This window comes from Maniola hyperantus, chromosome 7, assembly GCF_902806685.2.
Source record: "Maniola hyperantus chromosome 7, iAphHyp1.2, whole genome shotgun sequence".
NCBI lineage: Eukaryota > Metazoa > Arthropoda > Insecta > Lepidoptera > Nymphalidae > Maniola > Maniola hyperantus.
In genome coordinates this window covers 9439292-9511380 of record NC_048542.1, presented here as the reverse complement: position 1 = coordinate 9511380, position 72089 = coordinate 9439292, and the positions used below count along the sequence as shown (strand labels likewise).

The 72089-nt window shown below is 36.1% G+C and overlaps 2 protein-coding genes and 1 pseudogene across 2 annotated transcripts; 2 read left to right on the top strand and 1 right to left on the bottom strand.

Moving 5' to 3' along the window:
* Positions 1 to 33750: 33750 nt before the first annotated feature.
* LOC117983717 (uncharacterized) lies at positions 33751 to 34547 on the top strand. The gene is given in 4 exon segments (XM_034970329.1): positions 33751 to 33844; positions 33847 to 33914; positions 33916 to 34141; positions 34144 to 34547. Coding segments are annotated over 4 exon segments (792 nt in total).
* A 2406-nt stretch (positions 34548 to 36953) lies between these two features.
* Positions 36954 to 48006, top strand: LOC117983582 (odorant receptor Or2-like). The gene is made up of 5 exons (XM_034970174.2): positions 36954 to 37747; positions 44918 to 45014; positions 46028 to 46132; positions 46395 to 46550; positions 47828 to 48006. The coding sequence occupies exons 1-5, from the start codon at positions 36954 to 36956 to the stop codon at positions 47882 to 47884; spliced, it is 1209 nt and encodes a 402-aa protein (XP_034826065.1). The 3' UTR covers positions 47885 to 48006.
* A 9253-nt stretch (positions 48007 to 57259) lies between these two features.
* On the bottom strand, positions 57260 to 59621 carry LOC138402605 (uncharacterized; annotated as a pseudogene).
* Positions 59622 to 72089: the final 12468 nt, after the last annotated feature.

Sequence of the window (72089 nt, the reverse complement as noted above, 5' to 3'; positions counted from 1 at the left end):
CGAATGTTCCTACCAGATCAGATCAGAGACAGCTAAGGCCTCTTTTCTGGAGACGCGGCGCGTTGCGTGTTGCATCGCGCTGTCACATCACGTCACGTCGCGCCGGTTACTCAAATTATGGCCAAGTATGAGAGCGCGTTCCTGCAGAAGCATTGCTTGTTAAGTAGGCGTACTCAGTAGGTACGACATGCGACACAACGCGCCTCGTATCCAGAAAAGAGCCTTTAGTTGTCTCTGATCTGATCTAGTGGGAACATTCGCTAGTGGCTAGTTAGTTTTATTTTCAATAGAAAGCAAGTTAAATCAAATTATACCAAGACGCATTTATTATAGCTCTATTTCCCACTTCCAAATTAAATCAACCTAACGTTTTCCACTGTACCACGGAGGTCGACAAATGAAAAAAAGTTAGCGGTAAGATTGACTTGCATGTGCGCAGATTTTATGCAATTTTAAATTAAGCAGCTGATTGTTGACGAAAAGGTTTAAAAGTGTCCCAAGCTAACACACCTAAGCTGACCATCATAATGCGATGTTTGTTTAGGCCTATGGCTTTATTACGCAACCCGTGTCGTACACAGGCGAGATGCTTCAGTTATTAATTTAAATTTAAATTAAGATACTCATAATAATTGTCAACAACGAACATTGTAAAGGTATAACATAGTCAGTCTTTTTGATATGGTTATTATTATGTTCATATTATTATATTTACATAGGTTCATATGCAGATCGGATAAATATTTTAGGCGCAGTTAACCCAATTTTGGTGAAATTGATCAACATTTGCATAATCGACGAGCGTTTAGGGAAACTAAACATTATTATCTGCAGTCAATCGACCAAAATGTTTTGAATAAATAATTTTTATTTACCGATTGTATTATAATCAGTGACTTTTTAAATCGACGTTAGTTAATCGCGTGTTTGAAACCCTCGCATCGATGTAACTTTTCTTAAAAATTAAATTCCACAATTTGACAGTAAAAATATGTACAATGATACCCAGTTTGAATAAATTATTTGAGTTTGAGTAATTCTAAATTCAAACAGAGTTGTATATTGTCTCTAGTTGGCTTAATTAAATTAATTATTAATTATTTATTTTAACGAATTCTCTACCGTATTATATTCCAAATGAATGAGTTACTGAAATCAGTTCAATGAATAAAAAATACAGTATCATTACTAGTAAATTATCATAGCAATATTGTATTTCGATGCATTTATAATAAAATCTATTGGTGTGAAACTAATAATATTATATTAGGTTTATAATTAACCGATCCGATCTGATAAGTGACCTATTTTCGTGGCACCAAACAATTTTATTATGTCTTTACCTACTACTTAGCAAAGCTTATATTTTAAAAGTAGATGACATAACCCCTTGAGTTTGGCCTCCTGGCTCCAATTCGCGGGGTCCGAGGTTCGAACCCAGGCGGTCTCTAACTTTCGGAGTTGTAATATTATGCACATTAGAACATCGGTGGGGAAAGCTGTATGCCTCAGAGTTTTCCATCCTACTGAGTTTGTTGTGGGCTTTTTTCAGACCTTGGCGCGTTTGGAACCCTCGTAGTAGTTTTAAGCGTTTGCGCGTAAAAATTATCATCACTATATTATCATCATCTTACAAATGCAACAACTGACCATCAAAAAGTGTAATTTATTATTATTTATTTACCTCGGTCAGCATATTAGTCTGGCCATTCAACGAGGTAACGCTGCCAGCGTTCTGGCCACCCTGCCTCGTTGCGGTGGTTTAGATGATATTTTCGATCTGTAATTTTTATGTTCTAGAATAAGTTTGGTATTTTTGTTTATTATATTATTTATTATTTTGTGTATTAAGTGTAATAAAACATTTGACTTTGACTTTGATTATCAATGGTGTGTGTAGTCTACTAATCTACACTTGGTGGTAGACTTCTCATTCTAAAAGGAGACCCGACCTTTACTACGTGGGGAAATGTTGCCAGATACACTTATGTATTTTATCACGTAAGGCACGCTTTATCACTTAAAATATGGTGTGGTTTATTTGGAACAGGTGATGTGGCGTGAAAGTTGCATGGACGTGGTATTGATACATGCTTATCTAAGGGAAAGCTGACTGACTGACTGACTGATCTATCAACACTCAGCTCAAACTATGGACGCACCGGGCTGAAATTTGGGATGAAGATAGCTATTATGACGTAAATACTAGACATCCACTAAGAAAGGATTTTTGAAAATTCATTCAGGGGATAAAATAGTGGCTTGAGATGTGTGTAGTCCACGCAGACGAAGTCGCGGGAATAAGCTAGTTTAGTATAAAATAACTAAGAAGCTATGTCAGTCTCAAGTCTGGGATGTAATATTATGCCCACGCCACATCTCTGCTACTTTCCATTTCTGCTATAACATGTTTTGTATTTCAGAAATCTAAGCCCTATAAATCATAACACCATAAATCGCAAAACATGTCATTAAAGCTAAGGTTCGTCCGTTACGGGATATTAATTAATAACACGGATCAACCCGTAGTTTGACATCGACGATTCAAAACGGTACGTCATCGTTACGTCATACCTATAAGGGACGCGAGGTCGTTAAAGGTCTCTTAACGAGCTCTCAAATTACGTGATTACTTGAGCCGTGATATTTGAGCTTTTATTCTTTGTGGCAACAACAAGAGACCAAGTAAAAGTTACAATTTGTTACACGTATATTGTCGTATCTGTAAAGAAAAACTTGTCTGGAAACCTCCGAACTAACACTAGGTACTCTGAAGAAATTATAGGAGATGCATCCGTCATTATAATGCATAGCCATAATTCTTTTTGAAGTGAAAACTTGAGGAACGTTGGTATATTTTGGAATGGATGAACGCTTCAATTAAAATATCACTTGCTTTAACGGTGAAGGGAAACATCTTGAGGAAACGTACATGGTCCTGAGTGTTCTCCACAATGTTCTCAAAGGTGTGTGAAGTCTGCACTCCACACTTGGCCAGCGTGGTGGACTATAGCCAAACCCTTCTCAATTTGAGAGGAGACCCGTTCTTAGTAGTGAGCCTGCGATGGGTTGATGATGATGATGAAAAGCTTCAAGATGCGTGCCGATAGATGTAAAAACTAAACTAATGTGATTTTTATAAATTTAAAAATTATGAAGTTAAAATTCAAAAAAGAAGAAATTACCATTATTTAAAAAAAAACATTATTTCATAGTAAGTTTTTACTTTTGTCGGCAGTCCCTACTGACTGCCAATTTTTATTTTATAATATTTATTTCACGAGACAATGTAAGTAGGTAAGTACCTAGATCAAGTTTTTCAGACCACAGGATTGATTTTCTAGTTTTAGCCCACATAAAATCGCCGCGTCCGATTTCTATCGCCAACATCCGATGGCTTTTTACCGTCGAGCTGTTGAAGTTCCGAACTACTTTAGTAGGTCAGCTCTGAAACGACCGCAGTCCCAAATATTTGGCGGGCGAGGACTATTTTGCAGACCATTAAACCTTAAAGTGAACAGCACCAAAAATTAATTGCGGGCCTTAAAAGAAAATAATAAAGATTTTATTTGATGTTGTTTTTGCGCAATTAAGTAAATTCATGGAGTTATTTGCTTGCCAGTTGCCACACAAATTTGGTGGAAAGAGAATTTGTGTAGTTGTTGATAATATGGTCCCTTTTAAACATTAATAACTTAACATAATTTTTAGGGTTCCGTACCTCAAAAGGAAAAACGGAACCCTTATAGGATCACTTTGTTGTCTGTTTGTCTGTCTGTACACCTACAGGGTACTTCCCGTTGACCTAGAATCATGAAATTTGACAGGTAGGTAGGTCTTATAGCAGACATTAGGGGAAAAATCTGAAAACCGTGAATTTGTGGTTACATCACACAAAAAAAAATTAAATTGTGGTCATGGACAAATATTGCTATTTTCAACTTTCGAAGTAAGATAACTATATCAAGTGGGGTATCATATTATGAAAGGGCTTCACTTGTGCATTGTAAAACAGATTTTTATTCATGTTTTTGCATCATACTTTTTGATTTATCGTGCAAAAAGTCAAAAAAATACGACTGCAGTACGGAACCCTCAGTGCGCGAGTCTGACTCGCACTTTTCACCCGCTGGTTTTTTTGATTATTTTTTAGTAATTGGTGTGTTCAAAAGTGTACTATACAAGCTGTTCCATACAGAATAAACACAATATTATAATATTATGCGCACCATCGGATAAAGAAATCTATTTAAAATATAAAATATTATAATATATAAAAGGTAAAGGTGACTGACTGACTGACTGATCTATCAACGCACAGCTCAAACTACTAAACGAATCAGGCTGAAATTTGACATGCAGATAGCTATTATGACGTAGGCATCCGCTAAGAAAGGATTTTTGAAAATTCAACCCCTCAGGGGGTGAAATAGGGGTTTGAAATTTGTGTAGTCCACGCGGACGAAGTCGCGAGCATAAGCTAGTTACTTATAAATTATTATAATTACTTATTATAATATGAGATCACGCTTCTGTCTTATGTACTTACACAGATATAAAAATGTACACATATTATAATTGTGGCATATGATGAAAAGTTATACTTATTTTGCTATGTAAGGCTACAAAGTTGTTATTTTGGAGCGAGTTTTTATTGAATTCCGAGCCAGCGAAGGATTCTAAGGCTGAGATCTACATATAAAGCACACTTTGACTAAGCTCAGACTTAAGATTGAGTTAAAGATTTATGTGAGAGATATAGCTCTGTCACGTTTTAACCCTGTCTTAAGTCTAAGCTAAGTCAGCGTGCGCTCTATAGAGCTCACCCTAAGGTTCACGAAAGACCCTCTCACATAGGTGGACAGACGTCATCAAACGAGTCGCAGGGAGCTGGATTCAGGTGGCGCAAGTAGGGATATCTATTCATGCGGCGCAAGACCGTGGCGTGTGAAAGTCGTTACAAGAGACCTACACGATATATTATCACTAGCTTATGCCCGCGACTTCGTCCGCGTGGATTACACAAATTTCAAACCCCTATTTCACCCCCTTAGGGGTTGAATTTTCAAAAATCCATTATTAGCGGATGCCTACGTCATAATAGCTATCTTCATGCCAAATTTCAGCCCGATCCGTCCAGTAGTTTGAGTTGTGCGTTGATAGATCAGTCAGTCAGTCAGTCAGTCACCTTTTCCTTTTATATATTTATAAGATTACAATTTTAAAACTCTTTATTGAATTTAAAAAGTGGACTAAAAATGGGTTTACAAGCATAAAGTAAAACTAAGTTTAGCAGAATCTTCACAATCTGAGGACACCAGTGTTGAGGTAAGTAAATAAGGCTGTCATTTATATGGACGGCCGCATCGTGATTCGACAATTCCGTGTAAATTTAGCAGATTAACGTAACTCCGGTGTCGCGTTTGTTAATTTGAAAACTTACACTAGGGGCTTTGAGTTGACATTACATCCAATTAACGTGTTTTGCCAACATAATTGTTGTTTGGCGTCGGTTACTACAAGGATAGCTTACCTCATCAATTTAATATGTCAAATGATCTAGTGTCTATCTAAAATTGTCTGTTACAAAATTGTTCAATAATTTTTTTAGGGGCCAGTTCAGTTAAAATATATACGAAAAACGCGCGGACGCTAACCGCGCGGCAAAAATCGTGCTCACACAAAAAGGAACGGACGCACGTAGAGCGTAGCGAAACCAATGATTAATCTATGAGACGCAGTTAACTCTGATGCTATGAAGGAGAAGAGATATATTTCATTGCACGTCAGAAATGCGCGATTACGCAACAGGGAAGGCTCTAGCTCCCACGACACTTTACCACTTACTTTTTTGGGAGCTAATGATCCTGTTTATACTGTCAATACTCTTTTCTGCAAATAAAGACTTATATTTTATTTATTTCACGTGCGTAGCCGGCAGTCTACTTGACGGTGATTGTTGAGAGAAAACAGAAAAGATTACGTTACAATCATAAGTCTATGAATACAAACCTATTTTAACATTCATTAATCTCTTCACGTGGGTCCCCTACTATTTGGTAGGGAAATATGAAGTCGATTGTTCTTCACTCAATCCTCCCTTCGAACAAATATTTGGGTAATAATTTCCTTACACGATACGATTTTTTGCGTTTTTTTGTGTTTGATGAAAAGTTTACGCTTGGCTGTGATTTCACCTGATGTGGACGATGCAATATGAATGCAGATGGAAGCGTGCTAAACTGGTAGGAATATGGCATCTGATCGTTTACTACGCCGCATATTATCAGGAAGCAATATCACTTGGCGTAACAGCCTTGCCAGTAGAGCAGGTCAAACCAAACCTGAGAAAAACTAAACAGAAATAAACACAGTGCAAAATACTGTACCATAGAGTTCATCGATTTCAATGCTGAAATTGAAGATAATTCAAATTTTATTTGACATAATAATATTTTATTATCACAAATCACAATCTAAAAATATAAAATGAAAAGATGATGACTGACTGACTGACTGATCTATCAACGCACAGCTCAAACTACTGGACGAATCAAGCTGAAATTTGGCATGCACTTAGCTATTATGACGTAGGTATCCGCTAAGAAAGGATTTTTGAAAATTCAACCCCTAAGGGGGTGAAATAGGGGTTTGAAATTTGTGAAGTCCACGCGGACGAAGTCGCGAGCATAAGCTAGTAAAATAAAACTAGGAAACATCCGCAGTAATGGAACTACTATCACACCACAGTCATAATATCCCTACTTTTTTTTTTTTTTTTTAATAGATATAGCGAGCAAACGAGCAGGCGGGTCACCTGATGTTAAGTGATTACCGCCGCCCATGAACATTTGCAGCACCAGAGGAGCCGCCGATGCGTTGCCGGCTTTTTAGGAATTTGTTGGTCCGCCCCTTGAATAACCCCATGTTATAATATAGTGGGAACACCGCCGATGGGAGTTGGTTCCACAGTTTGCACGTGTGTGGAAAGAAGGATCTGGCGCAGCGGACGGTCGAAGTGCACCAGACACCCAGATAGTGAGCGTGAGGAGACTACTTATTTTAATAAAAATTGTAGTAATGCTCTACCAAAACAAAAGTAGGAGTTAGTTCTGCAAATCGGTAGTTAAATATGTGGATTGTATTTTAAACTATCTAAAAACTAAAATATAAAACTAACGCAACAAATAATTGAATTGTCGCCGTGTCGTTAACACTAAACGTATTTACGCATCGCTCCTGCCGCTCCATAGTTTTTGTTTTATTTGCAACTATCAAAGGGTAATATTTGTGGGCTTTCACTCCTTTATTTTCACTCATGTTGGTACATTATGCAGCTGGAAAAATATACGAACAGAAACAGTATTAGAGGGGAAAGGGTTCAAATAAATTCGTAGGGTCTGTGATAATTTTTGCTTAGTATAGGTACGCGTGTGTAGTAGGTATGTATGAAACAATAGATAAGAGACACATAAGTAGAGGGTTGATACAGTTTTGAGGGTAAAATTAGCCGTTTATCAGCTGAATTTCCTTTTTCAGGTGTGAGCGTTACAGATTGAGTTTGATTACAATTCATCAAACTAAAAAACTCGCAACTTAATTTCCTACGTATTTTTTTCCCCAATTTTTTTTGATTTTGATCTTTAAAGAGAATAGTGATTACTGATTATCTTGGTGAGATTTACTATTATATTGAGTTACTAGTATGTTCTGATTGGTAGTAGGTAATTAACTTACGTGTTGGAAGGTAAAAACATCTTTGGATAATAATTAGTGGAGAGATATCTCAACTTTTCGATAATGCGGAAGCTAAAGTTGTCTGACGAACAAATAGTGCGGCAGAAAAGGCGACATATTCCCACCGTCGCGCCTGTACCTATCTATAGTCTGGTCTGTACCAACTACCATACCACTAAATAGATAAATAACCACTGTGAAGGTTAAAGGACGGAGTTCTTTTAACCTGATACCTTTATTTCCAGAGCTATGAAATATAAAAAAACGGCCAAGTGCGAGTCAGGCTCGCGCAACGAGGGGTTCGTACTACAGTCGTATTTTCTCGACACGATAATTCGAAAACTATTATGCATAAAAATAAATATCTGTTTTAGGATGCACAGGTGAAGCACTTTCATATGATAGCCCACTTGATATACCTAGTTATCTTATTTCGAAAATTAAAAATACGAATTTTAGTTCATGACCACAATAAATATTTTTTTTTTGGATGATGTAACCACACATTCACGTTTTTCAGATTTTTTCGCTAATGTCTGCTATAAGACCTAGCTACCTGCCAAATTGCATGATTCTACATAGGTCACGGGAAGTACCCTGTAGGTTTCTTGACAGACAGAAAGACAGACAGACAGATAGGCAACAAAGTGATCCTATAAGGGTTCCGTTTTTCCTTTTGAGGTACGGAACCCTAAAAACCACAAAAATCTCCTGGCATTCCTATATAAACAATCATAACCAATAATTATAAACTATAGAATGCTACCAAACAGTATAAGCTTCTCCACACCAAATAAACCACATAACAATCACTATTCACTTTAACGGGCAAAGTTAAACCATTACACAAGATTAAGACATTACTCAGCGAGTGTAGACTAAGATACTTTACATTCGTACTTAGATTTAAATTCCTGGCTTCTAGAGCTGTATTACTGTTTTATTTGCTTACGTCTTCCGTAAACGGGCTCTACAAATTGAATCTTTTTTATTACTTCTACCTACTAATCTATAGAGTGATAGTTTGGAAAAACTTTATTTATTTATTCAGATACAAGTTAGCCCATGACTGCAATCTCACCTGATGATGCAATCTAAGATGGGTGCGGGCTAACCTGGAAGGGGTATGGCAGTTTTATTAAACCCATACCCATACCTTAGGTTTCTACGCGGCACCGTACCGGAACGCTATATCGTTTGGCGGCACAGCTTTAATGGTTGGGTGGTAACTAGCCACTTAAACTTATTGTGGCGGGCAACACGAAAGGCAAAAGATCAAGAGGCCGCTCACCAACCAGATAGGCAGACCAGCTGAGGGACCCCAAGTCCATGTATCACACAATTGCAAGACAACAGGAATTTACAATTTCTAAATTGTCTCTGGTTGGCTCTGGTGAAAGGCTCTGACTACGGCTAATTACCACTTTACCGGCAAAGCTTGTACTACCATCGGTACGACAGAAACCGAGAAGAATATGGGTTTGATAAAAACTGCCATACTCCTTTCAAGATAACCCACTTCTATCTATACTGCATCATCGCTTACTGTAAGATATTAGTCAAGAGTTTTAACTTGTCGTCGATTAAAATAAATACGAATAATTAAAGAGACAATTGTAATTTATTTTTTTATAATTGGGATGATGACTATGTCAAAAATAAATTATTTCTTAGGAATTACCTACTAAATAGAGGGTCTTCCAAAATTCGTAAAATTCATGTCCACTGTTAGTTAGTTTTAGGTTTGTTAACCATTTTAAATTGCCGATTTAACTAAAAAAGTACGTCAAATGTGTATGACGTCACAACTGTGAATTTCATACAAACTCCCATACTAAGCGAGCGTTTTGACGTTTGATAAACAGTCACTGATTCCACTGATTTGATTTGACTAGTAGTCATAATCCCTATTATATCACATATATTTCTTATATTATAATATATATTATTCACATATATATTATATAACAGATCTATGTTTTTTTTAATCAATTATTTTTGGTTAATGAATTTTGCTAGCTGATTGGCTACACTATTGCCACTAGGTATTGCCGAAAAACTAGCCCGTATATTACTACCGACATTTCTATAAAAGCAAGCTAGAGTATTTTATAGCTAGTTTTGATAACAAAAAGCATCTGGCTTTAAGCAGATTTAATTTACTTTGGAAAAAGTACGTCTTTACGTAAATCCACGTTTAATTTTAAGTAAGTATAATTAATATTAAATATATCAAATAAATTCTCAAATATAATAAAATTCTTGTTGATTGACTGGCGGACGGACGGACGGAAGTAGGGACAGCGGAGGCTTAGTAATAGGGTCCAGTTGGCATCTTTCGGGTACAGAACCCTGAAAATAACTCATCTCTACTCCACTCGTGTCTGTATGCATCAGCTTTTAGGGTGAGAATTCTATCAGTAGCCTTTTTATAAATGCGAAAGTGTGTTTGTTTGTTGGTTTATTGGTTTGTCTTTCAATCACGTCGCAACGGTGCAACGGATTAACATGATTTTTTGCATGGGTATAGACAAAGACCTGGAGAGTGACATAGGCTACTGTAGCGTGGGCTCATAGTACAGCCAGCGTGGTTTCTTAGAACACGCGGGTGCTGGCGGGGGGGAAAGGGGTATGCGGCGCTCGCGGCGCGCTCCCCTAAGAAAAGTCAGTCGGGTTCGGTTACTAATGGGATGTACACGTGGTGCCATACTTACGTTAGTTCGCGCGTTTTTCCTGTTTTTAGTTACCGATTTTTAAGTGATTATAATAGTAACTCACATGACTCTTTTTTTTACAACCCAACCCGCCACACTACTTTTTATCCCGGAAAATCAAAGAGTTCGCACGGGATTTTTAAATACCTAATTCCACGCGGACGAAGTCGCGGGCATCAGCTAGTATATTAATAAAAGCTTTTACTTGAATTGTATATTACATATTCATAGGGGCCATAATATGTCGCCAACTGAAGCTTGAATCGTGTCGTTAATAACTGTCACTCAACTTGAAAGCGTGGTTTATTAAATTACGATTTAATAGTAGGTAGGTATATATTTAAAATATTGATGGAAAATATCTTTCTAAATTCATAATACAACACAAAATTAAAAATATTGTAGTTAGCAGGTAGTTTTCGTTTTTTGTAAAACACAAAATCGTCGTTCATGATTTACAAAAAAAAAACTAATGTAAGTAGCTAAATTACTAGTAAATTTGAGTTTAAATTAGTTAGGACAACCCGCACACACACCCATGCATAAACGGAGGCGATTTCTTTATTAATTGTAAATTCCATCCAGCCGAAGGTATATCATTATATAAAGTGTCTTTTATTTTTAACACTCAATTTTTTTCAAGAAAGGAATGGCTTTTATCAAGGTGCCCTTCGTTAATAGCATCTGATAATGAAAAAAATATGTTACGTCATATTTATCATTACTTTCTTATCTTTACATATGTACGTTCCATGGAGCTTTTTGTAATCGGACTTACACTAACACACACTCGAAATATTGCTGTACAAAAAGTAACTGCACTAGTTAACAGACGTACAATATCATCACTACCCAAATCATAACTTCCTTTCCTTTCGTCAAAGGTTGCCTGGAAGAAATCGCTTTAGCGATAAGGCCAGGCCGCCTTTGCATGCTACAGCTATAAGATTAAGATCCTTGTATGTTTTTATTATGTTTACTTGTGTTGTGTGCAATAAAGTATAAATAAATAAATAAAATAAATAATTGCGAAAGTGTGTTTGTTTGTTGGTTTATTAGTTTGTTACTTTGTCCTTCAATCACGCCACAACGGAGGAACGGATTGACCTGATTTTTGGCATGGATATAATGAAGACCTGGAGAATGACATAAGCTATTTTTATAGCGGAAAATCAAAGACTTCCCATGGTATTTTTAAAAATCTAAATCCACGCGTACGAAGTCCCGGGCATCAGCTAACTAGATACCTAATATTATTCAAAACATTTGAGTTTGTTCAACTATTTTAATAACTGTTAACGGTGATGAAGCAAGCATTATTATTAGTACTTAGTTTTATACTATACCTAGTACTCACGTATATTATGGTTGAACTGAGACTCGTTAGGGATCTCATTAACGCTCTATCAAAATGTCTCTTGAAATTCGAGCGGCGTCTCAGCTAAATAAATCCTTGAATAAATCTGATTCCCAACGTTACTGATGTTTCATTTTCAGATAGAGGCGATTTCAAATGCTATTTATGTAATTTTTCTTCGCACACAAAACACAAGTTTGCGCGTTTACCGCCAAGAAGTCCCAGTTTACCGTACCTCTTCTCTTTCAAAACACTCTCCTCACCCCTTCCAACAGTATTGGGATTCTTGGAGTCCACATTTCGAGTCAGGTTCAATTCCGGGATCATTTGGAAAGTAAGGCCAAATTAGCCTCCAAAAAGCTTGGGGTGCTTAACAGGGCAAAGCGGTACTTCGCGCCCGAGCAGAGGCTCCAAGGATCTATTAAGCGCAAGTCCGCCCACATTGGAGTACTGCTCTCACCTTTGGGCTGGAGCACCCTAGTACCAACTCTTTCGGCTATTCGACTTGTGGACGATCCCAAACTAACCGGCTCGTTGGAAAGCCTGGAGCACCGCAGAGACGTTAGCTCTCTATGCGTGTTCTATCGCCATTGTAAGGCATGCAATGCAAATTGTGCAATTGTGGAACCAACTCCCATCGGCGGTGTTCCCACTAGATTACATGGGGTTATTCAAGGGACAGACCAACAACTTCCTAAAAGGCCGGCAACGTATCGGCAGTTCCTCTGGTGCTGCAAATGGTCGTGGGCGGCAGTAATCACTTAACATCAGGTGACCCGCCGACTCGTTAGCTCGCTATCTCTATTAAAAAAACATTAATTTGTTTTGTTTGGTTGTTTAAGTTCGTCATTGTACACAAAAATAGAATATTCAAAAATAGATACAAGATTAATAGCTACTTTCATGTTTACTTAGAAATTATTTGCAATATTTTTTTCCAGACTATATTATCTATTTTCGTCCTATGCTTACGTAAATACGGCGAATGTTGACGTCTGCAAAGAATTTTTTTTCTAGCTTCTATCCTATTTTCTTAAAAACATGTTGTGTTGCACAACTCACCTGTTTTGCAAATTGGTAAATTTAACTATCTGATACAATATGGATTAATTTATTAATACTTTTCAAATATTATTATTTTGCTGTTTTTTTGCAAAGTTTATTCGAAAAGAGCACGTGCAGCAAAACTTGATAACGTTTTGAAAAATAACTGTGTGGTTTGCTTAAAACTTTTCTAGTAATCAGTTCCAGATTCCAGGTTGTTTTATAAATACAGAGAAATACGTTAGTTTGAAAAGAGCTTACGGGCGATAAAGTTAGAATTTAGTGCAATTATAAAGTATCAGTTAGTTTAAAATTGCACTAAGTTTGTTTCCTAGTTTAATGAATAACAGACTTTGGGAAGTTAACTGTTAGTGTAACTAAACTAAAATACGTATAGCTTAAGTTTAAGTTTTCCTTTACAATTAATATGAAGTTAAAACCATTAAAAAAAACAGGCCAAATGCGAGCCAGGCTCGCGCAACGAGGGTTCCGTACTAAAGTCGTATTTTTTCGACGTTTTGTACGATAATTCAAAAACTATGATGCATAAAAATAAATAAAATCTGTTTTAGAATGCGCAGGTACAGACCTTTCATATGATACTCCACGTAATATAGTTATCTTACTTCGAAAATTAAAATACTAATTACGAGTTCATGACCACAATTTAATTTTGTTTTGTGTGATGTAACCACAAATTCACGGTTTTCAGATTTTTCCCCGAATGTCTGCTATAAGACCTACCTACCAAATTTCATGATTCTAGGTCAACGGAAAATATCCTGTAGGTTTCTTGACAGACAGACAGACAGACAGACAACAAAGTGATCTTATAAGGGTTCCGTTTTTTTTTTTAAATAGATATAGCAAGCAAACGAGCAGGCGGGTCACCTGATGTTAAGTGATTACCGCTGCCCATGAATATTTGCAGCACCAGAGGAGCCGATGCGTTGCCGGCCTTTCCTTCCGTTTCTTTTGAGGTACGGAACCCTAAAAATAGCTAAAACTAGTATACGTCAAGATCTTTCATGACCTCCATGAAGATTTTCCTTGATCATGACAAATAACGCCCTTTGATTTTCAAAAGAAAAATATCCCATTTTTTTAAATCTGTAAACTTATAGACAGCCAATTCAGTGTAAATTCGATATCTGGGGATTCTGCAAGATCGCGATTACACCTGTAAGATTTATTCTCCTAACTAGCTTACGATATTAATTAACAACAAATTTACTAATGTAAATCTAAATATTATCTTAAAGAAAAACTGACTGACTGATGTATCAACGCAAAGCTCAAACTACTACACGGATCGGGCTATGACTACAGACATCTGCTAAGAAAGAATTTTTGAAAATTGAATCCTAAAGGGGTAAAATATGAGTATGTTTGTGTAGTCCACGCGGATGAACTATAAGAGGATGTACTTATGAGAGTGTTTACATTAATAAAGTCGTAAGTTAATCATGTAAGCTACTTACGTGATTAAAACTTACAGGTATACCCGTGGTCTAAGAGTTATTAATAAACTCTTGTAATAAAAAATGTTCTACAATTACACCGTTTACATCCCAATCTCAGAAGTCGCTAAAGTTAAGTTGATAAAATACAAACAGTAAGTACCCCCCCAAAATATAAACAAACACCGAGCAGCTTTAATTCAAACGCCTCAAAGGGTCGGCCATTTTGATTTTATGAAGACATTTGTGACTCTCCATTGATGTATTTGCCAATCTTTTACAGTAAGACCCATTTATTGTATTAAATTACGCCCTTCCTCGAATTTTCCCGTCCTACTTAATTAATTTCTCTCTGAGTAATTGAGGGGTAAACAATGAATTATTCGGACAATTGAATTCTCGAATGATTTGGACGAATCATAGCGTGATTGATTTGTTTTAATATTGTACCTATTACTTCTTTGCAAGATCGTAATATTATTAACTAACTTATTCCCGCGACTTCGTCCGCGTGGACTACATATTTTACTTCTAGGGGTGAATTTTCAAAAATCTTTTCTTAACGGATGTCTACGTCATAATAGCTATCTCAGCCCGATGCGTCGAGTAGTTTGAGCTGTGCATTGATAGATCAGACAACCAATCAGTCAGTCAGTCAGCCAGCTTTTCATTTTATATACACAATATAGACTGATGCCGTAACTATTTTAGTGAACATTACTTCGCTATTATCTATTGATTGACTAGCGATCGGTTTTGCACCCGTGTGAGTTTTGACATTTTTGCTGGTTCTTCTCGGTAGGAAAGGTATTTCGAAGTCCGAACCGAAGTTTTGATGATTCAAAAGCACTTGCACTTTTATTTGAATAAAACTCTTTTCTATTCTATTCTACTCCATTCCAGTCTTATAACTTGTTTATGTTATAAAGGGAACTTCTGTGCATTTCAGCTAGAGTTTAGGCTGGATGTTGATGAAGTCAGTGAGTCAAGACTTTTATTTTACCTACATGTTTTTAATTGAAATGATAAAACTTTCAGAAAGTAGGTCATCAATGCAGTAAATTAATAACAGGGAATAAAATTCTTCTTTTTCGTGTTGGCTAAAAATCGGTCAAGTGTGATCGGACGGCACACGAAGGATTCCGTACAAGAAATAACATTTTTTTTTTCATGGCAGCCATTTTGGAATTACTAGTAGTTGCTGTTACAGCGACAATAGAAATATATATTCGCTAAATTCAACTCTACATATTACGATTCACGAGATACGGCCCGCTGACAGCTACACACGGAGGGACAGCGGAGTCTTAGTAATAGGGTCCCGCTGGCGCCCTTCGGGTACGGAACCCTAAAAACTAGCTCGGTACAATAGTCTGTTAGAAACAAAGTGGTCTCTTTTTAAGTAGGGCAAATAGGAATGACTATCAGGTACAGTTAGACATGCCTAACGACACTCGTTAGTGCGGTTCGTGACAAAGAAACCTAATGTGCCAGGGTTAAAGTTAATTAAGCCAATAAATTCAGTACAGGCTTTCCCATTCCCAACGAGATAGCTTTTTAAGCGCCCTTTTCAAATATACCTACTAAATACAGTAATTAAAATTGTAATCAATCAAAATTTAATTAATTGTGATTCATTATTCATCAGGTCACTGAAAATTAACAGAAATAATAAAAGAACACAGCTAACTAGGTAAATAATTCATTGTCAATTTTTAGTAGACAAGGAACAATTAATGTCATGGACTTCTGCAAAGTTACTATGCAAAATTTTGCTTCTATACAAATTTTTAGTACCTAGCTAGATAATATATTGTAGGTACAATCATTAATCTCTAGCTTGCTAGTCCATACTTCTATAATCCATACTATCCATACTAATATTATAAATGCGAAAGTGTGTCTGTCTGTCTGCTAGCTTTTCACGGCTCAACCGTTCATCTGATTTTGACGAAATTTGGTACAGAGATAGCTTGCATCCCGGGGAAGGATAAAAAGTAGCCTATGGCTACTTTATATATTTCCCTCGGGATTTTCAAAAACCTAAATCTACGCGGACGAAGTCGCGGGCATCATCTAGTAATATTATGAATGCGAAAGTGCGTCAGTCTGTCTGGTACTTATCACGTTCCAATTGTATAACCAATTTTGACAAAATTTGGGACATATATAGCTTGTATGCCAGGTAAGGTCATACCTACCTAAGCAACTTTTTGTCCCGGAAATCAAAGAGTTCCCACGGCATTCTATAAAAACCGAAACTACGCGGACGAAGTCGCGAGTATCATCTAGTAACTAAGTAATAAATAATTTAATAAAAATACTCAATATATTCCCATCATAATCAAAGAAGCCAAACTGGAAAACATTCTCAAGATCTCTTGATTACAGAACAAATTAGCTTGCGAACTTTTCTCATTACCGCATTAACGGAGATGAGGTGCTTGGGGTAATGACAACTCTCTCTACTAAGAATAACGTTATATGGAGAGAGCCAGCGCGTGCCAGAACTTCGTTATTTTATGCAAACAATCTGACGTCAAAGTATAAAGTCATATTTTTATATTTTCATTGGAATAGTATTAGAAATCTCGTCTTGCATAATGCATTGCCAGACACTTAGTATGGTGGCAACCCCCTGCTAGATACCCTTTAAAGTTTAATAAATTGTTAAAGTTTCTATATAAGATAGATACATAGATATATAAGATTTCTAATACTATTCCGAAGAAAATATAAAAAATTAGACGTAAGATTTTTTTACATCTTTTTTACCTGTTATCTCCACCATGATCCAAACTTCATAGTCAATGATCGTTCCTCCCTGTGTTGGGGACAATACGCTGAGAAACTTTCAGCTTTTATAAAATAACGAAGTGGCACGCGCTGGCTCTTAGTCCATTACTGAAGTATAATGTTATGAAAGATATAATAATATAATAACAGAGTTCTTTTGATGAACCTTTCTAGGAATTGAAAGCGACGTAATATAGTTTAGCAAGTGGTTTACAGTAGGGAGTGAAATAATACTTAAAATAAACTACCCGTATTTCATCCCTAGGGTCTGCGAATACAACTTGCTCATATACAAGTTAAAAAATATATTCACAGTTCCCGCAAAACGTTTGTTCTGTGACGTTTTATTTTGGCTAGTATAAAATAAAATCAAGAGCATAGAATCCGAGTCGTTCCCAATAGTTTTTAATAAAGAGCTGATACGGAAAACGAAGCCTATGCTCGCGAGTTTTTATTAAAAACTCCAGTTTTTCATATTTTTTTTCAAAAACAGAATTTCATATAGAATTCCAAGAATCAGAATTCCATACAGAATATAAAAACGTACTTTAAAGGTGACGGGATCAGAAGAGACGACGTCAAAAGTTGCACGTAACGCATTTTTAGGGTTCCGTACCTCAAAAAGAAAAACGGAACCCTTATAGGATCACTTTGCTGTCTGTCTGTCTGTCTGTCTGTCTGTCCGTCTGTCTGTCAAGAAACCTACAGGTACTTCCCGTTGACCTAGAATCATAAAATTTGGCAGGTAGGTAGATCTTATAGCTGACATTTGGGGAAAAATCTGAAAACCGTGAATTTAGGGTTGGATCACACAAAAAAAATTAAATTGTGGTCATGAACTAATAATTAGTATTTTCAACTTTCGAAGTGAGTGACTATATCAAGTGGGGTATCATATGAAAGGTCTTCATCTGTACATTCTAAAACAGATTTTTATTTATTGTTATACATCATAGCTTTTGAATTATCGTGCAAAATGTCGAAAAAATACGACTGTAGTACGGAACCCTCATTGCGCGAGCCTGACTCGCACTTGGCCGGCTTTTTTTTGATATTGAAATACTTGTGACAGATTCAGTAGCATTAGATGTGCTGAAGCCATGCACTTTGTGCTCTTACTGGATGATGCCCGCGACTTCTTTTTCTTTTAGGTTCTTTAAAATCCCGTGGAAACTCTATGATTTTCTGGAATAAAAAGTAGCTTATGTTACTCTGTACCAAATTTCGTAAAAATCGGTTGAACGGATGGCCCGTGAAATGTTTGCAGAGAGACAGACAAACAGACACACTTTCGCATTTATATTATTAGTCTTCTTCTTCTTTTCGAGTCGACCGACGGTCACCTCAAACACGGGCAGCCCAAAAAGCCGCAACCGCGATTGCTCGGTCGGTAGCGTTGTGCAGCTCCTCGTTCGTGCAGGCTGTCGGGCACGCAGGGCACCCAGTCATGTGCGCAATGGTCTGTTTCGGATGACCGCAGATGCACTGCGTATCATGTACCGAGATAGAGCCCCAATATATTATATTATTAGTATGGACTACCTTGTTCCCGCGACTTCGTCCGCGTGGACTACACAAATGTCAAACCCCTATTACCTCGTGGTTGTATTTTCAAAAATCCTTTATTAGCGGGTGTCTTCTTCATAATAGCTATCTACATGCCCAGCTCGATCCGTCTAGTAGTTTGAGCTGTGCGTTGATAGATCAGCCAGCTTTTATATAGATAATGTTCTCGTTTAACTAATTAATTAATATAATTCCAACCTACGAACGTTTCTGAGAACTCTACGGATCGAATAAAGAAAAAGAAAGTAATAAATTACATTTTTCATAAATAAAACTTCAGATAGATAATATGCGACTCTTCTTTTGCAATGATAACAGCTGAATACTACAGTCTACAGCGATATAGAGATTTTATTAGAATTTTAGTATCTTCTGACTTTTGAATTTATCTGAGAGAAACAAGTGATGTAAATAACATTTTGTATACAACATGATTTACACCCGTATTCACAAACGTTACTATGAAGTCACATAGTGCGCTTGTACGCACAGAGTACACAAACCAATTTTTTTAATTTTTTTATTCAGATACAAGTTAGCCCTTGACTGCAATCTCACCTGGTGGTAAGTGGTCTAAGATGGAAGCGGGCTAACCTGGAAGGGGTATGGCAGTTTTTATTTAGCCCATGCCCCTTTAGTTTCTACACGGCATCGTACCGGAACGCTAGATCACTGGGCGGCACGGCTTTGTCGGTAGGGTGTTAACTAGCCACGGCCGACGCCTTCCGCCAGACCAAACCAGAAATTGAGAAATTACAAACCCCTGCCAGGAATCGAACCCGGGACATCCCTAATAAGACCACAGTGCTTACCACTGCTCCAGGGAGGTTATCCTAAACTAGCGACTCGCCCCGGCTTCGCACGGAGAGCTTATTACAAAGTTCGTAGAATCTCTAATTTTTAAAAATAAAATATAACCTATGTCACTCTGGGATAATGTTGGTGAAAGAATTTTCAAAATCGGTTCTGTAGTTCCAGAGATTACACTCTACAAAAAACTTACAAACTTTACCTCTTTATAATATTAGGTATAGATTTTATTGATTGTTCCAGACTCATTCCACTTGTGTTTTTCCTTAATTGTACCTATTTGGCGTCTTTTGTCCAAATTTCCTTTGATCTTTACTTTCAATAATGTTTAATGAAATTGTGGTGTTGCATTGTATGTCCAATAAAATTTTCCAATCAACCTCTCCATACCTTACTTTTTCACGATTTCTTCCCTCCCTCTTCAATACCGTTTTAATGAAATTTTCGTGTTTCCATTGTCCCCTTGCTTCTTGTTAACATCAATTGAATTTTTTATTCGGTCTTATACAGTATTGTATATAGTATGGCTATTTATAAATGACTAGATGCCTGCGACTTCATCCATGTGGCTTTAGATTTTATAAATATCATGAGAACTCTTTGATTTTCTAGGATAAAATGTGTCAATCTTCAAAAAATCATGTTGATTCGTTGCTCCGTTGTGACGTGATTGAAGGACGAACCAACAAACAAATACACTTTCGCATTTATAATATGAGTATTCATGAGTTAGAAACAGACTAACCAAAATTTTATAAACATAGGTACAACTTACTTCACTGGGCTTAGAAACATAACTTTTTTGCACGTAGGTTCTTAACATAAATTTCTCTTCGGAGCTCTACCAACACTGCGCCTTCCGGTGCGTGGTCGCGATTACAGCACCTTGGGACACCAATCTAACGTCTATCGGTTTTTTTTGAATATATCGGTTTTTTGAACATGTACACAGTTATCGCAATAAAATTTATTCTATTCGATTCTATTCTAAACTATGTGCCCTGCCCATTACCTACCACATATACCATACATAGATTAAGAAAGGGTAATTAACAAAAAAACACTAAAATCAGCTATCTTGAAAAGCAACAGTAGTTTACTTCTCTCAAGAGATCACTCAAGATAAAAGCCAGGGAATCTAACGCTGATGTTTGTTCAACACGCACTTTTAGTGTACGAGTATTTGTGAAATAAACTTGCGACCCATTCTCGGTCTGCGAGGGTGGATAATAGATCACAAATAACCAAAATGCACACAATTTGAAACGAATGTCTCGTAGATTCGAGATCGGCGAGATTTAGGTAAGTAATTACATTATTTTGCACCAATTTTCCAAAACCCTCAAGTAAGCAGGTTTCCTCGTGATGTTTTCCTACACCGCTGACCCGAGTGGTATAATTAACTGTTTAAAATGCACATAACTCCGAAAAGTTTGTGGAGCATGCCCGAAATCGAACCCCGGACCCTCCAAATAGGAGGCTGAACCACTAGGCTATCAACACTTATTGTAAAAATGAGGTAAAGATATAATAGAAACTAAAGCGGAAAAGTTTAGCACCTAATCAGTCTCTGTAAAAAAAATACAAAGGTACAATCACTTTATACTTCCAAAGTTTGTTTTTGCAAAGTTTTATCGTCTTGAAAACAATTACTACAGAACGCAACTTTTACATTAAGGAGCTTATTTTCCTTTGCATATAATATTAACCAGCTTATATTATTTTCCCTAACATTTCTCTCCCTTTTGTTTCTAAACAGGACATTTTTGTCTAAAATGGCATTGAAATTTCGAAACTTGGGAATGTTGAGTGACGTGCGGAAATATGATATTATTTTATGGCAAAATGGCTGATTTCTCTTACCCTTATCAGCTTATCTTTATACAGGCTGTTATAAGCAACCAACCTGCGAGTTCATATTGTAGAATTTAGATGAATTAAAAATGAAGGAATTAAGAAACTATCATCGTAAAACAAAAAAAAAAGTAGCTAACATCTAAATATGCATGCAATCATACACTCCCAGTTACACACACACACACATACACACACGCTCACACACACACACACACATAAGCACACACTCACACACGCATACACGCACACACACAATCATACACACACTGTTGTAATTTTATTTTATTACAAGCTGATGCCCGCGACTTCGTCCGCGTGGATGTAGGTTTTCAAAAGCCCATGGGAACTCTTATTTTCCGGGAAATTTTATAGAGATTTAGAGATATATTAGATTTTAAAAGAAGGCAGGTCATGCCTGTCGTAGAGGTGATGGCCGTTGGGGCCAGAAAGTCCTTGAGTGGAGACCGCGTAGGTAGGCAAGCATAGTGTGGGACGCCCTCCAGCACGATGGACCGACGATGAAGAGGCTGGCGGGAAGTGGCTGGATGAGGAAGGCTGAAGACCGGGTGTGGTGGCGCTCTTTAGGGAAGGCAGTCCAGCAGTGGACGTCCGCAGGCTGATGATGATGTAAAAAATCACGTTGATCCGTTGCATCCCTCACACGTCCCTATCCGTCTTCTCCACTCTTGTCTCGCTGGCGAATACAGCGTACAGTATATAATATATATATATATATATATATATATATATTTTATTATTACTATTATTATTATTATTTACGCTGTTGATTACTTTCAAATAAACAAAATAAAATAAAATAAAATGAATCAATTAATGAGGCAATTAGGTACTTTATGAAATAAAAACGGTTTTATTTAACTCTTTTTTAAGTAGTTAGATACATTTTTACAAATAATATTTATGTAAAAGGAAAAGCTGACTGACTGACAAACTGATCCATCAACGCACAGCTCAAAGTACTTGACGGACCGGGCTGTAATTTGGCATGCTGATAGCTATTTTGATGTAGACATCCGCTAAGAAAGAATTTTTGAAAATTCAAGCCCTAAAGGGGTAAAATAAGGGTTTTAAATTTGTGAAGGCCACGTGGATGTAGTCCACGTGGATGAAGTCGTAAACATAAACTAGTTACAGTGTAAATGTATGCTTCGCCAACTGATTTTTTGTACTTCTTTCTTCAGTGACAATATAAAGAACTGAGTCGTAAGTAGAAAGATAATATGGTTTCCTGCTTTTGCTGATTTTCCTGTAAAAAAGATGGCATAGAAAATGAATACTGGACATTACATACGGTGGCTGTATTATAGACAGGAAAAAATACTTATATTATGGTGACTAATAATATCTAATGGATAATAAGTTATACAAGTACCTACCTACCCTACTAAGTAGCTGCTTAAAATCCCTTTTTTTATACACAAGAAATGCCTGACGCATAGGTACCCCTCCGTCAGGGGAAACGGAGGAGTTATGTGGGGCTTGCACCCACTAAAACCTGTGTTCTCCCTCATCAGACTATAGTGGTTGTGCGGGTTACTTAAAATCCCTTACCATAATAATTAAATACTCTCGGCAACCTTAAAACCTACCTTTCTCTTGCTCTTCTAACATGGCCTTCGATTTTTTTTTTAATATTTATTATATTACTATGCAACAAACCAACGTAATAACCTATATATATTATGTGCTTGCATGTTTAACCAAAGCAAAGGAAATTAAAAGCAACCATATTTATATTTTACAGTCCAGTCGCGTCTGGAACAACGCCAAGCTATGCACAATTTATTTGGGATCGTTTTTCACCGCAATCTGATTTACTTTTTTGGTTAAAAAAAACAGCTTCCTTTTATCCGACAATGGGTTAGACTAAAATAATACCGCTCATCTTCATATAATATAAAAATGAATCACTAAATGTGTTGCTCATCGCAAATCTCGAGAACAGCTGAACCAATTTCGCTAATTCTTTTTTATAATATTCCTTGAAGTACGAGGATGGTTCTTACGGAGAGAAAAATTTAAAAAATTTGAATCGACTGTTAGGCGGAATGAAGTTCGCCAGGGCAGCAAGTATAATAAAATTATATGAGCGCTATTATTTTAATGTAGTTTACATGCATTAAATTTATTATAATGCATGTAAACTACATTGATGCTTATCCCAATACATAATTAATTTCATTAGGGAAATTAGGAATCGTCCAATGGGGATGTTCCTTCCGACCTATAGGAATAAGAAATACGCAGAGAAAGAGAGAAAGGTCCATACTATTTAGGTACTATGATATTATAGACTATTAATTTATATAATATTATAAATACGAAAGCGTGTCTGTCTGTTTGCCTGCTAGCTTTTCGTGTCCCATCCCTTGAACCAATTTTGATGAAATTTGGTACAAAAATAGCTTGCATCCCAGGGACGGACATAGGCTACTTTTTACCCCGGAAAATCAATGTTCCCACGGGTCTTCTAAAAAATCTAAAACCACGTTTCTGAAACAAAATTTAAATTTGTTTCAGAAAATGTTTTTAAATTAATTCAAGTAAAAATATTTGATACGCAAAAATATCAACAAACTTTTAATTCCAAATTTTTGCCTCACGTGTTACAATGAAACTTTAGAAGCAATTTAAGAACAAACAAGCTAATTTCCTCTGAAAAATGTTCTATGTAGTACGCAAAGATTAGATAGCCCTAATTCGAAAACAATAAGGCTTAAATTTGCACGAATATTCGTAGCATCCTCTTGTAGCTAAAACGTGCGTGAACTCGAGCCTCATATTATAGCCACTTGCGCCATTCAGGGTCTCTTTGCAACCTACGATTCGGTAGCGACACGATCATTCTTCAATTATAATACAATACTTATATATTTAAACGGCAGCAAGCTTCATAGTTATATGGAGGAACATGCTAAAGATGTGTAAGTACGGTATCATAAAATATGCACCTATCTACATGGTGTTCACATCGCGTCTTTATCTTCGTCTCTTTTTTAAGCAAAAGTCTATGCAGGTTTTTTTTCAAGGTATTTTCTGTCTTTATTTTCGATACTATTTAATGTGGTCTTTATCTACTACTAGCTGACCCGGCAAACTGCGTACCGCCAAACAGTCGATTCTTTAATTTTTTGAATAATTTAATTTTTTCTCTCCGTAAGAACCATCCTCGTACTTTAATTTGCGAAGAAAGAATTAGCGAAATCGGTTCAGCTGTTCTCGAAATTTGAGCTTAGCAATACATTCAGCGATTCATTTTTATATATATCTGTACTACTGTATATTATTCTTTTTTTTGTTATTTGACAAGCTAGCCTTTGACATCGATCTTACCTCATGATGATGCAATCTAAGATGGAACATTTTATTACGTAAATTGGATTTAATTTTATAAGAAAAAAGGCTATTTAAATCTTTAAATCGTCATCATAATCATCATCCTGAACTGATAAATTAATGTTCTCTGCTGGAAATAGGTCTCTCGTTTGATGGCATCTGCGCTCTGAATCTATGTATATGAATCGCAATCGTTTTATAATGAACCGTGATAATGACGTGATATGTAAAAAGTTTCGCACAATTTATTTGAAACGCGTTTCAGTTTTCGAGATTAGATTAATTGAAAAGTTAACAGGAGTTCCGCGACGCACCCAAAACTGGCGTTCGTAAAATGGGGAACTGACGAGAATCTAACCAGAAATTTAAAGGTACAGGGAATAAATCTCTTGTGTTACAAAGCCACTTAAGGTAGCTCAGTTCGGTGCTTTCTCCATACAAACGTAGGAGGGAAAATACAACAATATTCGATATTGTACGCACAAAACTAAGAATTATGTCGATTTATCTCGTCATTATCTAGGTTTATTGATATATAAAATATTGAAAAAAATATTGATTTAAAAGTTACGAGGCTCAAAAGATTCCTATTTTAACACTAAATTAATGACAACTTTGGGCGTAAATAAATAAGATTAGGGATATGAAATTTCTAAAACAATTTATCATTAGACGTTGTTTATTTATTCATTAGTTGAAATAACTTTACTTTGCAAACATAAATTCAGCAGTTTTTTCTCAAAAATACTTTTCCTAAACCCTTTTCGCGCGCTTGATTTAAGTGAAAATCATCGTGCCTCTCAACTTTCTCATACAATGTCAAGTGAAAAGCAAACATGTTACCTACGTGCGCTGTCAATTTCGGTCCTGCGTCCTGCGTCACCTTAAGGCATGTATTTTATTTGAGTGTGCCTTATTTTTTAAATATTTTAATAGCGAACAATTGAACAGGTGGGTTACTTGATGTTACCATGCTAAACATAATATCATTTGTGTGACTTTAGAGTCCATCTATCCTCTTTGTATTTAATGGACAGGATATGGAGTTACCTATATATATAAACGGGAAAGGTGACTGACTGACTGACTGATCTATCAACGCACAGCTCAACCCACTGGATGGATCGGGCTGAAATTTAAAAAAAAAGATTTTTAAAAATTCAACTCCTGAGGAGGTAAAATAGGGATTCGATATTTGTGTAGACCACGCGAACAAGCTTATTAGTTGCTCTATATTTTAGTTTTTAGTAAATACAGCAAGTCAAGACTGACGCCACAACTTATATGCAGGGAATTAGGGATGATCAATATTATGCAAAACACGAAAACTGTTAGTTATTTACCTGCATTCTTATGAATAAATAATTATTTATCTATTTATTAATAGCCATTGCATCCGCCAAGCTTAATATTAGCACCAAAAATATAAAAATGTTCTAAAACAAGGTATTACTAGGATACACCGAACGATAGTCAACTAAACACGTTAACTGCCGTGGCTGTGGGCTGAACCTGTAGCCCAATTTTTAAAAACCTGAAAAATCCTACATCAAAAATAAAGTACGTATTAAAACCATTGTAATTTTATTAAATCGCAGTGGCAAATACCTTTTTATGACTCACAAGTCACAACCGCCCCGGGCAGTAGCGGACTTAAGGAACTTTTATCCGGGAGTAAAATTAAACAAACTCGGTTACCTACTCTTATCGCAAGAATGTTAAACTTTGTAACTAGAACTTAATAACGATAAGACCAGTCGTTTCGTTTTTAACGATATACTAATCTAACATACATAAATATGTATATAGCTGAGTATCTTTTTATCAGATTTTGCAATTGTAAAGTGGGTATCATTAGATTGGGTTAGGTTAGATTAGAACATAAATATTCATGTATGTTGGACTTTTAAGTTATATTGGGTAATATACCTAACTTAGTTTGAATGTAGCGACAGCTTGATAAGTATATTATACCAATTAGTTATTTCATAACATTGTTTCATTTATTTTTGTGAATCCATGGTTTATTGCCCAACACGGTATTTGAAACATTATCAATTCAGTTATAATGTAGTATGTAGTAAGCTGTGGTAGCCTAGTGGTTAGGACGTCCGCCTTCCAATCGGAGGTCGGGGGTTCGATCCCGGGCACGCACCTCTAACTTTTCGGAGTTATGTGCGTTTTTAAGTAATTAAAATATCACTTGCTTTAATGGTGAAGGAAAACATCGTGAGGAAACCTGCATGCCTGAGAGTTCTCCATAATGTTCTCAAAGGTGTGTGAAGTCTGCCAATCCGCACTTGGCCAGCGTGGTAGACTATGGCCAAAACCCTTCTCACTCTGAGAGGAGACCCGTGCTCTGTAGTGAGCCGGCGATGGGTTGATCATGATGATGATGATGTAGTAGTCTTGAAATAAAATGTTGCAAACTTTTGTATATAATGTGTGCTATAAAATTGTCGCAATTTTTTTTTTTCGAATAATTATTTAAACACTGATCGGTCTCATTAGCACATTTGTATTTTCAAATCACCGTTTTCAGTATTTGAATATCGCCCACAAGTTTTCGCACATTTCAGTATTTCAAAATTCAGTTTTCTTGAAACCTAAAATTTGAATTTATTTTCACTCGTTTATATACATGCCTCTAAGACATTTCTGTAAAGTTGACTCTTAGAAATAAATATATAAACTTTGCAAAATGATTAATAATAGGTGTCAATTTAGCACCGATTGTGACGTTTCAGAATTAAATCATGTCTTATTACAATAATTTTTTAACTTATTATTAATGCTAAGTGCACCGAAAATGTAGGTACCAACCTACCTGAAAATGAATCAAGTGTTTTCCCTCGAATGATTCGTACTTTTCCTTTTGAATAAAAGAAAAGAAAAATCTCACCAACTTTCTACGATTCCCTTTGACGGCTGTCACAGGGACACTATATTATACTTATCCAACTTTGGATTGTAACCCTTAACTTTGGGAAAAATAAATACCAACTTGTTCTACCATTAATAAATAGTGTATAGTAAATAAAGGGAATATTAAGTTTTTTAGGGTTCCGTATCTCAAAAGGAAATAAGGAATCCTTATAGGATCACTTCGTTGTCTGTCTGTCCGTCTGTCGGTCTGTCTATCGTGTCTGTTAAGAAAACCTATAGGGTACTTCCCGTTGACCTAGAATCATGAAACTTGGCAGGTCTTATAGCACAAGTTTAGTAAAGGAAAAAATCTGAAAACCGCGGATTTCTGGTTATATCACACACAAAATATTAAAATGTATTAATGAACAAATAATTAATATTTTCATTTTCAAAGTAAGATAATTATATTAAACTAGCTTCTGCCCGCGGCTTCGCCCGCGTGGCCTACAGGCAACAAATGGCATTTTTTTTTCAGAAACAAACATTATAACATCAGGACGCGCACTGTGAACAGCACCGAATAACACATATAACCTTCCAACCCCCCATTTCACCTGAATACGCGAGTCTGACTCGCACTTAGTCGGTTTTTGTTAATTCTATACTTAGGCCCATCAAAAAAATTATATTGTGAAGAAAAGATAAAAATGGACAGTGAAATACTAATATTCTGAAGGGTTGAAGGGGCAAAGTAGTAATTTTTAGCAGTGAGAGGCCCTTAGAAAGTTTAAGAGGCAAGCAGGAAAGATACAACAAGGAAATAAATATTATATCACTAGCTGATGCCCGCAACTTCGATCGCGTAGATTTAGGTTTTTTAAATCCCGTGAAAACTTTTTGATTTTCCGGGATAAAGAATAGCCTATGTCACTCTTCAGGTCTTTAACTATACCCTTGCAAAAAATCACGTCGACCCGTTGCTCCGTTGCGACGTGATTGAAGGACAAACCAACAAACAAACACACTTTCGCATTTATAATAAGGGTACTGAGGTACTGATCTGATGGGTAGTGATGTAGTAGGCAGATTTCAGTGAGAAAAGTTCAATGAGTACCTCAGTACCCTTATTATAAATACGAAAGTGAGTTTGTTTGTTCGTTTGTTGGTTTGTTGGTTTTTTGGTTTGTCCTTCAATCACGTCGCAACGGTGCAACAGATTGACGTGATTTTTGCATGGGTATAGATAAAGACCTGGAGAGTGACAAAGGCTACTTTTTATCCTGGAAAATCAAAGAGTTCCCGCGGGATTTTTGAAAAACCTAATTCCACGCGAACAAAGTCGCTGGCATCAGCTAGTAGCGGAATATAAGACTTAAGTTTCGCCAATACAGTAGCATAGGTACTTTTACTGACTCATCGTATTCTCAGCCAATTTTATCGAGGCCCAGGAAAATTAATCTTTGGATTTGTTTTGACGGCGAATTTGTCACGTTTTCAGATAAGGCGTTGATTTCACATCTAACGGCTCAGCGTTCTATCTTCCACGTTCATGTTTATTAGAATACTAGCTGATGCCCGTGACTTCATCCGCGTGGATTTACATTTTTCAAAATCCCGTGGGGACTCTTTGATTTTTCGGGATAAAAAGTAGTTCTCAGTAGCCAGCCGGCGATGGGTTGATCATGATGCCATCCCATAAATAACAAAGAATTAGGAAAGCACTTATTTTATTTAAGTTTTATTATTGTTTGTGTATTTGTTTGCTCGTTTATTCTATTACTAGCTTAGGCCCACGACTTCATCCGCGTGGAGTGCACAAATTTCAAACCTCTATTTCACCCCCTAAGGGCTTGGATTTTCAAAAACACTTTCTTAGCTTTTCTACGTCATAATAGCTATCTGCATGTCAAATTTCAGCCCGATTTGTCCAGTGGTTTGAACTGTGGGTTTATAGATCAGTCAGTCTGCCAATCAGTCAGTCAGTCGGCCAGCCAGAATTTCCTTTTATATACCTATAGATTAGTATTATGAACTCGGAACTTAACTATAGTTCACTCTGCTGTGGCTTTGAAACCTTATTGGGCTGTAATTGTTTTTATGTGGCCGATATTGAAACGTTTGGATGTTAGAAGTAAATATTGTGACGCTCACTTTTTGAGATTGTCTCGCAAAAAGAAAAATATTACTATGCGAGCAAATATCATGTATTTGGCAATTTCTTGTTACTTAGGTACCTAATGTAAGCGTTGCTTGTTGTACTTATGTGTGAAAATCTGCTCCGACGGTAAATATTTTAATTGAATCAGTTTTTTTTCGCTTTCTATTTTGTCTAGCTTTCTATTTGGCATCGTACTAACAATATGTTTCAATGCGCTGAACAAAAAATCTGAATTGAATAAATTCAAGTTTTCATCAATAGGTAGGCAAGTACCTACCTAACCAAGGGTTTTTGAATGTTTAGGTTTTTGAAAAACCTAATGACTGTACATTTATGGCGGGTGTCAATAGTCTCTGGTATCACTGGATATCGGGAATTTATAGGGTATGCTATAAATCATAGTTACTTCAGGCCTAAAAACGGACACATAACTATACGAACTTGGTGTAAAGTGTATGTGGGCTTAAGTTTTTTTTAAGGGCAATACGTGCAATTTATAATTTAAAACCGCGCGATTCCCTACGAGAGATATTTAAGGAAATAGGTATTCTTACAGTAGCTTCCCAATATATTTACAATAATATAATTTGGTACGACAAAACAATCACAGTTACAAAAAAAAAACAGTGATATCCATGTTAGGCAAACTAGAAACAAAAATAAGCTAGCCACTCCTGCGCTCCGCCTCTGGAAGGTGGGAAAGTCATTTGTGGGAATGAGTGTAATATTTTATAATAAAATGCCACAAGCAATTTTAGACTTGCCTTTACACAAGTTTAAAAAATGTGTTAAAAGTATGCTCCTAAAAAAAGCATATTATACAGTCGCAGACTATGTAAACGATAAAAAAGCTTGGATTTGACTCGCTCCAGCAATGCACGGGGCTGCAATGGCTTGTATAGTACGGTATAATAACATTGTAAATTGAAAAATTAAAAAGAGCAACCGCCGAGTTTCTTGCTGGTTCTTCTCGGTGGGAATGGCGTTCCGAACCTGTGGTAAATTAAAACTACCTGACTATTCATAAACACTTGTAAAAAGTTTACATGAATAAATTTTTTTTTATTTTTTTTTATTTTTTTTTTATTTTACAAAAAAAACCGACTTCAATACTTAGGCATTGATGTCAGATTTTATTATTTTTTCGTAAAAAACAATTATTTTACAATTTTTAGTGGTCCCATGTATTAAAATATGGTATGCCTGATTAAAAATCTACTGTTTACTAAGCTATTACACTGACCGCGAACAATATGCTCTTATCCGTTGCGGAGTTCCATTATCTATCTTCGAAGATGTTCATCAGATCTTCACCAAATTTATATGGTACCTTGAAAGTATACCCTTTCAAAAAAAAAGAATTTTCAAAATCAGTCCAGGCATCTTCGAGTAATCGAGGAACATACATAAAAAAAGAATCCGATGTGTTGAGAACCCTCCTCCTTTTTGAAGTCAGTTAAAAATCGTACTAATACCACAGTTATATCGATAAGGATCTCGTATAATTAGGTTCTCGTTTCGTATGCTCATCAATTGTCGTACCCATTTCAAGTCTGCGTCAAAGTGTCAGCGAAACAAAAATTAGATTACGAAGCGTTTGAAATAAAACAAAAAGAAATATCGGGATCGAACTGAAAGTAGCTCGGCAAAGCTTCGAAAATGGAGTGCTCCAATTAACCCCATCTCATTGAATCTGTGGACCCGAAACAACTAGGCGATAGGGCAGAAAATACCCCAAACCCTTGTTACCGTCATCCTCTAAATTCAGATAATCCTCGTATTGACACGCGTTGAAGCGTTTAGGATAGATTCTTGGCCGGATTTTTCCACTCCACATCCGTAATGAAAGTAAATGTAGGTAGCACGGACTTGGTATAGCTAGATGCCTAGATGCCTAATGTTCATTACATGCCAAGTTGTAAAACTTACCGTGCCTATTTTTCAATGAAGTCACGCGAGACATTTAATGATAATCATAACGCGCAATCACAAATTTCAATCACCACGTGTCAGAGACCTATCTACTAAATACTTCAACAGGATGAAGGATTGATTTTTCGTAAGAATAGAGGAATTAAGCACTTATTGAGATAGGAATAATTGGATCTTTGGCTCGGGCACACCTGAACGAACGTTTAGCGGTATCTAGCTATTCCAAGTCCATGGTAGTAGGTTGATATATCTTTGGGAAAGTACAGCTACAACGAGTCACCATTATCATCAAAAATAATAGTACCATAGATTAATTTTTAGAATACTTATTCACTAATTATAATAGAAGTCACGTATAATTATCTGCTTCTTCATAATTTACACCCAACCTTGTAATAATTACAGTATCATTCATTATATTAAGTAGGTATATGAATTTTGTTGGTTTTACTCGGCGATGCCCAACTTATATTGATATAAAGAAAAAACTGGTCGAAAGCGTGTGAGGAAGACTCAGTCTTAGTGCGGAAAAGAATCTCGTGAAGTAATAAAAAAAATCTTCCCAGGTTTCTTTTCCGCACTAATATTGAGGCCACACGATGGCTTTCCGATGCGTTGCGGCGCCGCAACTCTGTGGCTTTGAGTACTGGGTGCCACACGGCCACTGCGTTGCCGCACTGTCAGAAAGTATGACGTTGCAACTCACCACGGCTCCCTGCTTCGTCTTGCTAGTCCCAAGTCCATTGCGCGTAACGACTATTGTAAAGTCACGTCTGTCTGTCTGTCAACAAACAGATTTTCACGATAAATCTATGCCTTGCTTGCATCCTGGAGATAGAGAGATACAAAATAAATTAATTTCGGGAAATCAAAACTTTCTCAGAGTATTTTACCCGACTGCGGCGAAGCCCAAAGGAAGGTTATGTGTTTGACCTGTATGTATGTGTGTATGTCCGTTCCTATGTCCGCTTGTTACAACTGAACGGCTCAACCGATTTTGATATATGATAATGATACGTCATTACATTTGTCTTGAGTGTCACTACGAAGCTAAACTAAGTAATTAAAAATTAAAATGGCGGATTTTATGCGCTTTAATGTGCGGACTGAAATTTTTTTTTTTTGCTTTTCAGTTACCAGTTACTATTTATTAGCAGTCGGGGTTTTAGTTTTTTTAATGACATCATTAAAAAAAAAATTAATGTAAGTACGATATACATTGCACCATACAAGATTTTGGTTCATCGATTAAATATAATACTAAAATAATAGTTACATCACTAGCGATAATAATAGAGTTATTAAAAAATTACACAATCACGGCAATAATATTACATCTAATTACACCTACACCTCCAGGTTATTAGGTTCCCAGCACACACGATACTATTAGATTATATTCTTATTTTTTACACTTACTACTTTTATTTAGATAAAAGTATTTTTACATAGACAATCAAAAATGTTGCGGCTATTTCAATAATAATAATCAATACTACATTTATATTTTATTTTGGCAACTTACGAGTAACAGCGATCACGCACTCATCCGATCCGAATCCGTGAAAATACGGATATAAAAATATCGACGTCATATGTCATAAGCTACCATACAAAACAAAATGTAACGTATTTTCACGGTCTCGGATCGGATGAGTGCTTAACCTCTAGGGCGCATGTTACAGGCTGCACGCGTTTTTTACGAGGCACGATCACAGGCACGATAATACGTGCTAAAAATGAAGTTCGAAGAAATCATAACGCTAAATCGTATTATTACGTTTGCCGTCGCAAACAAACGAGTACATCCTATACTTTTAGAACATCCTACAAAAGGCGCTTTCAGCATGCTGTACAAAGACTTATACAAGCATGACGAGAAGCGACGATTCGCACCATGTCACATGTGACGTGCTGCATCTTTTTCCTGAAACTAACTTATTAATACAGAATTAAAGCTTCCCAAAAGTGATCAATTGCCGAACGCCGATGTATTGTGGTGTGCTTCGGACCTTAGTGTTTATTTAAATAAGTACAGAAAAAAAAAACAAATCATTAGTGTTGATATCGTCACCTAAGAAACATTCTTAAAATATGCTAAAACACATTTTGGGCAAACTCGAAGATCCGGAGTTCCCATTACTGAGTCCAAATATAAAAGCCTTGAAGTTTTGGGGATTACTATTGCCAGAGATCTGGTCAAAAAGTGGATGTACATAGGATTTCATATATCAGTGATTGTTTTCACTGCTACAGAATGCGCCCGAAATTTTATTCGTGAAAGACAACATGAAATTACTTCTGACGAATTTGAAAATCACTTTTTTAGCAACAGTCAGTGTAGGTAAAGTTACAAGCTTTCTCTTTTGGCAGAAGCATTGGAAGAGTATTATCAATTACGTTAATGAAGCCGACAAAGTACAAAGACAGACCCGAAATATTGACAAGAAAGCAATCATCGATAAATATACTAAGTACAGTAGGAAATCACGTTCTACTATTGGATTCTTATGTATACAACTGTTGCTATTTTGATCACTCAACCGATGTATAAATACTTCTCCTCCGAAATCTATAGACAAAACGTTAAAAATGGTACCGAAACTTATACTCAAGTCGTAAGTTCTTGGGTTCCATTCAATAAAAACACTATTCCAGGCTACATTCTTGCTTCTCTATATCAAAGCTATGCTGCTATCTATGGAGGTGGATGGATCACATCATTTGACACAAACGCTATAGTTGTTATGGTTTTCTTTAGAGGAGAGTTAGAATGTTTGAGGGTGGATTGTAGTTACATTTTTGGTACGGAAAATGCGCCTATCAGTAATGAAGAAGCCAAAATAAGAATAAAAAAGTGTCACAAAAGACACGTAGAGTTGGTCAAGTAAGTGGATTTCTTTACATTTAAAATTCTTGTAATAAATACATATTTTTAAATATTTAAGAAATGAACATAATCTTACACCGGCGCACTGTGGAAAATCGAGTTCTGTTTCGGATCAAAAAATCCCTCCTTATCTGTTGTACTAAGCTGTCGCGATGTTAGGCGCTTTATTAAACTTACAGATTTACTTTAATGCAAATGCTAATTAATTAACTTTAAAAGTTACGCTCTGAATTTTGCGTCAACTTGACAACTTATGTGAGAAAACTGCGAGAAGTTCCATTGCGTGGGTATAAATTGCAGACATATTTTAATAGAACGTGCACCTCTCTCTCCGCTTTATCGCTAATGTGTATAAACAGTCAAATAAACTTTATCTTAACTAAATTGTCGAACTTTCGCTCACATCTGCACTAATAAATTTAGTCAAAGGAATGTTACGAGCTCTAATATACACTTTCATTAGAGTGCAAGTTAAATTGACTCTTAAATTCGTTCAGGCTTTCGCACTTATATATCTTTAGACTGTAATGGGTAATTAAAACTTTTAAGGCGGGCGTAAACTATAACATTTTTAGGCGCAGTTTTAAAGGTACCTAAATATATCTGATATCTCTTTTTGGAACTTTAACTAGTGCCTAGTAACCAATAAAAACATAAATGATTTTTAAATAAAATCATTGACAATGTGGCTAATTCTGTTATACACAATCTCTAAACTAAACTGAAATGACACATCTAAATCTATTGCCATCCCTTTCTTAATTTTGCTTGCGGAAAAGGATAGCACTAGATTTAGACCTATTAATTTAGTTTAGTTTAGAGTTTGTGTACAAGAGAATCGGCCCCATTGTAGGTATATGATTACAAATAATTATTATAACTGCGTTACTTTGGTAGTAAAACATTTTCGTGAAAATCGCGGTTTTATCCTTAAAATAATTTAATAAATATTTTAGTATATTGAGTAACTAAATATAATTTAAATTGATGTCAGAAAGTATGACGTTGCAACTCACCACGGCTCCCTGCTTCGTCTTGCTAGTCCCAAGTCCATTGCGCGTAACGACTATTGTAAAGTCACGTCTGTCTGTCTGTCAACAAACAGATTTTCACGATAAATCTATGCCTTGCTTGCATCCTGGAGATAGAGAGATACAAAATAAATTAATTTCGGGAAATCAAAACTTTCTCAGAGTATTTTACCCGACTGCGGCGAAGCCCAAAGGAAGGTTATGTGTTTGACCTGTATGTATGTGTGTATGTCCGTTCCTATGTCCGCTTGTTACAACTGAACGGCTCAACCGATTTTGATATATGATAATGATACGTCATTACATTTGTCTTGAGTGTCACTACGAAGCTAAACTAAGTAATTAAAAATTAAAATGGCGGATTTTATGCGCTTTAATGTGCGGACTGAAATTTTTTTTTTTTGCTTTTCAGTTACCAGTTACTATTTATTAGCAGTCGGGGTTTTAGTTTTTTTAATGACATCATTAAAAAAAAAATTAATGTAAGTACGATATACATTGCACCATACAAGATTTTGGTTCATCGATTAAATATAATACTAAAATAATAGTTACATCACTAGCGATAATAATAGAGTTATTAAAAAATTACACAATCACGGCAATAATATTACATCTAATTACACCTACACCTCCAGGTTATTAGGTTCCCAGCACACACGATACTATTAGATTATATTCTTATTTTTTACACTTACTACTTTTATTTAGATAAAAGTATTTTTACATAGACAATCAAAAATGTTGCGGCTATTTCAATAATAATAATCAATACTACATTTATATTTTATTTTGGCAACTTACGAGTAACAGCGATCACGCACTCATCCGATCCGAATCCGTGAAAATACGGATATAAAAAATATCGACGTCATATGTCATAAGCTACCATACAAAACAAAATGTAACGTATTTTCACGGTCTCGGATCGGATGAGTGCTTAACCTCTAGGGCGCATGTTACAGGCTGCACGCGTTTTTTACGAGGCACGATCACAGGCACGATAATACGTGCTAAAAATGAAGTTCGAAGAAATCATAACGCTAAATCGTATTATTACGTTTGCCGTCGCAAACAAACGAGTACATCCTATACTTTTAGAACATCCTACAAAAGGCGCTTTCAGCATGCTGTACAAAGACTTATACAAGCATGACGAGAAGCGACGATTCGCACCATGTCACATGTGACGTGCTGCATCTTTTTCCTGAAACTAACTTATTAATACAGAATTAAAGCTTCCCAAAAGTGATCAAATTGCCGAACGCCGATGTATTGTGGTGTGCTTCGGACCTTAGTGTTTATTTAAATAAGTACAGAAAAAAAAAACAAATCATTAGTGTTGATATCGTCACCTAAGAAACATTCTTAAAAATATGCTAAAACACATTTTGGGCAAACTCGAAGATCCGGAGTTCCCATTACTGAGTCCAAATATAAAAGCCTTGAAGTTTTGGGGATTACTATTGCCAGAGATCTGGTCAAAAAAGTGGATGTACATAGGATTTCATATATCAGTGATTGTTTTCACTGCTACAGAATGCGCCGAAATTTTATTCGTGAAAGACAACATGAAATTACTTCTGACGAATTTGAAAATCACTTTTTTAGCAACAGTCAGTGTAGGTAAAGTTACAAGCTTTCTCTTTTGGCAGAAGCATTGGAAGAGTATTATCAATTACGTTAATGAAGCCGACAAAGTACAAAGACAGACCCGAAATATTGACAAGAAAGCAATCATCGATAAATATACTAAGTACAGTAGGAAAATCACGTTCTACTATTGGATTCTTATGTATACAACTGTTGCTATTTTGATCACTCAACCGATGTATAAATACTTCTCCTCCGAAATCTATAGACAAAACGTTAAAAATGGTACCGAAACTTATACTCAAGTCGTAAGTTCTTGGGTTCCATTCAATAAAAACACTATTCCAGGCTACATTCTTGCTTCTCTATATCAAAGCTATGCTGCTATCTATGGAGGTGGATGGATCACATCATTTGACACAAACGCTATAGTTGTTATGGTTTTCTTTAGAGGAGAGTTAGAATGTTTGAGGGTGGATTGTAGTTACATTTTTGGTACGGAAAATGCGCCTATCAGTAATGAAGAAGCCAAAATAAGAATAAAAAAGTGTCACAAAAGACACGTAGAGTTGGTCAAGTAAGTGGATTTCTTTACATTTAAAATTCTTGTAATAAATACATATTTTTAAATATTTAAGAAATGAACATAATCTTACACCGGCGCACTGTGGAAAATCGAGTTCTGTTTCGGATCAAAAAATCCCTCCTTATCTGTTGTACTAAGCTGTCGCGATGTTAGGCGCTTTATTAAACTTACAGATTTACTTTAATGCAAATGCTAATTAATTAACTTTAAAAGTTACGCTCTGAATTTTGCGTCAACTTGACAACTTATGTGAGAAAACTGCGAGAAGTTCCATTGCGTGGGTATAAATTGCAGACATATTTTAATAGAACGTGCACCTCTCTCTCCGCTTTATCGCTAATGTGTATAAACAGTCAAATAAACTTTATCTTAACTAAATTGTCGAACTTTCGCTCACATCTGCACTAATAAATTTAGTCAAAGGAATGTTACGAGCTCTAATATACACTTTCATTAGAGTGCAAGTTAAATTGACTCTTAAATTCGTTCAGGCTTTCGCACTTATATATCTTTAGACTGTAATGGGTAATTAAAACTTTTAAGGCGGGCGTAAACTATAACATTTTTAGGCGCAGTTTTAAAGGTACCTAAATATATCTGATATCTCTTTTTGGAACTTTAACTAGTGCCTAGTAACCAATAAAAACATAAATGATTTTTAAATAAAATCATTGACAATGTGGCTAATTCTGTTATACACAATCTCTAAACTAAACTGAAATGACACATCTAAATCTATTGCCATCCCTTTCTTAATTTTGCTTGCGGAAAAGGATAGCACTAGATTTAGACCTATTAATTTAGTTTAGTTTAGAGTTTGTGTACAAGAGAATCGGCCCCATTGTAGGTATATGATTACAAATAATTATTATAACTGCGTTACTTTGGTAGTAAAACATTTTCGTGAAAATCGCGGTTTTATCCTTAAAATAATTTAATAAATATTTTAGTATATTGAGTAACTAAATATAATTTAAATTGATTTATTATTGTTGAATCTATGTATCTAATAAATAACAAATTTTGTGGTAACAATCATTTGGAAATGGGTTCATAAATACTAGGTTATAATGTAAATTTATGTACGCAATACGCATGTTGCATTTTGAGCCTAAGTTAACGCTAATGCTTTTTAGGGTTCCGTATCAAATATTAGTAAAAATGAACTGTTATGGTGAGACTAAATCTGTCCGTATGTCACATCTGTTTATTTTAGTAACAACTGAAATTATGTATGTTCTTTTTTCTAACATATTTAAATAAAGCCTGCCCACCCTGAATGCAAATGAAAGATTTCAAATAATATTATTACTATTGCAAAAGGGGCTGAAATAGCGACATTTTAAAGTTGGATTTCTCGATCAAATAGACTTTCATAGTATGAAAGGGATAACAGTATAAAGCATACTGTTTTCAAATAGATTTTTATTTTTTTGTATAATTTTTAGTACATTTGATTTATAGTGATAAATGTCAATAATCGTTGTCGTGTATGTTTAAGTCCCTTAGGGAACGTACTTTCTACAATCCTATCTTAGTGATCACCTATTTAAAAAAGATTGGCAGTTCTTAAAATGTTGCCGAATGAGAAAAGCCATCGAGCACACAACTTTTTTCAATAAGTAGATTCATAAACTTGATTTTGTGGTTCCAAATATAAGGGATTTATTTCTGAGAAGATAGATTTAAGCAAAAATAATTACTATCAAAGTTCTTTCCAACCTACAGAATCTTCGGTGCGCGAATTTGATTTGCACTTAGTCAGATTCGCCCACCTTAGGTTTTTATTTTTGTCTTACGACCTTTTACGACAAAATAAAATAAAGAGCAGTCTTTCTCGGACTCTTATATTATTTACCAATACCTCTCGGGCTCGAGAGCCATTTATGAGTAGGTACTCATTCTGGGAACAAAAAAACAAATAATCCGCTAAGATAATGGGAAGTAACAACAACACGTTGTCTTTGATCACACACTTTTGTTCGATACACATCAGCTTTTCAGATAATTCCTTAAAATCCCTTCTTAAAATAGAGCTTAGTTGCAAATCCGTGTCTTAACAATCTGATAATTAAATGCAAAATTGAGGCTGCTCTTCTATCACGATTTTTTTTTCACAACTACATACTTGTGTGGGGAGAACTGAGTATCCCCACCTGCACAGCTGCAAATTTATATGTATAATGTTAACAATTAAACTCTCAAATTACTAAATCAACCCGTATATTCATTCAACTGTTGCTTGCTTGGATTCTAAACTGAAAGTGTCGTCCCGCGTCGCCGGTCGCCTCTCGTCGCCTCGGCGGCGCGGCGGAGGGGCGATGACGTCACGACCGCAGACGTAGCAACCAACACCGGACTTGAAACGTGGTGTTGCCAACAATAAATCGAACAAAATATAATTCAAATTTATACTTTGCACAATTGCAAAGTAAATTGTAAAATGCAAATTGTAAGGTCTACATTTCCTAACGAGCAATGCTCCGGTGTCCGGACGAAACGTGCGTCGAGTGTGTTTTGGGGGATTTGTATGGTGCTGGGTGGTGATGGTGCATATTGGTTGCTTGGTGCCTGGCTTTTCCTGCATGTTTAGTAGTGGGATGGTGGGTGGTGCATATTGCATCCTGCATGTACCATACAGATTTGTCTGTTTCAGCGGATTATAACAAATTAAGCCTTTAGTTCATTTTATATAACTTCTTCCGCAATTCCGCAAAGTAACTAACGCCTGCTTCAACACAACCGATTTTAATCATTCATCAATATATCTGTAACGCATGGATTTATTATTTTATCGTGCATTTAAATACTTGTTCTGGTGCGTTCCCAGCTTGCGCAGTCTTTTACGAATTCACAAAAAAGGCACGAATTTATTAAACATTTTGTGAAAATACATAAAAAGGTAAAAACAAAGACGTAGAACGCATTTTTATTATGAAACCGTAGGTACCTATGTAACGTTTTATGATTACAAATCTGAATAAATTATAAATGCAACAGTCTACAGTACAATTAATATGATAATTACAAAAAGCGTTAGTTATAATTATAAAAGCTTATATTATATAACACCTTTACTTGAATATTTCTAAGACAGCGCAAATAATTGCACAATAATTTATTCAATATTTTAAGGGATGTGACGCTACTTTCGATATTTGTAGTTAATCTGTGATAATAATAAAATAAACAAATTAACTAAGGAATTTTAGCGTTTAAACTACCGTGAGTGATTTCCATTATAAATACGCGGCGCGTGCGCGGACGGACTCCCTTGAAAAAGGACCCCGAATGGGTTCGAAACTAGTCGGGCTAACGTCGACTACACACGTGAGTAAGCCGGGACAGATAGTATTTATAACTAAGGAATGTTAAAGATAATTGATTTTGGTAATAGTTATAGAATTATCATCATGATCAACCCATCGCCGGCTCACTACAGAGCACGGGTCTCCTCTCAGAGTGAGAAGGGGTTTGGCCTTAGTCTACCACGCTGGCCATGTGCGGATTGGTAGACTTCACACACCTCGAGAATATTATGGAGAACTCTCGGGCATGCAAGCTTCCTCACGATGTTTTCCTTCTCTGCTAAAGTAAGTGATATTGAATTACTTAAAACGCACATAGCTCCGAAAAGTTAGAGGTACTGCCCGGGATAAAACCCCAAACTTCCGATTAGAAGGCGGACGTCCTAACCACTAGGCTATCACAGCTATTATATATAAATATAGCGATAATTAATGTATAATACCTTAAATAAATCTAAAGATGATTACTACACATTAAAATATGTTTTAAAATAAGTATGTTTTTCTCACTTCAAGAGAATCTAAGGTTGTATTTCGAGCAGGAAGTCCATTACTTACAACCTATCAGTTTTAATTCCTAACCAATTAATCAGTCTGCTCAAATGAGGCTTGAAAATGAAAAAAAATAAAAGTATTTATTTAGACAAAACAGAGCCATAGACAAAAATATAATCCTGCAGTAGATAAAATCTATATCCATAGTAATATTATAAATACGAAAGTGTCTGTCTGCTAACCCTTCACGGCCTAACATCAGTTTAACCGATTTTGATAAAATAAAATAAAATAAAATAAAATTTGGTACAGAGTTAGCTTGCATCCCTGGGACGGACATAGGCTACTTTTTATCGCGGAAAATCTAAGAGTTCCCACGGGATATTTAAACGCCCATCCGTTTAATCGATTTATAGGATATTTGGTAGAGAGGTAGCTTACGTCCCGAAAAATAACATAGGCAACTTTTAATCCCGGAAAGCAAATCCCACAAGATTTAAAAAACCTAAATCCACGCGGATGAAGTCGCGGGCATCATTTAGTAAGTAATATCTTCCCTTATGTAAAGTAATATAATCGATAGATAATAGGTAAGCTCTATTTGTACATGAGTATCATAAACCAACATTTTGCCATTTCTTATATTTTAATTTAAGCATCGCCTTATATTGCACGACCCACGATGTACTGGAAAATACGAAAAATTCTAAGCAACCTAGAAGATCCAGAAAGACCGTTACTGGGTCCTAATCTAAAATGGCTTCAAGTTTGGGGTTTATGGTTACCAAAAAATAAGCTAAAGAAAAATATGTATCTGACGTTGAACATTTTGATGTTCATTTTCATTTTTACAGAGTATATTGATATTTTGTTAAACATTATCAGATCTGATTTAAACCAACTTTTAGAAAATATGAAGTACTGTATGGTGAGTACTGTCAATGTGAGCAAAGTGGTATCGTTTGTAATATGGCAAGACGATTGGAAAAGAATTGTGAAATACGTTTCTGAAGAAGACTTCGAGAGACGGAAGGCACAAGACAGGAAAGCGAGAGATATCGTTACAAAGTATACTAAATATTGCAGAACCATCACCTATTTTTATTGGGTTCTCGTCTATTCTACTATCTTCATAATTATCCTTCAATCGGCAATTCAATTTGTTGTTATTTCTTTAAATGAAAACAACATGAAAAACAAGTTTGAAGTACAAGTTGTAAGCTCTTGGGTGCCATTTGATAGCAATACCCCGTCAAGATATTTCGTCAAAACTTCATATCAATTATTTGCATTAATCTACTCAGCAGGCTGGATAACATCTTTTGATACTAATGCTATCGCAATAATAGTTTTTTGCAAAGGTGAAATAGAATTGTTAAGAAGAGACACAAAATATTTGTTTGGAACTCAGGCAAATCCAAGAACTAAAAGAGAAGCTAAGATTAATTTGCAGGAATGTCACAGACGTCATTGTGATCTAATTAAGTAAGTATTTGCCGATAGACCAAAAAAAAAAACATTATAGAATATTCATAAACTTGGTAAACTGCGCTAAATTAAAATAATATAAAAATAATACATTACATTACATACAATATTATAATGTAAAAATGTGGTTTTAGAATAAAATGTTAAAATTTATTTAAGTTAAAAATAAAAGTAAGTATTTGCCGATAGACCAAAAAAAAACATTATAGAATATTCATAAACTTGGTAAACTGCGCTAAATCAAAATAATATAAAAATAATACATTACATTACATACAATATTATAATGTAAAAATGTGGTTTTAGAATAAATTGTTAAAATTTATATAAGTTAAAAATAAAAGGTCAAAATTTTGCCAGAATATAGAAGGTAGGATTTCATAGACTTTAGACCGTCTTACCATAAATCAAAAAGAATAATTAAAATATTGAACTAGTTAAAAGGAAGATACAAAAAACAAAAATACCAAACTTATTCTAGAACATAAAAATTACAAATCGAAAATATCATCTAAACCACCGCAACGAGGCAGGGTGCCCAGAACGCTGGCAGCGTTACCTCGTTGAATGGCCAGACTAATATGCTGACCGAGGTAACTGCCAGCCCTCCGGTCCCCCGTGGATATAATTAAAATACATTATTTAAAAAAAAACTGGTCATGTGCGAGTCAGACTCGCGCACGTGTTTATGAACAAATAATCAGTACTTTCAATAATTTTCAAAGTAGAAGATAAGAATACCAAGTGGAGTATCATATCAAAGGGCTTTACCTATATATTCTAAAACAGATTTTTATTTATTTTTTTGCACAATAGTTTTATCGTGCAAATTGTCGAAAAAAATACCCGAGTACGGAACCCTCGGTGCGCGAGTCTGACTCGCACTTGGCCGGTTTGTATAACCGTGGCATTTTCTAACTTTACAGTTCTAGAAGTTACTTTTTAAAATGGCTGTGGCTAACAATCAGATAGACTGGATGAACCTCAAAAGAAACAAATATGTGGTAAAAAAAGTGTGGTAGATTCCGAGAACGACCAGCAAAGATCTAAAAAGTAATAAAGTTGTTTTTGATCATGGAATAGGTAGGTACTAGGTACGTTGGGACGTAGACGTAAATGAGGAAACGTTGCACAAATAACTCAGTGATGGAATATTATAGTAAATGGGCAATTAATTGTTGTAGAAAAATTCTTAATTTTCTTAATTCCGCATTATTTTTAATTTTTTTTCAAGCGGTTCATTAAGTAGATATAACATATGTGAGAATACTGAAGATCATTATATTACGCTACAGAAATTTTGATTTGGATTATTTTTTGAAATTTTATATAGCAAACGCCAAAAAGTCACTTAATATTTTCTGGTAGCCTTGAAAATAATTGAACCTTCGGTATTTGGCCACAAAAATCAATTTAGTTGGATCAGAAACATATCTAGTATATGTGAAATTCAGCTTTGACGATGTGCCTCTGTGAAAATATTTTTTACTTGTAGCTTTGACCGATGCCTTTGTCTCCGTGGCCTTTGAATTCTGCTGTACGTCAATGCTTTTTCACCGGTGCTTTACTGGGGTGTATGTTAAAGTGGTTTGGAATACCTTTATTGTTTTACAGTCGTATTCTGAAAACGCTCTTGTTATTTTAGTATTCAGGGGTTTAACAGTATTTTAGTAACTTTTCACAATGCTTGTGCAGTTTGGAAAATGAAATAAACTACGCTGATTGCTGATTAAAAGAGTGAGCCATCAATTTAAAGAATCGAACGACGAATCGACGAAAGACGCTTATTTAACAACTCATTCAAAAGCTTACCGATACAAGAGAGTAAAAAAATATGGCAAAAAATAATTTTGTATTTTCTTTGTTTTAGATATTCTCGTCTATTCGATTCCTGTCTTGCCCCTATTATGCTGCTTTATGTGATTGTATGTTCAGTTATGTTGTGCGCTACAGCCTACCAGATAACAGTAAGTTTTCCAGAGTTTTTTAGTGCCTAGTCAAAAGCATAAGTCTGCGGCCGAAGTGGGAGTGGGTGCGTCCTATACGGCGGGCTCTCTATGCCGGCCCCTCGGCGCCCGCTCTCGATTGTGACGCGTCCATGCGTCTTCCTACCAATTTCTTGTAAATATTAAGAGTTTGTTCTAGACGTTGTACAGCTGTTGGTTTGTCCTTCAATCACGTCGCAACAATGACACGGATTGACGTGATTTTTTGCATGGGTATAGATAAAGACCTGGACATAGGCTACTTTTTATTCCGAAAAATCAGAGTTCCCACGGGATTTTTAAAAACCTAATTCCACGCGGACGAAGTCGCGGGCATCAGCTAGTACAAATATTTGCGCGTTCACTGTGGGGAATTTGGAGTCATATATAGTAAACAAACGTATTACGAGATATCTCACCCATTTTAAATGCCAGTTCTAGTGAAAGAGGAACTGGTTGATTTTTTGGCACAAAAACTCTGACAATGCAATTTGAGACGAATGGGAAGATTTGGGAATATCAAGTCATGCCCGTGTGTATATCCGCGTGTATATACCCGCGTGTATACAAGTAATTAGTTTAGGTTAGGTGTAGGTACTTTTATTGCTTGTTTACGATGAAAAAATATAATAATTTTTACCTAACTAAATTACCGCCTGGGCGCGGCCCAATGTCAACGGAGACTAGCCATATAGGTAGTGTTAGATGGATTGTTTATAGTGTGTTAGAAGAATAATGTTGATAGTCTGCACACTGCCTAGCACCCTCTGACATTGTCGGCGAGTCTATGGTTTTGAGTAGACTTTACACTCTATGGTAAGGCTTGGACGATGAACAGATGTATTGGATCGACTTGAAAATTAATTAAATAAGAAACAGTGATTAAAATGTATGTTAAAGTATATCAAAGTGGTTTTCATTTTAACAGTAGGTACGAGCGAGACAAATAATTAATCTATGGTAGGTACATACAAATAAGATTGTTTTACTTACAGTTTGAATCGAGCGCATTGCAAAGGTTCATTGCAACGGAGTATTTAATATTTGGAGTCTCCCAACTCTTTATGTATTGCTGGCACAGCAATGAGGTGCTTTATGTCGTAAGTGGTCCCTTTACTTTTGTTATCTCTTATTTACTAAAACTGGAATTTATAGTTAAGATAGGGGCTTCTTTAGAGGACGATTTAGACGACATGTGTCATACACAAACTTAATGCATTGCATAAATTATTATATTATTATTACTTAATTTATAAAACGTTTACGTACCACGATAAGTATGATTTTCTTTAAAAGAAATCATACTTACTGTAGTCCGTACAAGTCACTTGCATTATTTATATAACATGATATTCTTTCCAGAGTTATGATTTATCTCTGGGACCGTATGAGAGCATCTGGTGGAGTCGTGACGGATCTGAACAGAAAGATATTAAAATACTCACTGACCAATTCAAAAAGGTTATCGTCTTTAGTGCAGGACCTTTTACTGAAATTACTGTAGCCACCTTTATTAGTGTAAGTTCATTTTTACTTAGTACTACCGGAGGGTTCGGTGTATAATTATACAGCCTTTTACAGAATAATACAGAATATTATACAGAATACAAACAAAATTATACAGAATATTACAGACTTTGTATGATTATTATTATGTGCACATTGATGATTTTTTTAAAATATAATTTAAGTAACATTCAAACACCAGTTAGGTACAGTGGTAAAATGAATAAGGCTCGTCAGACATTATTTTAACTTATTGTATTTGCATTTTATTGAATAAATAAATAAATCATTAATTCATTCGTTGTGTTAACGATTTATCTGTTCTTACACAATTTCTAAATTTATCAGATTTTCATAAACATTTAGCTATTGTAGGTACCTACTTACCTACCTACTCTTATTAACGTTCGGTATTTCAAATGCTATTATAACGTCATATATATGCCAATATTATAATTTATAATGAACAAAAATTAAATAAATATTATACCTAAATTCAAATCAAATAAAAATTGGTGCAGATTCTGAAAATGTGCAATTTATGGGAAAATATGAACCATTTGGCTGTGTAGTATTTTAACCCCCATAGGGTTTCGTTATTTTTAAATTTTATCTTATTTACTATCTTTATTCTATATAGTATTAGAATTTTATCCAGAAATGCGAAAAAAACATTTAAAGCCTCTAACACCCCGTTCCCACTTGTCGGCTGTCGGTTCCGGTAGCAGAACATTTTTACACAAAACCGGACAAGTCTAAATAACTTCATAATTATTTTATGTTCTGCCCGGATTTTAATCGGATGCCCAATGGCAGAACATTTTATATGAAGCTATTCACACTTGGAGTTTCTCTAGGTTATCAAATCAGAAATGAGGAGATCCGTAGGAGAACTAGAGTAACCGACATAGATTAACGGGTTGCGAAGCTGAAGTGGCAATGGGCAGGGCAATGTTCGTAAAACCGATAGACGTTGGGGTCCCAAGGTACTGGAATGGCGACCTCGCACCGGAAGACGCAGTGTTGGAAGACCCCACACTAGGTGGACGCACGACATCAGACGAGTCGCTGAGAGCCGCTGGATTCAAGCGGCGCAAGACCATAGCGTGTGGAAGTCCCTACTAGAGACTTTTGCCCGGCAGTGGACGTCTATCGGTTAATGATGATTTACACTTGTCGGAAACCAAAATGTCCTGCCACTGGAGCATCAGATTAAAATCCGGGCCGACAGGCTACAAGTGGGAACGGGATGAAGACGGTCTAATTTAGTGCTGTCATATTTGTTTCAGATCCTAAAGGGAGCTTATAGTTACTACACTCTGTTGAGTCAGTCGCAAGACGATTAGTTTTGAGGAATAATAAAAGGTTAACCGTACGCACACTAGCAAATATGAACTTGCAGTTTTTGTCACTTTAAAGTTGGTTTAGTTGCACGGAAGTTAAACTTCATGTCTCACTTTAATTTACATCACCATTTTGTTAAGCTAAATTAAGTTTTTTGACGGTCTACGTTATTGTATGAACAATATCCATTAAAGTTAAATACAATAAATGAAAATCTTATTTTTATCCTATAAAGCCCTTATATAACTGTCCATATAATATTTTAATCCATACTAATATTATAAATGCGAAAATGTCTGTTATGTACGTTTTCACGGCCCATATGCTTACTCAATTTTGACAGGAACAGAGGCAGTTTGCAACCAACTACTATATCAGGCTATTTTATATCCTGGGAAATCCAAGGGTTCTCACATACTTATTGGAAAAACCCAATTCAAGGCGGGCGAAGTCACGGACATCATTCAGTTATCTATATTACAACCCGTCGGAAATATCTGAGAACCTGGCTTAGTGACGTCATGCAACGTACTTGCAAAGTATGAAATACCCTATAAGTTTTCTTGACAGACAGCTTTTGGGGTACGGAAACCTAAAAAGGAGAAAATTAATTTATCAACGTCAATATGAACCTAAAAAGTTGAGATTTTGTATTTTCTAGGTTTTTCTACGACATCGACCCACATCAAGAAAGTAATTTTGTATACAGAAGAAATCTTAAATAAATAGACACTCTATCTTCCAGAATCTCAGCTGTTACATACGTATAAATAATCAAACGTGTTAAAGTGTGTCTTTACAATAATTGGTCGAGTACCTACCTTTTATAAAGCTGGATGATACCCGCAACTTCCGCGTGGATTTAGGTTGTTTAAATATCCCGTGGGAACTCTTTGCTTTTCCAGGATAAAAAGTATGGTTTATGTCCTTCCCCGGGATGTAAGCTAGCTCTGTACCAAATTTAATCAAAATCGGTTAAACTGTTGAGCCGTGAAAAGTTAGCAGACAGACAGACAGACACACATTTATTATATTAGTATGCATTTATAATACCACTAGAAAAGGCATTCCGAACCAGTGGTTGCATTTGCCGATACAAAAGTAGGTATTTGTAAAATATAATATAATATAAAATAAATAAAACATTTGTAAAAGTGTTATTAAGTAAAAATATTTTTATTTATTTATTATTAAAAAATCTTTAGGACAATATTCATTTCAATAATGTTCATAAAAAAGCTACATTGTATAGGTCAAAGTTAGCTTCAAATTACTACCATGCATAAACGCTTTTGCAATCTTAATACGACCTTCGGGGCCCATAAAAATCGTACCACGTAAAGGCCATAATCACGCGTCATAAAAATTCATACCGCAACGTATGACGCTGGTAGAATTAATATACATATTTAAACCATCCGAAAAACCTTCGCAGATGTTATGTTTGCCTGGTAAAATAACGTAATTATATTATAATATGAGTGACTTTAAAACGTGCGTGAAACATACTCAGTCTAAAGGGGTTGTCTACTAATTAATTATTAAAATGAAATTGCAGATTCTTGAGCAGAAATACAATATTAATTGATATAATAAAACTAATCCGCACTTGGCCAGCGTGGTGGACTATGGCCAAACCTTTTTCATACTGTGCTCTGTAGTAAGCCGGCAATGGGTTGATCATGATGATGATGATGATGATGATTAGTAGATGGTTTACGAACCTTCTCAGTCTACCGGCAACAGAAGATTTCAAATTGATTATTATTTAAAAAAATCTGCATCTTTCTATCGCGGAAAATCAAAGAGTTCCCGCGGGATTTTGAAAAACGTAAATCCACGCGGAAGAAGTCGCGAGCATCAGCTAGTAGGCAATAAGACTGCTGGTTTTAGTATCTAATCTCCTTAAATACTATTTTTTATTTTAATCAGTAGGTATATAGGTACCTCATTAATGTAATCAGTAAGTACCCTTATTATAAAAGCGAAAGCGTGTTTGTTTGTTGGTTTGTCCTTCAATCACGTCACAACAGATTGACGTGATTTTTTGCATGATTGTAGATAAAGACCTGGAAAGTGACATAGACTACTTTTTATCCTGGAATATCAAAGAGTTCCCACGGGTTTTATTATTTTTAAAAATCTAATTCCACGCGGTTGAAGTCGCGGGCATCAGCTAGTATGTCATAATTTTATTCGATTCAATGTTGGTAAATATAGAAACACCTACTAGCCTCATCCACTAGTTTTGGTTTCCTTACATTCAAAAACTGTGAATAGGTGTAACAAAATAAGTATATATGAAATGTTCTAAATGATAGTGAAACCACTGAAAATTTTAGAAGTTAAAGCAAAAACAAACGCGAATTGTGGACAGCCTTTTCATTTGATCAAATCGACTATCGAATTTTAAACGTTTCAAATTCAAGATTCCGTCGGGAATTCTATTTCAATAAAAAAACCGGCCAAGTGCGAATCAGACTCGCGCACTGAGGGTTCCGTACTACAATCGTAATATATCGACATTTTGTACAATAAATCAAAAACTACTTACTAGATCTCGTTCAAACCAATTTTCGGTGGAAGTTTGTATGGTAATGTACATCATATTATATTTTTTTAGTTTTATCATTCTTTTACCACTTTGGAAGTGTCTCTCGCACAAACTATTCAGTTTAGAAAAAAATTATAAAAACCTCAATATCATTTTTGAAGACCTATCCATAGATACTTACCTCACACGTATGGGTTTGATGAAAAAAAAAATTGAGTTTCAGTTCTAAGTATGGAGAACCACCAAAATTTATTGTTTTTTTCTATTTTTGTAAGAAAATATTAATGCGGTTTACAGAATACATCTACTTACCAAGTTTCAACAGTATAGCTCTTATAGTTTCGGAAAAAAGTGGTTGTGACATACGGACGGACAGACAGACAGACAGACATGACGAATCTATAAGGGTTCCGTTTTTTGCCATTTGGCTATGGAACCCTAAAAGGGTCCTAGGTACTTCATTCCATTTCCGTTTACTAAAATAAATATTCTCATTTTATTTTCCCCTAATGATATTTGGGACTCTGAAATTCAGCAATTTTCCAAACAACTTACCCCAAATTAGGGTAAAGTTTTTAATTCATTTCATCAGTCAGTAAAAGAGCCAGACTTAAAATAATCGAGTGAACGCGTCAATTAATTTCATCACAGTGACGCAATCTTAGACCGTGTAATTTATTTTGCGAAATCTTAACTGTAAATCTGTTCTGATTGGTGTTCCAAAGTTAAGAAACCACGGAGTCTACAGTCACGTTTAAATTCAAGTTAGGTACCTACCTGCAAATTATTCTACTAGTAGGTGGGTAAGTTAGGTGCCTTCTTAGCTAGTTCTATAAAAAATTACAGTTTAAAGGTTAGTTCACACACACTTCAACGGAACAGTGTGGCACTACGCGATATTCATCAAGATCAACTCATCGCTGACTCTTTACTGACCATGGATATAGTCTCAGAATGATAAGGGTTTCAGCATAATCCGTCACGCTGGTCAAGTACGGATTGGCAGACTTTACACACCTTTGAAGACGTTACGGAGAACTCTCAGGCATGCAGGTTTTGCTCATGATGTTTTCCTAAACCGTTGAAGTATTATTTTAAAAGTAACATTTAATTGCTTAAAACTTAAAACTTAAAACATTTATCGGGCACGTGCCAAAAAGCGGCTGCAGCAGCCGAGTCAGCTCAGGAGCTTAAGCGCCGTAAATACTCAGTCATTAGTAAGGACTATGTATTTGCGGCGCTTGCGTTTGAGACTCTGGGCCCATGGTCATCGGACACGAAAGCTTTTATAAACGTCGTGTCCCAAAAGCTGATCCACGCGTCTGGTGACCCAAGAGCTGGTGCTTATTTCGCTCAACGGTTGAGCCGTTCAGCGAGGTAATAGCGCCAGTGTTTTGGGCACAATGCCCATAAATGACCATTTGGACGGCGTATATTTTTTGTAAAAATGTAACATGTACTTTTAAATATAATGTTTTAGTCATTGATAGTTTTTTACTTGTACTTAATAATAAATAACTTGAAATATTTTTACAATATTCTTGAAACAACTCAGGGAGTTAGTAATTTACCTCTAGGTACCTACTATCTGAAAGAGACAGCAATTATTTTACGCAGGATATCCATACTATTGCGTACCTACTAATATTATAAATGCGAAAGTGTGACTGTCTGTCTGTCTGTCTGTCTGTCTGTCTGTCTGTCTGTCTACTAGCTTTTCACGGCCCATCCGTTTAACTGATTTTGATGAAATTTGGTATAGAGATAGCTTGCATCCCGGGGAAGGACATAGGTTACTTTTGATCTCGGAAAATTAAAGAGATCCCACGGGATATTTAAAAACCTAAATCCACGCGGACGAAGTCACGGGCATCATCTAGTTATAAATTAGTGTGATCAGATTTTGCTAAGATTTGTTCAAAATGAACATCCTGAAATTTAAAATACTTAGTCGCATTTATTATTCTCTTGATTATTTATTTAGCTTCGTCCGAGTTAGGGAGCTTTTTTCTGAAATTCCGTTGAGGCGTAAGGTAAATGTAGACGTGAAGTCTGGGTATAATTTCACAGTAAATTCATTACATATTGTTCAAAACATCATACGATTTAAACGCGCTATGAAAATATATGTATTTTGTAAATATTATTATTTTGTGTAACTTTAAATAATGAATTTATTGCTTGTTAATTCCAAAAAACGAATACGGGAATAATGTAAAGATTTTAAATGAATAGATGAGTAAGACGAAAATCAGTCAAGTGCGAGTCGGACTCACACAAGAAGGGTTCCGTACCATCGTACAAGAAATAACACTTTAATTTATTTGTAATATTTGTTGTTATAGCGGCAATAAAAATACATATTCTGGGAAAATTTCAACTCTCTACCTATTACGGTTCACGAGATACAGCCCGTTGACAGACGAACGGACGAACCGACGGCCGGATAGCGGTGGCTTTCCAGCACAGATTAGAGAAGTAAAGTGATAGGGTGCCATCGGGACCCTATTACTAAATAGGGTCTCGTTGGCACCCTTCGGATACGGAACCCTAAAAAGTGATTGGTAATAATAGTCCTAAACAACAGTTAATTAATTTTTGTCAGTAAGATAAAATAATTATTATTAATGAACGTCTTGCAAACTCTGTTTCTGTAGTTTGATCGACAGTAAAAATAAGTCTACCCTTACCCTTTTTAAAACAATAAAGATGAGTAGATACAGATAGTAAGCTGCTTATAAACTGAGATTCTTTGGTTTATGACTTATGTACAAAAACATCTTGGACATACAGGAAAAAGCGAGTGCCTATTTTTTACGTCAAAATATTTTTATACCTTGTGATAACATCATAAAGCTTGTTTCTTATACAACGTTGTTCATCTTTGTTTAAATAATGTACATTCATCGAGGATGATAATAATGAAATTTTTTTTTCCCTATAAATATATCAAAATTTACTTATTTAAACATACAAGAGTAAAAATACAGGATACACTTAAATAAACAAAGGCGACCTTATTACTATAGATATACATAATAAGACTTATTATTTTATGTTTTCCGAAAAAGAAATTTAAATTTTGCTGGCTCTTTTTTAATTTTTAGGGTTCCGTACCTCAAAAGGAAAAACGGAACCCTTATAGGATCACTTTGTTGTCTGTCTGTCTGTCTGTTCAATTTTCTAAGTAAGATAACTATATCAAGTGGGGTATCATATGAAAGGTCTTCACCTGTGCATTCTAAAACAGATTTTTATTTATTTTTATGTATCAAAGTTTTTGAATTATCCTGCAAAGTGTCGAAAAAATACGACTGTAGTACGGAACCCTCGTTGGGCGAGCCTGACTCGCACTTGGCTGCTTTTTTATACCTACGCGTAATTTGTCATACTTAAATCTCGCCTCAAAATGGCAGCATTTTAAAAATTGCAATTTCTTTATAATATTAATATTTACATATATTATTAACAAAGCACCATTTATTACCTACTATAAAACTTTATTCAGGAACAGACTTTCATTTCAGTAATGGTCCTAAAATCAAGACGGATTGTTGATGTAAACCTGACAAACAGATTATTAGGTACAATAATAATAATAGGTTTTGATCTAGGTATTCTAAGCTAGATAATAACTCGTCTTTGTAAGGACTGAATGAGGACCACTTTCGATATTAAGCCGTGACACCATCACAAATTCTATTCTAAGCTAAGTAGTTTTGAATTGTGGTCTGGCCTCAATATTTATTAATTAATTTATTCGAATATTTTGCTAACAAATTAGAATGATACAAAACATATTCTTATTTAAAAATCCGCGACGAACTGCAGCACTTCCTAGATCCTATTACCTTAAAACATACTAAGAATCTGCTCTGGGGTAATAATTCAAAAAAACTGCAACATAATCAGCCCAGTCGTTTCTTTAATTAAGTAAGTTTAAAAGTAGTATTGTAGAGGTGCAACCTCTACCGTTACTTGGCTGGCAGCTATTAGGAAAACTTCGCAGCTGCCACACAACAATATTCAAATTTGGAACGCAGTGGGGAATCCTCCTGGTCACGCACGTTACAAGATTCCACATTCCCTATCATCCGCTCGTCACGTCAACATCTTCTACCATTGTATTATATAAAGCTCGCGAGCCCGTCTGTATTGTACATAACATATCAATTGTAAAGTGTAAAATAAACATCACTATATGTAGCTGGTTCTTCATTACATCAACCCTTCAGCTACAGTATTTAGCGGCAAAAAATAATAATATTATCTAAGAATCTTTCTAGGAGTCATACACATTCAATGTAAAATACATAATTAAAATCAGTCTACTACTTTTTCAGGAAAATGGTAGGTAACAAAAAGTGCACAACAAATACACACACAACCTTTTGCGCCAAATATTTCTAATCAATGTCCGTTCCGTCGTGGGTAAAAATGGAGCAATCTAAATAAAGTTTTTTTCCCCTAAATAAGTTATATCAGGATCTATCTTTAATAGCTTCAGCGCTTGTCACTGCGAAGATTATCTGAATGTAGAGAATGACACTGACAAGGGTTTGGGGTATTTTCTGCCCCATCGCCTAGTTGCTTCGTGTCCGTAGAATCCGATTTGAAGGGGTTAATTGGACCTCCCGATCCTCGAGCTTTGAAGTTTCTAGTAAATTCGAATCTGATAGCTCATTTTCTATTAGCGACTGAAAGAATTTTTACCTGTTTAAAATGTAAGATTTGACTCACCATTTTAATGATGAACTATCATCTTTTTTTAAATTGTATCTAAGGTCAACGTCGTTTTTGGCAAAATGTGTTCAAAAGTAAAGTCCCCCTTTTCCGAAAACAATCTGCCAAGAATAAAATAAGATTTATCTGGTGAAGAACGAAAACATACACGTAACAGTCAGTTCAGTTGAAACAACTAGTTTTGTATATATTTTTACAAAACGATAAAAAAATCTTACGCCCAATTAGAACGATAGCGCGGCAGTTGCGCTCTGTTCTAGTATTTTAGTGTGCAATACACACAGATCTTTTTAAAAAGCACCAAATTCTTATATCAGTAGGATTTTTTTTTTAATAGAAAGAAAGCTAGGAAGTTAGATCATCAACCCATAGCCGGTCCACTATTGAGTACGAGCGTACTCTTAGAATGGTTTAGGCCATAACACCAGCTGGGCAAGTACGGATTGGGAGAATGTATAGATCTTTGGGAACAGCAGGCATCCAGGAAAAGTTTGAGTTCGCTTCGAAAAGTTCGCTCATATCACATTTACACACCTAGGTATCATATTATACAACATCGTGACACAAGTAGATACACATACAGTGGGACAAGTCGACTCTCTTGGGACTTGAATGACATTGACAGGGGGGCGCTGTTGAAGAACAAAGGCTTAGAATATTCAAACAAGAACAAAGGGGACACTTGACGGCAACGTTAGTTCCGATTTTCGCCACGCGCCAAGATAGCCTTGTCGCACTGTAATATGTATTAAGCACAACTACTTTAAGTGTGTATGAGATCTATTAAACCATTACACAGATTACAATAAATGGAATACTACTAATTAACTCAACGAAGGCTTCGGGAACTAAAATTTATGTTTATTGAATATTGTATTTCGAATTTTTACTTTTGCTGCCCATTCTATGAGACGGTAAGTTTCTCCTATAGTAGGTAGGTACCGCCGATCGCCTCGCTAACGAGTTGCGAACAACAAACAAACTGACTTTCTGAAAGCCTCCGAGCACATACGCTATTGAAAGGCCTTAACTGGGAAATATGAATACTTATTGCCCACGACGACGTAAAGAAAATACCTATGATTCTTACTCCGGACTTATAAAGACACTATTCATACATTATAAGAGGTCACTTAATATAGAAATGAGCTCTAAATTGTTTACTTGCATTAAAATTAAATAGGAAATTGAAAACTTATCTGAGACCTTAAAAAATAACTAAAAGTGAAATGAAATCTGAAAGTTCTAAGATACAATTCCAACCAGTTGAACTGCTCCCTTTTCCGGGTACAAGCTTTAAGCTAAGTTAGTCTAAACATGTAAATTCTAAGATGAAGGGAATAATACGTCACTTGTTTATACGTATAAAATAGTATTTGTTAGATATGAAAGAATGCTTAAAATTACAAATAGACAAACATGCTAGAATTTTAACTTTCAGTAAAATATCGTAGAGGTGTTTCTGGTGCTACATATACCATGTCCTGTGGAGATCCTTACTAGAGTGCTACGACCAGCAGTGAACGTCTATCGATCCAAACGGTGATGACAAAGAGAAGGATTCTAGACAGTAAATATCCACTAGTATAAGCACGGAACAAAAGAATGCTTATAACCTGAGATCTACTCTGTACTGTGCAGAGTTAGCATACCACAATTTAGAAGCGTCCCGTCCCTTTTAGCAACTTCGCATTTAAAATTTGTATACCTACAATAATTCACAAATCAAGAGTAACTAACTTCAAGTAAGTTTTCGTATTTATTCGAGGACTGTGAACATTTGACCCTTAACCCAAACTCATTAAGAGTTAATTAATGGATTGGGACCTGTGCAATGGGTTTATTTCTTTAAGAAAATTCATTGCTTCTTGTTTTAGGAGCACACCCGCACACTGCACAGCCCCCGCGGGCGAGCGCGGGTGAAGTGCGGGTGTGCGGGTGTGTCCGCCTTATACCCCGATTGCCATCTTAATCTGTCTAGGACTATAATTTATATCCTGGTAACCTAGGCTTACATGGGTATTTATTTAATAGGAAGATACAAAAAACATAAATACCAAACTTATTCTAGAACATAAAAATTACAAATCGAAAATATCATCTAAACCACCGCAACGAGGCAGGGTGCCCAGAACGCTGGCAGCGTTACCTCGTTGAATGGCCAGACTAATATGCTGACCGAGGTAACTGCCAGCCTTCCGGTCCCCCGTGGATTCCGCGAGACGGGATGAAAGGTCCTTAAAAAAGGATCTAGCATCCTCGCCCCACGAACCCATGGTCTCCACCCCAAAAGGCACAAATATGAAACTATTTTCTATATTCTCATATTTGCGCCTCTTGGCCCTTTCTGCCTTAGTAGCCGCCGCTCCGGCCGCCACGGAGGTCGCCTGTACGTGTGACAGCGCCCGCGCCAGTGTATCCACACACGTGGCATCCCACACAAGCGACCTACCTTGCTTCCACGGGACAAGAGTCATACCGTCTGGTCTCTTGCCATCGCTACGTGCCAAACCGGTTCTAATACTACAGGCACATTAGCCGTGACAAGAGACCTACGTATGACTCCGTTCAAGGAAGCATGACGGGAAAAACGACCGGCACTTTTGGCACAAGCAAGACCGTGGTGACCATATACGTCCACTGCCTCGCCACAATGACAAAGATGTGGCTGTTGAATCCTAGCGCCAAGCCGAAGACCAACCGCGATAGTAAGTGTAAGGTGGTCTAAAAGAGTGCCTATATGTTTCGAAAGGAGAGCTTGAAGCCAATAGCTCGATTCTCTCGTAGACACTGCGAGGAGACGCGCGCGATCTCTTGCAGAAGTTGATGAATTTATCAACTCCTGCAAAACGTCTGCACAAAGCGCGTCATCCCACCCCTTTTGAGAAAACAAAGATACCGGCTCATTACTAGGACATGCTAAATTGAAAGCTTCTCTAGCCTCTCAAATACGAAAGCTCTATAGAACCCAAAGATGGATTTATAATATTGCCAAAGAGCTTTAACGTACTATACGCAGAAGATAGAAAAGCTGGTAATGATACACTGCTAATTTTACGAATGCCTAAACCACCGTAGCGAACCGGGAGTGAAGCTTGTGTCCATGTCGCGCCATCAAAAGGACAATTTAGAACTTTGGAAAGTGTGTTTCTGATAATATTATCCAAATCAACCAATAAGGGAACGAATTTCCATAATGGTGAGCAACGAAGAAAATAGGTAAATTTAGGAACGAAAAGACAGTATTTAATGATAAAAAGGGCCATGTGAGAATTTATTTGGTAAAGGCGCTCCGAACATTGATCAAATTTAGTAATTTGTTCATTAATAAAAAGGGGAACAGAGTCTGTTAAGACGGGAGCCCCCAGAAGACGAAGAGAATCTTCACTAGGCTAACACAAAAATATAACATACTTAGTTTAGGTTTAGTTTATATACATTAGTTTAGTTATAGGCAAGACACCCCTTTTAAACTTACCAACTTCATATTTTATCATACTATTTACACCATAAATACTCCACAACAGGATAAAAACTAATCATGCTAACCTAAGTAGAACGGTTAACATTTTGTAAACACATTCTATTACTAGCTTATGCTCGCGACTTCGTCCGCGTGGACTACACAAATTTCAAACTCGTATTTCACCCCCTTAGGGGTTGAATTTTCGTTATCATTATTGTCATAATAGCTACCTGCATGCCAAATTTTAGCCCGTTCCGTACTTTAGTTTGAGGTGTGCGTAGATAGATCAGTCAGTCAGTCAGTCCGTCAGTCACCTTTTCCTTTTATTTATTTAGATTCTGACAGTTGTAGTACTATTCTAGACTATTATAACTTAGCAATAAATACACAAAGACTTTCTCCTTCAAACCTCGAAACTGTAAATGCAGCAAACAAAACCGCTTTACAAAAGATAATACCCAATTCGAACTATAAATTCTATTTGAAACTCCTAATTGGTGCCCTTAGTTAACAAATGTAGCTTTTCTAATCCCATCTAGGTGGAAGCTAGGAGTTATTCGAGCGAGAACATTTGCTGAAACGGACTGAATAAACAACAATGTACATGAGAGTAGAGTGTATTACATCTATATGAGATGCACATTGATTTACAGAAGTTAAAAGAAGAAACCTTAGGTTTTTGAAACTGCAACTTACAAAGAAATAAAAAATTATACCGAATGAATTTGTTTATTTTATGTAACACAGCCTGTGCTACGTATGATATGTCAAGAGTCTACTACCGGTTCGGAAAACAAATTCTAGTGAGAAGAGTGAGCAAGAAACTCAGCAGCTGCTCTTTTTTTTAACAAAATGTTACAATACGTAAATATATATTACACAAGCAATGTGATAAATTTTATTCCTACAACCTTGTCGGCTACTGAATGCAAAACCTGCCGTTCATGATTAAATCTTGTCCCTCCTCGATTGCCATTTCAACCTGTTGCGTAGGTACTGTACCTTTGCTCACGATTAAGGTATGATTCCGAACCACGCTGCACGCAGCAGCGCTGCCGCATCAGTGCTGTCACCAGCTGTCACAGTCCTGTCGCAGCACGACTGGTCCCCATACAATCTCTATAAGCTTATATGACATTACATTCCGAGCTGGGCAGCAACGTTCCGCTACATTGCTGCCGCGATATTTCTGCCTACCTCGTAATGTAATGTCATATAAGCTTATAGAAATTGTATGGGAACCAGTAGTGCCGCGACAGGACTGTGACAGCTGGTGACAGCACTGTTGCGGCAGCGCTGCTGCGTGCAGCGTGGTTCGGAATCATACCTTTATACTAAGTACTACGGCTGCAATTCAGAATCGCGTTCAATGGGCGATAGTCCTATATACTCACAATAAATTCTACGAAGCATAAATAAATTGGTAAAGCTGCTGGAATGGAATGTCAGAAAAAAGAAGCCGAGAATAGTAGGTTATGTCTGTGGTTTTCGATTACTTGAGTACTTAGCGAATGAATTTCACAAACTTTCACTCGGCGTATGCATGCAAGTTTGAAAACTTTGCATACGTACGTTGTAATTGGGCAAGAGTGCAGAAGAACTTTGCGCTGTACGAGCATTATGACGAAACGGCATCACTTACAGTTAACTACCTATGAATCCTTTACAGCAAAATAGTATGTCTGGATTTCGGAATAAGTCGTTTCTTGCTGTATCGTAACAGTAAGCTTAAATTTGGTCAGAGCCAACAGCTAGGTTGGTAGATGCTCGCCAATGTTTGCCGTCCCATGGCTCACGTTAATTTTATTTGCCTGGAGTCGAGGGATTAACAGTTAATTTGAGTTACTCAAAGCGCCAATACTGCTACAGTTATCATATTATTTCGATTTACAACGGATTGAGATGTAAAATTACCTAGCGCTATAATGACCAACGTTTTGCACATAAATACAGTAGGTTAAGGCGAGTCACCGAGGCTAAGCGGAAAAAACTGGTTTGCTAGATCAAATGTTTTAGGTATTTACTATTAAATAATGGCCTTGCTAAAAATATACAATATACCTAAAGACATTGTCTAAAGAATGTGCTTTGATACACAATAGGAAGTACTTCACTCGATCAAATAAAATCTTGAAATAAGCCGAAATAAAGGGCTAAAACGAATTATTTAATACTAAAATTTCTGACTTGGCAAATAATTTTTATATGGAAATATTTGTCTTTAAGTACTACAGAGAACCTGCTAAATTTTGGTTTTCAACAGGACTTCTATAATTTATTAAATTCAAATTTAACGTTTGAAACACAGAATTTGAATGTTGCCAAGCGGTTTACTTCAAAGCCGCGCTGCCCGCCTCGGTGATATAATAATATTTAGTTTCTTAAAACGCACATAATTCCGAAAATTTAAAAGTGCGTGCCCGGGAAAACCCTCGACCTCCTGAATAGTAGGCAGATGTCGTAACCACTAGGCTATCCCGGCTTTTTGAGTAGCATATCACTAACTCTATAATAAAGTGTGTTCATTTGTTGGTTTATCCTCTGCCACAACTAGTGCGCCGCAACGGAGCAACGACATATTGACGTAGTTTTTTCCATGGATATTTTAAAATTACAGAATTTTTTAAGTAATTTTTGAAAACCTAAATCCAAGCAAACGAAGTCATCTAGGAAATAATTAAAAATTAAATCCACGCGGATGAACTTGCGGGCGTCATGTGTTTGATACAGAGATAGCTGGAATCCTAGATATGAGCATGTGCTACTTTTTATCCCGGACCATGAAAGAGTAGGTACCTACCTACCCACGGGATTTTTAGAATAGAATAGAATAGAATGTTTTTTTTATTCATGTAAACTTTTTAAAAGTGCTTATGAATAGTCAGGTTTAATTTACCACTGGTTCGGAATGCCGTTCCTACCGAGAAGAACCAGCAAGAAACTCGGAGGTTGCTCTTTTTAATTTTTCAATTTACAATGTTATTATACCGTACTATACAAGCCATTGCAGCCCCGTGCATTGCTGGAGCGAGTCAAATCCAAGCTTTTTTATCGTTTACATAGTCTGCGACTGTATAATATGCTTTTTTTAGGAGCATACTTTTAACACATTTTTTAAACTTGTGTAAAGGCAAGTCTAAAATTGCTTGTGGAGTTTTATTATAAAATATTACACTCATTCCCACAAATGACTTTCGCACCTTCCAGAGGCGGAGCGCAGGAGTAGCTAGCTTATTTTTGTTTCTAGTTTGCCTATCATGGAGATCACTGATTTTTGTAACTGTGAATGTTTTGTCGTACAAAAATTATATTATTGTAAATATATTGGGAAGCTACTGTAAGAATACCTATTTCCTTAAATATCTCTCGTAGGGAATCGCGCGGTTTTAAATTATAAATTGCACGTATTGCCCTTTTTTGTAATACGAATATTTTCCCAATATCTGCCGCTTTACCCCACAGCAAGACTCCGTAAGACATAATACTGTGGAAATAGGCAAAATACACAATTTTTGCAGTTTCCACGTCAGTTACCTGTCGAATCTTTCTAACAGCATAAGCAGCAGAGCTGAGTTTACCAGCAAGTGTTGATATATGGGCGTTCCATTGAAGCTTTGCATCTAACGTGATTCCCAGGAACACGGTGGTCTCCTCCACTTTTAACATATCATTATTTATCATTAAGTTAATGTCCTTGGTCGCCTTTGTATTGGGCAGAGAAAATATAACACACTTGGTTTTCTTTGCATTTAAAAGTAAATTGTTGACAGTAAACCAATGAGTGACCCGCGATATGGCATTATTTACATCGTCAAAATTGTTTTTATTTCTATCGATTTTAAAAATTAGGGATGTATCATCTGCAAATAGCACAATATCGCAAGTATCATGAACGAAATATGGTAAATCGTTTATATATACCAAGAACATGAAGGGACCTAGTATAGAGCCATGAGGAACGCCCATTAGTGAGGGTGATCCGGATGACTTCACATCATTTACACATACGGTTTGTATACGGTCACTCAGATAAGACGCAATGAGGCTAAGCGCAGTGTTTTTAATTCCATAGTGGCTCAATTTAGTTAGAAGAGTCTCGTGCTCAACGCAATCGAACGCTTTAGACAAATCACAGAAAATTCCAATGGCATTCTGTGAGTTTTCCCACGCATCGAATATATGCTTTAAAAGCATTGCGCCCGCATCAATTGTTGATCGACCCTTAGTAAAACCGTACTGCTCAGAGTGAAGTAATTTATTCAGATTGAAGTGTCGGAGCAGTTGGTTGAGCATAATTTTTTCAAATATCTTGCTAAAAGTCGGCAAAATTGATATTGGCCTGTAATTGTTTGGGTCATTTTTACTGCCCGATTTAAAAACTAAATCCACGCGGACGAAGTCGCGGGTATCTAACATCTCACAAGTTTGTTTTCAGTTTCCACACGGGCGCGGGGCCACTAGTAAAAGCTAGTGCAAAAGAAATCCTAACAGAGTTGCGCCAACAGAATCCCACATTGGGCGTTCTCCAGAATTTTAATTAATTTCGCTTACACAGCCTGCTACAATTCTCTTGGAATAGGTACAAATGGCGAACTAGGTACATATACGCGACGAGGACATGTGACTGGACGGAGACTACAAGTACACACACGCTGATCTCATGAGCTAAACGTATATCATGCTATATTTATTTTATTTTATTTAGATAGGTACGTACCTACAAGTTAGCCCTTGACTGCAATCTCGTCTGGTGGTAAGTGTAACGTAGCAATCAATTTACAACATCATTATCATGAACTCATTGCTAGATCCCTAACTGAGTAAGGGTCTCCTCTCAGAAAGAGAAGGGTTTGGACATAGTCTGGCCAAGTGCGGATTGACAGACTTCACAAACCTCTGAGAACATTATGGAGAACTCTCAGGCATGCCGGTTTCCTCACGATGTTTTCCTTCACCGTTAAAACAAGTGATATTTAATTATTTAAAACGCAAACAGCTCCGATAAGATAGAGTTGCGTGCCCGGAATCGAACCCCAGGTCTCCGATTAGAAGGCGGACGCCCTAACCACTAGGCTATCACGGCTTTTGATACCGTACAGCTTTTGATATTGCCATACCGTAATCATCTAAAATTTACATAACACTAAAATTATACTAAACCTATCTAAAAGGTAAAATATTTATATAATATTAAAATGCATTACGTGACTGAACATAACAGTTTACATAAATCACATAACATTCAGTTTACACAAACCAGTGGCGAATAAATTGTTTTAACTACAAATATAGAAGTAAAAAACGAGTAAAAGCTATAAACCCGTCTATTACATTTGCATACCTCAAAATATTACGATGAGTTTACTGCCTCTATTTTTACATAACAGCAAATTAAAATCAAAAAACTTTGTTTTTAGATAAACTCTCTCTGTGAGTTATAGGTATTCCTTATTGCTGAGGGTCCTAATTCCTTTCCTTTAATCAAATCAAGCAAAGGTAAAAGCTGGAATTATGCTACACGTGTCCTGGATTTCAGGGTGCGTGTAGGTCGAGACGGCAATCGGGGTATGACTGCTAAGTATCTCGACTTGTCGCGTACTATAGTCATTTTGCAAATATCTCCGAAAACGGTTCGATCTTCGCATAGAAAATGATATTGAACAAACAGCACCGAGTCACAGCAAAACAATGGCCACAACAGCAGCTTTGTTTCCCGTCTGGTGTCAACACGTCTTACTACACAATACCGTAGAATTAGCACAGAAGTCTATTATTAGTTTCCTATGTTCGTTATCTCTTATGAAATGGAGTTTTAACAGAAAAGTAAGGTTTACAGACCCGAAGATTATAATTTATAGTTTTGTTCAATGAATAATTTAAGCACATGATTACAACTTTTTAACTTTTTTGTTTGAACAATGTAATCATTGGCCAACGCCCATGTTACCAAAATGACGACGAATTTTATTTGGTAACATAGATTTATTTAAATAACTAAATACATAGGTACCTACTTAATTCCAAAACGTCCATAACCATAGTAAAACAAATGTCACTTTTTAATGCGAAAGTGTCTGTCTATCCGTCTATACTTTTACTTACCACGATGTTGACGAAATTCATAGAGATAGCTTGTATCCCGGAGACGGTCATGAACTACTTTTTACCCTAGAAAATCAAATAATTCCTACGGTGATTTATAAAAAACTTTTTGAAAAACTTACGAATGCATCATCTAATAGTGCAAATGAAAAGGATGATTTTGTTTGTTTTAAACACAGAAACGTTTTTAGTTGCTTAGAAAAACAAAGTATGTTTAATAGAGAGGTATCGAACCATTTGTAATTTAAATAAATTAAATTAATACAAGTTTATTCAGCTCACAAAACAAGAGAAACAAAATGTATAAACCAAATGTTAAAAATTAAAAAATTAAAACTAGGTAAACTTAAATTACGAGCTTGACAGTACTAAGAACAAAAATGATTTTATTTGCATACTTCAAAAAGTTTAGTAGAATTTACTTGCACCGTTTGATAGTTTACGTTATTTTACAGGCATGATGGTTCCGCAGATGTTGTGGAATAGATTCAATTTAAATATTATTAAATTACACGCTACAGCCTTACCCCGTCTGTACTTTTCAGATATCATTTTCATTCGTAGTTTAGGCAAGGAGATTTGTTGTAGAGATAGTTCTCCCCCCCCCCACGCCTCTTCCCCCCCAGGTTACGTCGGGCTTTGCCCTTCGAGAGTACAAATACTTTTTCTTATAAAAAAGTGCCTGACGAGTAGTTAAGCTGCTGGTACAAGGTTTGTCGTTACATACGTCGAGACTTCCATACGTGACCTCTATCTAAACGATCTTATTAAGTGTATCAAGTAGAAGTTGTGTCTAGGGATAGTCTTTTGCTTGGAAGAAGCAAGAAAATATTATTATTCTTGTTCTGATCTAGGGATTATTTTAAGTAACAAGTATGAAACTAGAGTAAACTACTCAATTCGTCTGACCTAAACTTCCTTAGACTGCATTATTACCCAAGGTATAGTCAAACCGGCCGGCTAAGAGCTAATAGCAATAAAAGTTTTTAACAACAGTGTTTTCTATTTTGAGCAGTCATAAGTTCTAACACGTGGGAGTAAAACTCAACCTGAAGGATCACTTGTTTTAAAGTTAAAGATCTATTATATTTCCCGCAAACAATGGATTCTTTACCCGTGCATATGTTGTCAAATAAATGTATATTTTAAACAGCCACTATCATAGCTGTAAATAAGGTAAATAATAATAACAAGCAAAATATTGTACAAAATGATCTACCAGTTTTATATTGCAACATCAGAGTCAATTTTTACTAGGATTTGTTTACATTGAAAATTTAAATAAATAACACCACAATTATGTTAGCGTTTAAACTACCGTGAGTGATTTCCATTCTAAATACGGTGACGGTTCCAGTGATGAAGAACAGCAGGAACTGTCGGGAGACGATCGGCAGCTGTCTCCCCCCCCCCCCCCCCCCCCCCCCCCCACCCCAGCCACCCTCACAACGGGCTCTACACACGTGAGTAAAGCCGGGACAGATATTATTTAGACCACAATTATGAGTACTTATTGTCATTTGCTTCCTCCCGTACGTACAAAACAGTAAAATTATGAATAGGTACCTATACATAACATTTTTCGTATGCGTGGTTATTTTGTCAGTTACGTACAGAAAGATTGGTTGCCTGGACGGGATTTCCGTTTGTTGCAACCCTGTACTCAATTTTTTATGACTCTCTTGCTATTATTAATGACATCATTTGACATTTAATCTTACCGCAAACCCTTACATTAGCTTTTTGAATATGTAAGTTACTGACTTATGAACTTTTGGAATCCTTTATCTAATTCGTTAACTTTTATGGCTTTTAGACCTTAGCCGGCCAGTTAGACTATACCACCAGATAAGATCATAGTCAAGGGCTAACTTGTAACAGAATAAAAAAATACTAAAAATAAAAGCACTTAAATAACTAAAGCATCTTTAAGTTTATCCCACACTCAACGAAATTAATTAATAAGAGAGAATCTTAGAACGTAATCTTTGAAAAATCTTTGAAAGTAAATACTTTACTTGGTGTTCTGTTACATAAAACTGTCCATATTGCTCCTTTACCTTAGAACTACCTCCAGCTCGTATTAAGGGATGTATTCGAGGGAGCAAACTAGTTTCCTCTTATTGTATTAGTTGTTGGAGTGTCAATAAACTGACTTATATACTTAATTATATTACTTTACAAACATTATCGTATTACATGGTTGTATATCAAGATTGATGTAAAGTTGTAGCATTTTTGCAGTTTTATTAAAACCATAGCTACCAACGCTAGACAGCCAGGCTGATCCGTTGCGCAAAAAAATAATGAATTAATTAATTTCTTACAAAATGAATTATTTCTGTGTAAATGTCTTTGCACTGAAAAAGAAGAGTATCAATATTCAAAAGGATTGCAAACCTTCATTTCCACCTTCTAACGTTATCTCTTCGAAAGTGATCGTAAACTCTCAACAAAATATCATTTTGGAAATAGGAGATCTTACCAGCGAGATTTGCTTTTTACACAAACTTGGTTGAATAATTTCAACTTTATATCATTAGGTATTAGAGTCAATTATTGCGGAATCCAGTTTTCCCTCGAGAGGTAAGTTTGGCTGATGAAGATATAATCTGAAATCGATGAGGTACTTTGGCAATATATTATTTCATTTTATAGATACAGTTTGCAACATATATCTTAGGAAAATATTCTACCTGTGATTACGAAAGTTCTTTCGTACTATGTATTTATAAATAACCTCTCCTTCATGAATTCAGTTTGTGAAGAGCAACCGCCGAGTTTCTTGCTACTATACTATATACTATGGCAGAAATGCCATTTCACTAGAGGTTACTTGAATGTTCAGTAGCATTTGAAATAATTTCAATTAAAAGTTTCTCAACCTATCTACTATAGATAATTTATGTAAAACTGGTTTTAGTCGCAAAATCCTGATCGTTAATGCTGATCATCATCATTAACACCACCCCGTGGCTGGTGCAATATTGAGCACGGGTCTCCTCTTAGAATGAGAAGGCTTTGGTAACATAAACATGATGATAACATAATATTAATAAGAATACACCACGACAAATAATATCTAAACGCTAAAATACACCACGAGTTATGATTTACAACGACGATTCAAAAATATGAGAAAAGACAAAAGATTATAGGCTGTTAAACTTTTTTCTAAAGTACAAAAATAAAAACATACAGACACACAAAATCGTCATGGGAAAATAAAAAGTCATTCCACGAATGTTCCAGTTTTTCAATTTTGGTATGCGGCTCTAAAAAAGCGATAAAGTCCCGTTTTTACGAGAAACTAGGCCGAGGTGCTAAAATGTTCAAGCCCACAGATAAAGTGCAATTGTGTAATGTGGAACTGCCTTATCCACGTTACGTGACACTATCAGGCGGCATTTTGAGTTAGGTGGCCACAGTGACAGCTGGCAATGGGAAGAAGTGATTTTATCTAGAGTGAATTATCATTAATAATATTTTTTAAGACTTATTTTGAAGAAAAAAGCGGTGATGGCGGTTAAGACGTCCGCCTTCTTTTCGAACGCAGTCAAAAATCCTGCTGCTCTCGGTCTCGTGGAACTCCGAGAGCCTCATTCACGTCTTTCATATCAAGCCTGACACACCACTGTCGAGCTCCAGTTTCGTTTCCACCATAACGAAAAAAAAACGAGTCTAAAGACCTCGTCTGGTCGGAAACATTCAGTTTTTGATTCGTCAACATTCGTCAGCCATTGATGTAAATACGGCTAAATAATGTAAATATAGGTACTATTACCTACCAATATATTATGCCAAGATTCTAGACCCCGCGGTTTGAGCTGTATGTTGATATTATGTCAAAGACAGTTTCTCTTTTTACTAAATACTAGCTGATGCCCGCGACTTCGTCCGCGTGGATTTCCGTTTTCCGGAAAAACTGAATTAAACTCTAACTTTACTTTAAAGTTTAACTTTCCGAAAAAAAGTAGCCTATGTGTTAATCCAGGGTTATAATCTATCTCCATTCCAAATTTTAGCCAAATCCGTCCAGTAGTTTTTGCGTGAAGGAGTAACAAACATACACACACACACACATACAAACTTTCGCCTTTATAATATTAGTCGGGATGCAGTATATAAAACCGATAGATATTGGGATCCCAACGTGCTGCAATGGCCACCTCACACTAGGTGGACAGATGACATCAAACGAATCACCGGGTGTCGCTGGATTCAAGCGACGCAAAATCGTGGCAGTCCCTACAAGAAGAAGATGACGATGATGATTAAATCATCAGTTAAACCTGAATCCAATTGAATGTAACAACACGAAGATGCTCTACAAAACAAAGTAGAGAATAGTTTTTAACTTTTACCGCTAACACTATGGCCGTACAATATGCAAATGTTCACAGTTCCAAACTCAGCGTTATCTTTCTGTTTCGTGAAGAGATTTACGGTTTTAGTTCCAGCTTTTAGTTTCCTATCCTAATATTTTAGATCTTGCGACTGATCTGGTATGTTTCTAAATGAGATCCTTTCCGAGAGAGTACGATATGAGATACCTAGCAGGTAGGTTGATCGTAGTTATGATAGACATGAAGTCCTAAAAAGATAATATACCTAGGTACAGAGTAACACATTTCGCATTTACTTATAACGTTACTTTAGATTTTTGAGATCTCTCGTAGTAATATTATCATATATTCGCCAAAGATGCAAAATCCTTTAGCAAATTTATTCTATGTACTTACCGTAACATCGAATTTATGTATCGGCATCGCGCCTTCTGCTGGCTAGCGACGTGACCAGAAGATAGAAACACACTCGCTGCATCTGTGGATAGCGTTTCTCTATAAAAATAATTAAGTCACGTACCACTTACCAGCTTACTGATACTTTTTGAAAATATGTGTTGAAAATAATTTTGTAAAAGCTGTATAACAAATTGATTTTGTAAAGGCTGACAATAACAAAATCTGATTTGTTAATGGCTAAATGAATTTCGCGCTTCAAAAAAGGAGAGTTTGTGTGTTTCTACCTATATACACCGAAATCTCCGAGATTTGCGTAATTTTTTTAATCAATAGAGAAACTTTGCGATACTGTCCCAAAAAAATTGGATTCGATCTCCTGCTCATGCTGTACGGGCACTGACCACCAAAACTGATGGGATTTTGAAACTGTCGGTTATAAATTTGATATTGGAGGTACCTACCAAGTAAAGACTTTTTGAACTCGAGGTTCCAACTCTTCAGCCCTGATGCTGTAAGGAATTGCATTCCTAAATCGTGCGTTAAAATGTTTTTACGAAATTTGGTAGGCAAGTACTGAGCTACCTTGCATCCCGGGGACGAGCTACTACGGATATAGGCTACTTTGTCCTGGAAAATCAAAAGTTCCCACGGGATTTTTCAAAAATCTAAATCTACGCAGGCGAAGCTGCGGGAATCAGGTTATAAAGTTATGGGTATTTGTGAACTCAGACGATCAGACACAATTTTAAATCAAGAAACTACTCAGAATGCAAAGCGTAAGCACTGTAACTACCGAATATGCAACGTTCCTTGGCGTCAGATTCGTATCCCGGCATCGGAGCATTCCCGGACCGTGGTACCCAAGCGACGTGACCAGGAAGTCAATACATTGAATATGTACTTATTAAAGAATTGTATTTATATTTGAAAATCGTAAACCCAAATAAACTAGGTAGGTACCTATTTCAAATCTAGGTACTAGCTAAGTAGCTATATAAAGGTACAGGTCGAGATGGTAATCCGGGTGGGGACGCCCCGTACATCCGCACAACCCCAGTGCTAACCCGATGCAGGATAGCACAGGTGATGGGCGGGTGTGCAGGGCGTCCCCCCACCTCATGCCCCCATTGCCATCTCGACCTGTCGCAGACCATATTCTTTTGTTCTCCTAAGTCTGATTCAGCTAAATTTAACAAAGGCATCGCATCTCCTACACAATATTCCTAACTCTAGGAAGTTTGCAATTGTCGGTTGAATATAGTTTTTGTGCAAAACTATGATGATAGCGACTTGTTTGGTAACTTTGAAGTTATAATAGGAAAGAATAACATAAATTACTATTGGTTTAACCAAGGAACAACAATATTTATTTTTTGCGAATCCATTGGATACGAATCCGCAAAACCAGAAAAACATGCTCTCACACAATAGTCCCTTTCTGTGAATGCACGATGTGCATCATACAGAACTGTATGGCTTAGAAAAATCTGATTATATTTCCTGTGTATAATGTTCGTAGAGCCGTGATAGCCTAGAAGTTACGACGTTCGCCTTCTATTCGGGAGGGATACGTCCGTTTTATGAAATTAAATGTCACTCGCTTTAACGGTGAAGGAACCTGCACACCTGAGAGTTCTTCATAATGTTCTCAAAGGTGTGTGAAGTCTGCCAATCTTGACTTGGGCAGCGTGGTATAGATTATGGTCAACCCCTCTCATACTGAGAGGAGACCCATGCTCTGTAGTGAGCCGGCTATGGGATGATCATGATGATGATGATATTCGTTTCCAAAAATATAATGCCTGATTTTATCATTAAATGGCGTTTATCGTTTGGTTTACCATAAATTAATCAGTTTAAATAAAATATTGATAGCTACCAACCTGTTTGCATTCCAAATATATTTTAAACGATTTATGAGCACTCGCTTTCAATTAGTGTCGGTAATCAATTAATGCAAATTACAAGAATAAATATTTAAATTAGGTACTCACAATATATTTTATTTATTAATGTAACTACTATAGGTATTCTGATGCCCGCGACTTCATCCGCGTGGATTTAGGTTTTACAAAATTCCGTGGGAACTCCTTGATTTTCCGGGATAAAAAGTAGCCTCCTCCGTGTTGATCCAGGGCATAATCTATCTAGTATGAATTTCAGCTAAATCCGTCCTGTAGTTTTTTAATGAAAACACACCCACACACACACTTAAACTAAACTTTCGCCTGTATAATATTACTGTGACTGTATAAAAGGAAAAGATGACTGACTCACCTGACTAACTTACTGACTGATCCATCAACGTACTGTTCATACTTATCGACGGATGGGGTTGAAATTTGGCATGCTGATAGTTATTATGACGTAGACATCCGCTTGGAACGGATTTTTGAAAATTGAATCCCTAAGGGGGCAAAATAGGGGTTTGAAATTTTTCAAGTTCACGCGGACGAAGCCGCAAGCATAAGCTATTATTTACAAAAGTATGGCATATTCATGAGACCTCGATTTTGAAAGAATAGGTAATCATCTTTTGCCATCTAACGTGTTTGTACAACTCAATCAAACAAAATATACTTATATAAGTAGCCGAA

What these genes read in the sequence shown, in the direction of transcription:
- LOC117983582 (XM_034970174.2), top strand. Translation starts at nt 36,954, where the DNA reads ATGCTAAAACACATTTTGGGCAAACTCGAAGATCCGGAGTTCCCATTA. An exon ending in GCAATGAGGTGCTTTATGTC is followed by an intron (nt 46,133 to 46,394) that starts GTAAGTGGTCCC and finishes TATTCTTTCCAG; the next exon opens with AGTTATGATTTATCTCTGGG. An exon ending in CTGTAGCCACCTTTATTAGT is followed by an intron (nt 46,551 to 47,827) that starts GTAAGTTCATTT and finishes TATTTGTTTCAG; the next exon opens with ATCCTAAAGGGAGCTTATAG.